The following is a 72,089-nucleotide window of genomic DNA, read 5'->3' as shown; positions in this document are numbered from 1 at the left end:
TGTCTACTTCATTTAGCTATTTTATCCCCCCAAGCCATTTATTGAGAACCCCAAAAAACTTCTAGCTTTGAGTGTGACCCAGGATAAGAGAAAGCATCCTAATTGGCCCAAACTGCCATGGGTGAACTGTGCCACCTGCCCTCAGGACTCAGCAGGGTTTGGGGTATCTGAGACCCACAGGGTTTTGCAACAAGACTGTGCCCTCTTTGACAAATACCTGCTCTCACTTTATAGGACAACAAGAAGATGGGCTAATGCCCTTGGGGTTCATCAGCTTTACCACATATCCACCACCCAGAAGCATCTAGTCTTATAGAACAGTAAATTGGCCTATTGAAGATCGGTCCCAGGTAGCCACTAGCACATGTGGCTCTTCAAATTAATTTGAATAAATTGAAATTAAAAATTCAGTTTCTCAGTCACACTAGCCACATTTCAAGTGCTCAGTGGCTACATGTGGCTAATGGTTACCGTTTTGGATAGCGCTACAGAAAGTTCTGTTGGACAGCATTGGTCTAGAACCAAAGTGGTAGAAGTAGGTCACTTGCAAAAATTTTGCTTTCAATTCCAATTACTACTAGTTTAGAAACTTGAGTATTCACAGGAGGAATGCTTACACCAAGGTACAAAACCATAGTTCCACTAAGCTGGAAACTGACATTGGCCTATTTGGAGCTCCTCATTCCACTGAGCAAACAGATTTTTAAAAGGCTGGAGTAGCGGCGTGTGTGTTACATTATTGGCTGATGTGTTAGTCAGTAAAGACTAAATTATGCTTTCACAAGTGACTCCCATCTCTCAGTGGCTTACAACAACAAAGGCTTATTTTTCATTCATGTTATATGTCAATCATGAATCAATAGTTTTGGCTCTGCCCAGGTCCTTTGCACTCTGGGACCAAGGATGATGGAATAGCCCCTATTATGAGGCAGTGCCGAGCTCAAGAGAGAGCAAAAAGGGGATGGCAGAGCTACATGATTAAAGTTTCTTCATGGAAGTCTCTTAAGCTCACATTCAACTGGCCAAAGCAAACCACGTGGCCAGCCTGATGGCAGTGGGATGGGGACGTATAATCTTCTCAATAGAGAGTCTCACAGGAAGTGCCCTTTAGAGAAGGCCAAAGAGTAGACACAAAATAAATACAGAATACAACAGTTGAGATGATTGACCCAGACCATTAAGAGGAAATAGTGTTGCTGATATAACAAAGAGTGGTGTGTACATGTCTAAATGTTTCAGTAATTTACCTTATCTCTCTGCCTACTTACCCACACATTACTGTCAGTTATTGGTTAAGTTCACCATTTAGCATGTAAGTTACTGCATGGCAAGATGGGACTGTGACAGGACTAAAGAGTAGACATCACAGAGATATCCTGGACTTGGAACAGTAACTGACAACACTTTGCATTGTCTCCCTCTGGGGAGGGGCTAATGCATTTTTGAAAATTGCATTATGTGAGGCAGGAGTATTTGGGGGAGTATATGAATGAAAAGGATGTGGACGTGGATACTGGAAAACCAGTGAGATGAATTATCGCAGACCGTTGCCGTAAACTCTTGCCTAGCATTCACTCTCTCTTCCTAACTGTGCTCTGATTTTCTTTGGGAAATCACTTATACAGCTTTATGTATAGTCCTTGGTGTGTCACTAAATTTTGGTGTCTGCCCCGCTATGAAGCTAAGAGAACAGATCCTTCCTCTAATTACCTTGGTTCCTACCCATTTCCAAGCCTGGTTTTTCAGTCTTCATATAAGTCTGTGAACTTCTAATGGCCTTTCTATAAATTTCACTTTTTGCTTAAGTTATCTAGAGTCAGGATCATTGCCTGGAAAGGAAGAGCCCTAACTGATCCAACCACTGTGTCGTAGGCTCTGTGCTGGGTGTTTTGTATACATTGTCTCAACAATGTTCACAGCCATCTGCCAGCCTTATAGGGAAGACAGGCATATAAAAGCTAATTGCTGGTAGCTTGTCTTGACTAACGGGAAATTTTGAATGGGGAGCATAAGTGCCCTGACTACTGTAGGAATCAGGGTTGATCCTCACCAGTCAGGTAATAGGGAGAAGAAGCAGTTTGCAAGCTTTCTGTTTCCAGCCTGTGTCCAGCGTCAGGTGAGGCAGGAAGAGCGAAGGAACAGCTCAATATCTCATGGTAAATAAAGCCGGTAATCTTGTCAACAAATGGTGCTTGGAAACTATATATCCACATGCAAAAGAATGGGGTTGCACCCTTACATTACAACATATACAAAAATTAACTAAAAAATGCATTGAGGATCTAAATTTAAGAACTACATAACCCTTGGAATAAAACATAGGTGAAAATCTTCATGACCTTGGTTCAGGCAATGATTTCTTTGGTATGACACCAAAAGCTCAGGCAATAAAAAATAAATTGGACATCACCAAAATTAAACCTTTTGTGCATCAAAAGACACTATCAACAGAGTAAAAAGAAAAGCCAAAGAATGGGATAAAATATTTGCTAACAACCTGATAAGAAATTAATATTCAGAATTTATAAAGCACTCCTACAACTCAACACACCAAAAACAACAACCTAATTTAAAAAACGGGCAAAGAACTTAAAAGACATTTCTCCAAAGAAGATAGACAAATAGCCAATAAGCACATGAAAAGATGCTCAACGTCATTAGTCATCAGCTAAATGCAAATCAAAACCACAGTGAGATACCACTGCACAGCCCTTGGGAGGGCTGTTATTTAAACAAACAGAAAATAAGTGTTGGTGAGGATGTGGAGAAACTGGAGCCCTCACGCATTGCTAGTGGGAACACAAAATGGTGCACCTGCTGTAGAAAACGGTCTGCTAGTTCTTCAAGAAGTTGAACACAGAATCACAATATGACCCAGCAATTCCATTCCTAGATATATACCTAAAAGAATGGAAAACAGGGACTCAAACTTATATACCCATGCTCATAGCAGCATTATTCACAATAGCCAGAAAGTGGAAAAAACCTAGTGTCCATCAATGGATAAAGGGATAAACAAACTGATATGTACGCCACTGGAATAATAGTCAGCCATAAAAAGAAATGCAATTCTGATACATGCTGCAACATGGAGAAACTTGAAAACATGCTCAGTGCAATAAGCCAGTCACAAAAGGACAAATAGTGCATGGTTTCACTTATATGAAACATCTGGACTATGCAAATTCCTAGAGACTGAAAGTAGGCTAGAAGTTGCCAAGAGCTGAGGGGAGGGGGGAAGGGTGAGTTATTGCTGAAGGGGGACGGAGTTTCTGTTTGGGAGGATGAAAATGCTCTGGAAACAGTGGTAACATTGTGAATGGACTTAATGCCCCTGAATTGTATGCTTAAAATGGTAAATTTTGTTATGTGTATTTCACAATTTAAAAAATTATGTCAAAAGATAAAGCTAGTGAGATTTCCCTGAGAAGTTAATTCAGGTGGCTGAAGTTGAAAAAATACTGTTCTTTTCCAGCTTAAGGATTTTTTCTCTTACAGGTTATTTTAAATCATGGTGAGAGAAAAATCTAGTATATTTTAATTACTGATATTCTCCAACTTATGCGACAATCCATATACATTAGAATTTCTATTTTTTTTTTGTCTTTTCTCAGCATCATGATTGTCACCAAATTTGGAGGCTTCTAAGGTAGCCTAACTTAAAATATAGTCTCCACGGCAAACTTAAAAGTTCACTTTGGTGCTCCCAGAAGCACCTCGAAGAGATGAGGAAGCATTATCTGAAGATGAGACCGAGGCCCAGGTCTCTGCTGGTGGGCGATGCGGACAGGAGAGAGCAGCTTCCATGTGAGCTGCCCACTGAGTCTCAAAGGCAGATTGTAGGTGTGGATGGCAGTGGAAGGGCCTTTGACAGGGGGAGCTTTAGCGTCTTTCAGGTTTAGTGACAGCAGGGGTTTATTATTTAATAGTCGTTAATAATTCTCCCCAGCAACGCTGGGTAGGACAGCGGAAACTGCAGGAAGATGAAGTATCCAGTAAGTGAGCATGGCCCTTGCTGTTGGGTTTTGCTTTTGTTTTGTTCTCTGCTCATCACTTATATTCAGAGAATTTCTACTTCAAAGAATCACATTTACTAAGAAGAAAAATATATCATCGTTTTCCCTCATGTCCTAGCCACGACAGCTATAGGTTATCGTGTTGGAATGGAAGGAAGCATAGCCCCGTGGGTGAAGGGCAGCTTTCTGATCAAACAAAAGGTTTTGCAATGTTTACAACCAAATTATCATATCCACAGTGAACGGCCTTGGATAACAGCTTTAGAAGCAGCTTAAAAATATGCACGTAATTATACATCTTAAGATAGTAACATCAGAAACAAGTTGCTGATAAATTTATAGTGCTTCTTAAACTAGGAAATATGCTGTCCATTGGAAAATGATAAACTATCAAATACTTGGCCGCTTCTAGCTCTAACTCCACATTCTGAATGTTAGTGCTACCTTGTTTTGCCTGGGAGGGTGGTGGTGCAGAGGGCAGTGGCGGAGCTAGAACAAACAGGAAACCTCAAACAGCATCTCCTGTGGTCCCCGCCTCTCTGCTCCCACGCACTTGCCTCCAAGCGCACAGTTGACATTAGACCTCAGCTCGCTGCTCTGCTGGCCAGGTAAGAGCCAGGCCGGCGCAGCAGGGCTCAGCTAAGGTTATGGACGTCTTCTATGTGGATCCACTGGCCTGCCAGAACTACTCCCAAGGCTCTCTACAGTCCGTATCTCTTCCAGAGGCTCCAGAACATTCCACTCGGGTGGAAGACATAAATTTTTCTGACTGGGCAATCAGTCGAACTTATTTAAAGACTTTTAGGTTTGGGGCAGCACTGCACTGGGTGGTATATGAGGGGAGGACCACTCCTGCGTGTATTATTGAAATGCCCCTGGACTTGAGTAAAGCTGATTTGAGATAAGCAATGTCATATTCATAACATAAATTTAATGTTTTCCAAGAAGCAAACGGCACTAAAAAGCAGGCTTCCTTAGGGAAGGAGCTTTATCTAAACCTCTCTCACCCACCGAGGGAGTCTGAGGATGGGAAGTTCCTGCTCGGACCAGTCTTCTCCCCGGCCTCAGCTGCCTTCCCTACACAATACTTCTTTTCCTTCGCTCACCTGTTCTGCTTGGAAAACCCTTCCTACTTAGCTCTGACGATGCAAATCTAACCTCGCCCTCAATGCTAGTGTTCCACTTCATCCCCAAAGATGCAGGAACCCTGACCTCTTTCCAATAATTAGGAGCATTCACAATATGAGGCCATCCCACGTGGGTCCAGCCGCTCTGCTACCAGCACTTGCCTCGGAGTGCACAGTTCAAGACGGACCACGTCTCCGGGAACGTATGTAACACGTCTCTCATTTTCTGCAGGTGCACACACACGCACAGGCTTTTCATCCATATTTTGCACCCATGGTAGTCATTAGGGTTGTTTACAAATATTCTAGTTTGTTCCTTTCAGGCCCCCTTGAAGTTAGACGTGACTTGCTTCGAGCAATGAAACAATCCAGGCAGAGGGAACGGCTAAAGCAAGTGCCTGTAAGACCCTAGGGCTTAAATGAGACAGGCGTGTTCCAGGGACAGCCAGGAGCCCAGTGTGACTGGAGCAGAGTGAGGGAGGTGAGTCCAAATGGTCACAAGGATCAGATCAGAGATGGGGCTTTGTAGGCCACTGCAAGGACTTTAGCTTCTGCTGAGTGAAAGGGGCGCCACGGCAGGGGTTTGGACAGAGGACCTGAGGAGGGCCAGGCAGGCGGCAGGCCCTCACTGGGGCGGTGGAGGGCTAACTTTCAGTGTGAACCTTCCCAGGTCATTCTATCCTGCCGACAGGTCAAGAACCACTGCTTCGGAGAAGCCAGGGAACCGATAATAGAAGGGAAATCTGCAATCCTTATCTTAACGTCATTTTAATTGCTTTCCTAATCACACTTACAAGTGACAGGTGACAAGTGAAGTTGGCTCATGCCCTTCCCTCCCCTAATACAGGGTCTTCGGAGGGACAAAATGGAGGCAGACCAAAAAGACTTGACTCATCGACCAACCAGGGACACATTACTGACTGCTATAAAAATATAAGGATGATTTATGGGGCCTAAATTAATTCCACTTAAATTTTAGAAAAATAGAATTTTCTCAACTTTAAAAAAAATCTTATTTTTCACTTTAAAACAACCTCCCTTTCATGCTCTTAGTATTTATCTCCTTTTCTTCCCTTCCTCCACAGTCCCTTTTCCTCTTCCTCCTTTGCCAAAAAGAAAAATGCCAAATTCATTAAATGACTTCAAGTTAGTCTAAGAAAATCACGATTCTACGATTAAAAAGTACAATTATTTTCACATAAAGTATCCAAAATTTTAAACTCGAACAAATGATTTTTGAACAAAAGTGTTTGACTTTCAGTCCAAGAAACTAAAATACCCAGACAGTTCCAATAGATTAAGAGAATCTTGCTGGCCTGGTGGCATCGTGGTTAAGTTTGCCCACTCCACTTTGGCAGCCCGGAGTTCACAGGTTCGGATCCTGGGCGCAGACATACATACTCATCAAGCCGTGCCATGAGCATCCCACATACAAAACAGAGGAAGATTGGCACAGATGTTAGCCCAGGGCCAATCTTCCTCACCAAAAACAAAAAAGGAGAGAATGAACTATGTGACCTTCAAAAATTGCTACTGCATTCTTCCTTATCTTAAATTCTGAAGACTTGCCCTCCGGAAGTTTTCTTCTTGGAGTTCTCCTCCTCCTGAGTTGAAGCTTTTACTGACACTGTGGTCCAGTCAGATGCCAAATCCATGTGGTTGTGAAGCAGGCAAACCTCTCTGAAGGTGAAGTTGAACCAAAATGCTAGTATCAGGCACTGTGGAGTTGACCTTGAATAAGGATATTTGTACATGCATACATAATACACTTATAACTATATTGTCATTAAATAGTCCAGCCTACATAGGTTGTAAAAGTCAGGACAGAGTACATGGCAAACCCTTATGAAATCCAAGGATGCAGAATTCAATGCTCCCAGACTTTTCTAAAAAATTTACACAAGTCATAATAAAGCAGAATGTAGTCTAGGAACTTATAAATTTAAAACAAAACCAAGGGAAAAAACAAGGCAAGCATTGTGATTTCAGTAAATACAGTAAATAAAAGTAAATATTAAGGAAGAAGGACACCAAGCAAGCTTCCCTTCTGTGATCTGGGCACAGAAGTGGTTTCATTGCCCTTATTAAATGCTCAGACCTCTCTTTTTATTTATTAAGGATCATTGCAGCAGAGTGCCTGTCAAAATACATCAAGAAAGGTGGACAGTTATAAAAGTTGAATTACAACAGTTACATGAAGACTTTGCTTAGTGACAAGTTAAAAAAGTCACTTCCTATGTGCTTTCACTACATCCAATTACTAGAAAATTTTAGTTGTTTTGTAAGGAATGTTCTGGAGACTTAGTTAAAAAAAAACCCCTCAGTTTTGTTAGTAAGCAGTTAAGAAATCAATTGCTAAAATAATTGAGAATAACTCTGTTCTTATAATGATATATAGTGAATCTGTTTTCTTCATTAAACAGAATCAAATACACATTCCAGATTGTTAAACTGAGAATTTAGAAGACAGACAATCCCGAATGGTTTCAGTATGCTCATGTAAGGTACATATATAACCCCTTAACCTAGAACAGTCACAAACTCTTCCATGAACCCTTTGATTTTTAAATACTAGAAAATTTTAGTCAATTGTACCAAAACAGACAGAGATAGCAAAATATAATACCAAAAGATCTTTAAGAAAAGCAAGCACGGCTACAACCTAAGTCAGGGTTTGTCCCCTAGAAAGCTGGAGCCCTCGTCCACCTTTAACAAGACGGCACTTAAAGGAGTAATTACTTCCAGAGACTTGAGTGACGTCTCACAGTCAGACTGAGTTGGATCCATTCATCTCAACAGCCTTAATAAAGTGTTTGAAAGGAAATCTTCACTCACCTTGCTAAATTATGTAATTCAAAACAAATCCTTAAAATCATTTCCCCCATCTTATCTTTATGCTTCATTATAATCCTGCCTTCAAATCTTGGAAATTTTGCTAGTCCAAATTAACATGTGGAAAAACTTTTGTGTAGCTCTAAGAAAAGACACAGAGAAAGTACTTTGGTCTGGAGAGCCAAGCCCGCCCCTAAACTATAGCAGGGAATGGCACACATGTAGTGTGTTCAGTAGCTACTCCACCATTTAGGGAACAGTACAACTATGAACATGAAACACACTATCTTATAAAAAGTTTTTTAGATACTCTGAACCACCTTACATAAGGTCTCAGAACAAGTAACTATGAGTCTCATGTAAGACACCAGGCAGCAGCAAGCACAAATCTTTACCAGTCTCTGGTGAGTGGCTGCTTTCACCGCAAGTAAACAGAGTCCTAGAGAGGACACACAAGCCAAGTTTTTCTAGGGTAGGTAGTTCATCTAAGAACAGACTTTTCAACTAGAATCAGAATCTCTGTAATTTGATGGGAATTTCCGTCTGAGCTATTAGGTGATAACAAGGAAAAAAGGGAAAGAAGAGTACCTCAATATTAGTTTCTCAGTAAGTAACCAATTAAGCAGAAAAAGTAACTGAAATAAACATTTTTTGCTAAAAAACAAAACAAAACCTAGCCTCAACGTTCAAAAGAATAACTACAAAAAAACAAAAACAAAACTACAGGATACACTTTGACAAGTGAACAGGTACTAGTTACACATAAGCCAATTAAATCCTTATTTGACTCCACCTTACTTAGTTCTAAGACTTGCTACCTTTAGTTATGATGCCTCATTACTGTTTTCATTACACTTTTTACAACAAACTAAGCTCTTGCGGGTTCATAGAACTTCAGTTCTGTCACCAATGTGCTCTAAAATCCCTCTAATTATGCAGCCTATAAAATAAGTCACACTTTCAGACCTGAACACAGGTAGTACAACCAATTATCAGGCTTAGCAGAGGAAGTAAGCCTCCTAAACTCTCTCGCACATTCTACTACAAAGCAGGCACTACACCAAGATACCAGGTGGGGAAGTGCTTTTCCCAGACCACTTCCAATTCCCAATTTCAACTCCACAAGGGAGTGAGAAATATATTATCATCTATAAGAAGATACATGGGCATGTTCTTGCCAAAGAGGAATGATTTCTGGCTTATTTCTGGAATGTTTTTATGAAAATAACCATCAACCCAAACTTAGTGGCTTTCAGTAATCTCCCTAAAATCAGGGAGACAAGTCTAGTTCAAATTGTGATCATCAGATCTGGCTTTTTAAGCAAATTAACCAAGTTCAGTTGAACAAATATTCTCTTAAGGTCTCCTAGTAACTAATTTCAAATTTTCCAAGGTTCTAGTCAGAAGAAAAATGCTGCTTGCCATATCAAACAATCATAAATACACACACATTACACAATTGCCTGTTTATTTAGTGGCACCTGTTTTGCAAACTAGAAATTATTTCTACTCTTCATCTCACATACAATCTGCAACCATTCACAGGCTAAATGCAATTTCTTCAACAGACTTGAAAACAAAAAGTACATTCTTAAAGTTAGAACTGAATTCACATACTTTCTTTGGACTAGGAAATGGTACAGAATACAAAATATACATTTATGGAATTTCTTCAAAAGTTTGGATCACATAAAACTGCAAACAGTGGCTGAGTTACTACGTAGAATTTTGTTATACACTGTGTTTAGGAAAAATATTTCTGCAGTTGTATTCGTTTTACATTTATAGGTTTTAAAAAGTCAATCTATATATAATACAACATGCTTTTAACATGTACATGGTCTCGCATAACATTTATACAAATTAAGTGAAATTAATCATTTCAAGAGTGAAACCAATCAGTATTGGGGCACATTACTACAAATTAGATACTTTCCTGCAGATATGCTGTGGATTTAGTCAAGGGCTAACCAGGTAAGACAATGGTTTCTGTTTCAAAATTTCCACAACAGGAATTAAATAAGCTGTAACTAAACATCCAATTTTGGCATCAAATGCAACAAGTTAATCAATTTTTTCATGGTAGTTATATTGTAGTAGAAATCTCATTAATCCTGTATATTGGTGGCTATATGGTAGATTCTATTTTAACATTCTGTATTAAGTAAACACCTAATTCCTTAGAATCTGAAGTGAATCGAACACTTAATGAACACCAACATCAGGAAGCTCAAACTCTTAAAACCTGAGTAAGATCTCACAGTTAAATGTGTTGTTTGTGAATATATTGTATCTATACTATGCAGGTCAGAAACTTTCCACAAAGATTCAACTTCCGTTTTACCTCCTTTCTGTTGAGTTTCAAAAGTGGCAAACTTCGAGAATGACATTATCCTCCAAAACAAGTCCAAATACTGTATTTTTTCACCTTTAATCACTCTCCTTTTCTCCAAAATACCACCTTTAAAAAGGATATTTTAGTATCATATTCTAGCCTAGGCCCCCATCCAACTCGCCTTTTAAAAAGTGAAATAATTCCTTAAAATAGACTCAAATTATTTTGATGCCCTCAAAATATTTTTTTATGGGCTTTGCAGGAACAAGGCTGATGACCTATTATGCTGTAGTATGAGATCTTAACCAGGGGCCCATAACCACTGCACTACTATAAACTCTGGGGAGTTATGTACATTATATGCATTTTCCTCAGTGAAAAAGTTCCTAGGATTCATCCGTCTCCAAGGGCCTGTGTCCCTACAGGTTAAGAAACATCGCTATAATGAATTTGTGCCATTCATTACACCTAATTATTACTAATTTTGTTCTGCAGTACTTCAGGTAGTACCATACAAATGCAAATGTTACGAAATGTCCTTTACTGGATCAGGAGGACAATGTAAAAAGAAAGGAAAAACACTACACAATTTTTCTAAACATTTAGTTCAATCAGAAAGCTACTAGTAGAAAAATGGGTTTTGGAGCAATGAAAAGAACTGAAGGGTTGGGTTTTGCGGTGAAGAGACATTGCATTTATTTTTCTCAATTGTTTCTATGTTGAAGCAGCAGTAATTTTTACCATTTTCTCCTTTGCTGGAAAAGTCAAATTATCTGAAGAAGCAAAGGCTGATTCTTGCTGGTTTATGTGATGCAACAGTTCTTAGTAATACACAGCTGCGTCCAACGAAGACCTTCCTATGGCTTTTAAATTAAGAATAATCCTCCTTCTGTCCTTGCATCTCCTCACCCCTCCACCTCCCCAGTTTTCTTATTTTCTGCTTAGTTTTACATAGCATTATTGGCCTGGGTTAGGTAATGCACTAAGCTTTCTTGCTCAAGAAAATGGAATTGGCTTATTTCAGTTTGAAGAGAGGGAGAAGAGAAACCACCAAGAGGGTAGCAGAGGAAATGAAGCAACATTTCGTACAGGATAAGGGAGAAAAAAATATCTCGTTGTTATATCAATTTAAACAACCTTTTCCCCTAGCTAATAAAAGTATGAGTTGTCAACTACGATTTCAATACATCTGAGTTTTTCTAATTGGCACACTCCTACCTGCTGGTAATGTAATTAGGAAAACATGAGCAGAGGCCACTAGCTCTCAATATATAAAGCATGTAAAGGGAAAGAATCTGCACTGAGGTGAACAAAAGTGGAAATGGTCATTTGACAATAGAACGGAATCAAATGCCTCTTGTCATTTCTGTACAGCATTCTTACTATCAGTAATAACTAACATTTAACTGAGACATTATTTCTGACCAACAATACAGCATTATACTCATAACATTTAGAAAATGCAATCAAATATTTCAAGCATATTCTGAAGTAATGTATAATTTAAAACAAATACAATCCAAAACTCATGGCACATTTCTGAAGGAAATAAAGTAAAATTAGGCTTCTAAAATTTTAAACTATACAAAAGCCTTCCTAATGCCTAAAAGAAAAACTAATTAAAAGACTAGATCACTCAGTTAAAAGATGGTCATCTCACCAGCAGTATCTGCAAGTGAAAGTATATGAAACACAAAGTTCCTTCAAAGAAAAACCTCAAATGAGAAACATTTATATACTGAAATATTTACACAATATTTTTAATACCAAATCCTAACATAATACTGTACAAATAGGAATCAAAACATTAAAGGCTTAAACCTCTCAAACTTTATGAACTAAAAGCATACACCATGAAATTCAAAGTTAAAACAGAAAAGAAAACCCGTAACCGATTTCATCAGTTCTTTCAGAAACCACAAACTGAATTTCCATAGGAATTTGTCCAGTAAAGGTGGGCAGAGAAATTATTTAAAAAAATTAAAACACACTGTAATCATTTGACTAAGATTGGATATTAACACTGGCAGTGTGTTTTCAAGAAAAGAACACAGAGTTTTACTTAAGAAAAACTTAGCTAGAGATATATATTTTTCAAACTGCCTTAAACTCAAACTCCACCCCAGTATTTCCAGGGTTGGAGGACTCTAAGACATCCATTCCCCATTTCTCCAAACTTGCTGCTGTCAGGAGGAAGAGTAAAGGCCATTCGTTAAAGGCAGTCAAGCATAGACTTGAGCCTCGTCAGTCCAATTTCATTTCTATGCTGAGCAAAGTTTTCTTTTAAATGAGATTTTAACTTCGGGGAAGAGAAAATATACAGAAGAAAAGAGTTTCCCAGTGAATAAAGGAAGTACAAATGAGTGCTTTAGGGCAGAGACCTGCCTTGTTCAGGAAAGTAGCTGGCAGACAGCACGTGAGGAATAACTATCTTTTTGGAGCTAGCCCTGATGGCCTAGTGGTTAAAGTTCAGTGCTCTCCGCTTTGGCAGCCCAGGTTCAGTTCCCAGGCACAGAACCACACCACTTGTTTGTCAGTTGCCATGCTGTGGCGGTGGCTCATGTAGAATTAGAAGAATTTACAACTTTACACAACTGTGTACTGGAACTTTGGGGTTGGGGAATACAAGGGAAGAAAAAAGGAGGAAGATTGGCAACAGATGATAGCCAAGGGCAAATCTTCCCCTGGGGAAAAAAAGTTCTCTAAGGAAAAAAACACCCCTCTTTTCTTGGATGAGTGCTCCAGTTCTAATATTTACATACATTAGATTATAAATTCTTTTTTCTTTTAAAGATTTTATTTTTCCTCTTTCTCCCCAAAGCCCCCGAGTACACAGCTGTGTATTTTCAGTTGTGGGTCCCTCCAGCCGTGGCATGTGGGATGCTGCCCCAGCATGGCCTGATGAGCGATGCCACGTCTGCACCCAGGACTCGAACTGGCGAAACCCTGGGCCGCCAAAGTGGAGCGCAGGAACTTAACCTCTTGGCCACGGGGCCGGCCCCTAGGCTATAAATTCTACTCAAATGTAAACTCCTTGAGGGCAAAGACCTATTCTTAGCCTAAAACAGTGTTTGCAGATAACACTCAATACAATTTGTGGAAAAGGTGAGTTATTAGCTGGATTAATATATGGTCAAATGAATGATCACTAAAAGTACTGCTATAACTCAGATTATTTGAATTACATAATTGCTTCATTCTTTAATACAAATTTCTTAATGTTATATAGTCAGTAAAAAAAAATTAAATGGCTGGAGCAGTACACTAATTGCATAGTACTCTAAAAGCAAGTTAATGCATTATAATTAAAAATGTGTGAAATAGTTCTAAAGCAGATTAAGAAAATTTAAAGATAATTATCATATTTAGAACTCCTTCTGTTATATGTAAAAATATTCCCTAAGAAAGTGGAAATTAAGAGAACTTACCTTGCTAGAACAGTAAGAGGTAAGTGAAATTTTTTAATGTTAGGGTAACAAGAGTCTGCTATACAAAATGAACTTCCTATTAAAAGCAGCAAACTGGGTTCAGCCTATTAAAACATTTAAATGAAAGTACATTTTGAATAGTATATTATAGTCACACAAGAACTTTTTTCTCCAAAGAAAATAACATATAATACATCAAAAAGTTTTGAGGCATTGCTCTGAGATGCTAATTAGCACACCAAAGGGGGTGGGAGGCCAAGAATTTAAGTGGTACAAAAAACGAAGTCAACAACAGAGGTGCAAACGTGCCGTTTAAAGTGTAGTTGGTTCCTCACCATCACCATTGCCCCCAAGAATCAAGAACACACAGTCTGCTGTTAGAATGTACACTTCCTTCCTGTCTTTTCATAATGAAAAATTCTATCTCGTATGGCAATGCTGACTCACGTGGAAAAGATGTAGTGTTGTTAGATCACACACCTCCAGGCCTGATCTCAGTACTAATAATTTTAACAGAGGAATATTTTAACCTCCTCTTTTTTATTTAAAGACTCTCAAATAAAAAAGGCTCTAACTATGCTGTTATGGTTTGAAATATAGCTTTCCATCACATATTTTACTTGTGATTTAAGATTTTGCATTTCAAAATCCAATTTAAGGTTTTGAAATTTCCAGAACTAAAAATTTCAGTCTACTTAAAAAATTAAGGACCTCGCTTCTTGTAATAGGGATTTAGTTTTCAGTACTAGTATGTCTGGTAATTAATCTACACTAGAAGCACAGTCATCATTAAATGCACATTTAGATGCTTGCAAAGGCATAACTTAGAACATTATCATACTTTGCACTCTACCACAGATTGAGACATTAAGCATTTATTTGTAAGTACGGATTTGGTTCTGTAATTCCCACTGTTATGAATTTCTAAATATAAATAGTACTTGTTTTTCTTTATTCATGCTGGATTAAGATATAAATTAAGCACAATTATGTTACATTTAATTACCTCACAAATAAGAGGGATAATGAAAAGATTTTGCTGGTATGTAATTACTTAAATCTGAGACGTTTCACATTACTTTTCCCCCTACTGTACTCCTTTAACTTTGCATTAGTTTTAAGGCTATATGTACAAACATGTATATTTCCAATTTAGGGGGAAAAAAAGAAATGGAACAAAACTGATCATACTACTTTTTATACACAAAGTTTTGACTTTGTATTCAATACTGTATTTTAATCTTATATTTTAGTAGTTTTCTAGAGGGGAATCTGCCTACTGAATGACTAATTACATGGTGATAAATACAATATTCAACCTAAAGAGACAAAAATACAGAAGGGCACAGAACAGTAGTCTTTTCAATGTGACAGATTTTAAAACTTACTTTCACATGCTTAATCAGAGGGATTTAAGCCTAAGTTAAATTAGGTTATTTTTATATCTACAATTCTTTAAGCTTTGAAAGTTATTTTTAAAGGCCAACAGCTAAATATTATCAACATGCCATATTTCAAATCACAAATACATCTTAACTGCTTAGATTCTAAAGACAGGCCAATTAAAAATCACAGGCAAACACACACTCACAGACACACACACACCCACCCACCAGAGTGTTAGATTGTCAAGCTCTGACAATTATTTAATTAAACAGTAGGCAAATTCAAGCTGATACACATCTTAAAGAAAAATAAGCAGCCAGAAAGAAACCCATTTAAAAAACAGATTAAGGAACAACAGAGACACATCTTTTAGCCTTTCTAATGGAAGGGAAATAGTTTCATCTATGCCTTGAGTAACAGTATTTTCCAATTAAAAGAGACTAACATCTTTCCCCATGAGAAACTTTTCATTTACAACAGCATGGTGTTTTAAAAGGGCGGGGTAAAGGAGGAATTACACATACGTGATTAAATTTCTTGTTTGTTAAATCAAGCTTTATTGATAAAATGGAATTCAGAATATCTTACTAGGAACAGCAGCAGACCCAGCCAATCATGATAGCAAAAATGTGGCAGTCTCCTACTGTATGTAGGAAGCTGCTGCTTACCAATTGGTAATTAAATGTAAGGACTTGTAAAAGAGGTGCAAAGAATCAAGGCATTTTAGCCCCAAGATTGATATTCTTATGAATATACTGTATTACCTGCAATACTCATGGCAACAAGAACAACCTAAAAGACAGTTAAATGAGGGACCAGCTTTATCAACAATGCCAATCCCACCGCCAAGAACATTAAGACAGTTTTCAACCAATTCCTTGGATGTCCAGCTTTGTCGGATTTTGGAATTATTCTCCATAATCACGTGCACGTTTGAGCATCTAGCTGACATGGCTGCTGCTCTCCCTGTCCCAACCCCAAGTCCAAACACGACAGGACTTGAAAGGGCTATATATCTGTTGCATCGCACAACAAGCCAAACATTTCTTGTAACTTTGATAGTGATTTAAAGCACTTCATAATTAAATATGAGCAGTTTGTACAAGGACAATTACACTTTACAAAAAACAAAATCATACAACAAAAATTGCTGGAGTCTGATTTACAACATGAATTATGGTTTGAAATCACGTTTACGTTAAGTCTCAAATTTACAAAAAAAAAATCAGTTCTGGGCTAGCTGTTGTCCTGCTGCAGTTCTCTGGTGGAGTCACTTTCACCCACGTCACACGCCCTTCTTTAAAGTCGAAGATGCATGTTTAAAAGGTCCAACGAAGAGGAGCTGTACTCTCCTTTGGAGGGGAAGATAAACTCCACGGCTGGAGGAGCGCTTTTACCACATATCATCAGTTGATGCAGAGTCCTTTATGAAAGGAAACAAAGCAAAACAAGAAACTGAAGCTCAGAGGCGCCAAAATACATTACTTTCTGGATAATGCAGAAAGATAAGGTTTTGTAAAGTTGACTTGTAGAATGTAAGTGTTTTTCAAAGAATCTAAGTATGAGTCTGTGTATATGAAATATCAATATTTTATCTGTTCAAAGAATTGTTAACCCTTTGTTTTCTTTTGAAATAAAATATGTGAATTATGATTTTACCATGAGGTTGACCAAATGTATTTCTAAACCAATAGCACTACTAAAAAGAATTTTTTTCAATAAAAGCCAATTTATTTTTAGACCACTACTTTTATAAACTTTTCTTGCATAAGAAGAGATTAAGACCTCAAGTAATAGGAGGTTTGATGAAGGTTCATAACGCAATATATGAAATCTCTCAGAGCTGTGCCCAAATGCTTTTAAGTTGCCACTTCTCTGTAAATACCACACTACAGTGGAATTGTAATGGGAAACTTAACTGGAGAACACGGCATTCTAATGTCTATTTATAAACAGAATTCTCTACTTTAATATTTAAATGAAGTACATACTTCAGAGTTCTTGGCAAAGGTATTTCTAACCATAAAAACTATTTAGTGGAGATGGGCATTCTGAAGTTCTGTTGCAGCTGCTTATAAAACTCAGAATAATTCAAGATTCTGAGTAGAGATATTATTCCTAATTTCAAAAAAACATTTAGTGGAAGCAAACCTTCTGAAGTTGATTGCTTGTAGAGGCTTAAAAAACCCAGAATAATTCAAAGGGACTTTCTTCTTTTTTGAGAGAGGTGGCCACTCACCATGATTATGTCCTCAATCACTAGAACTGTGGTGCAGGCAGAGTTCAGAGCAATCAGTCAGGGTGTGTGTAAGAGAATGGGTGCAGTGAACAGCTCTGCAAAAACAGGCAGGAAGGATATGCATTTAGAGTGAGGGGTAGGGAAAGCAGAGTGAGCTAAAATGCTACTTACAGTGTCATCATTTTTGTAAGGATTCAGTCTATTGTAAACGGCTTCAATTACATTCCGCCTAAATTTAAAAGAAATGCAGAAAGTTAATTCTCCTTCAGAGCATAAAACTGTTTAATAATCATAGCCAGGTGTTCATTAAAATGTCAAAGACAATCTTACACTTAGAAATTATTTTAATTCTATGTCTTACTGTCCAATAAGTGAGCCTCACTTCAAGATATTTGGGTCTCACTGTTAAAATAGTGGTGAATTTACTCTAATATATAACATTCCACTAACCCAATTAATAGAAGGCTCAAAGTCATAGTGTAAAAAAGAAATCAGCCTATACGGTCTACTTCTGTTTGAACAGGCTTAAGTGGTTAGGAGTCAGCAATGACGATGCAGTTCTTAAGATATAATACTAATATATTCTGGTTAAGAGCTGAATGTTAGTTTTGAAGTAGAAGTAACTTGTAGTTACTTCTTGTAGTAAATAATTTAGATACATTTTACATTTAAATTTCTGCTTTTCATAATGCCCCTTTAAAAAGGCTATATTAAAAATGAAATGTCAAATATGACATTTCCCTGACAAGTCTAGGAATTAGTTTTTAGTGAAATCATTACAAAGAATATGGCTACACTTAGAGAACACAATGAAGAATCAAGGAAATTAGTCAATCTATCTTTGTAGGTCAATTATATGGATATCTGAGGTAACAATGTTTTAAGCCTTGTATTATAAAGTTACTTCAAGTCTCTACTGTAGTTTATAAAGACGTAAGCTTAATATTTAACATCCATTAGTCCAGTTCTATGCACTAAAGTGCAAAGAGAAAAAGGCAAGAAATGCACCCTCCTATCTTTCATCACACTAAAACCCAACCAACCAGCAAACAACCAAAAACACTGGGAAAATCAGAGACGTAGAAAAATGGTCTAGATGGAGGAAGAGAAAGATGCTTATCCCTGGGGTGTTAAGTTATCCAGGTATTGACAAGATCAAATTATAATACAGGAATAATAATGACACTTAGAATTTTGTAGTGCTATGTAATTTAGTTAAAAATATTCTTTCATTATATTATCTCATTTATGCTATATGAGGGAATCAATGTAACCCAAGCCTCACTACAGACAGTCTTCAGTATAATTAGTTACAAACAACATTCTGATACATATTCTAAACAAGCACCACACATCATTAATACTGAAAAACACTGAAACATAGCTTAAACATTTCTTTGAAGATACAGTTTGATCAACGGACACCTAACATTTTCAGGTACTGAGATAAATCATAAGGGTCTGCAGAACATAACTTACTTGCTTGCCAATTCACCCCCTGGTGGGAGGCTGGGGATGTTCTCACTCGCTAATGTGCGCATCACATGGACTAAGTCAGGGACGCCTTCCCCCTGCTTCTTTATGATTTCTGGGAATCAGAAGTACTTTTTTTGTAAGTGTTATCCAAATTTAATTAAAAAAAAAACTGAAACAAAGATAACTTAGGTTTTTAAAGATGACATTTACCACATCTGAGATTTTCTAAACTGGTATAAAAAAAAATCTAGTTGACATATGAAAATTTATGACAAAGAAATGCACAAAAGATGAGATACTTTCCAGATTAACTTCAAAGAATGAATATAACAAGATAAAATTGTGAAAAAAAATTTCATGTTACAATCAATGTACTACACAATCAGGGATATCTGTGTACAAATGAGAATATTCTTAAGAGGCCAACGAGTTACTTCTGAGGAGAGCAACTCCTCTCTTTAGACTGGAATCATGTTTCCTGAACTTTGCCCTGAAAACACACTGCACATATTTCAAGATTTGGAAAAAACAAAAAAAAAATCTTTAAGTATAGGGGAATTTATTGATTATATACTAATCCGAATCGTTTTTACATGTTTACATTTGCAAAATGATACTTAAGCAGCAGGTGCAGATGAGACTATGTACTTGAATACCACTATCTCAGCTTAATTTTTATCTAAGGTATCTTTAAGCAATAGATAGATATATAATATCATTTTCTCAGTTATTTGAACATCAAAGCCTATAGAATGGAAAAATGTATAAATTTTATGGCCAATTTTTTAAAAATAAAAAATACGACAAACTATACAACTGCATTTAAAATCATTAATTTGAAAACATCTAGTTATTAAATGGATATAATAACCTCTGCAGTGTTGCCATGCAAATGCACAGTTACACCAAAGAATACCAATAATTATGTACAAACAACTTAGAAGAACTCTCAAACTTTTCACTCTAAGTATAGGAAGTCTTCACTTGGAGTTTACCTTATTTATTCTAAATGCAAGATCATGCCAAAGGTATTTGTAAGTTATACATTCAAGTTATGTTGAATTTTTTGTTTTTCAATGTTTATACTAAGAAATTTTCTTTCTCATCATTGGGGCAAGAAAAGTATCATTCTAGTTCTCAATTTGTAAATACCTTTGAGAATAACAATGCATATAAAGCTTTTTTATCCTTTGATCAACTCTCAAAATATTAATTCATCATAAAGCCGCATATTCACAGACATTACTACCCATATTTCTTGAAATGACTCAAACTGTCCCTTTAGAATCAGGCCAATTTTTACCATCTATTATTTTTTGCCTTAAAAAAAAAAAAAACAGTCTTAAATCTGAACAAAAACCAAGGATCTCAGATTTGGTTTGCCAAGTTCCTTTATTGTGTAATCTTTAACATCTAATATATTTATTCTACATGGTTCTAATGCTGGAAATCTGCTGTACAAAAATAAAGGGATTTGATGTTTACCTAAACTGCACAATTTCACAATCTAAAGCTATAATACACTTAACATACAGTCTCTGCTAAGCCAATACAATTACTGGATAAATAACTAGACACAATAGAAATAAACACTGATGATAATTCAATCAATGATAGTTTCAAGTCTAAAAAACATTACCTTGAATCATCTATATCTGATGTAGCTTACATCTCCTTTGTTAAAATATAAATTAGGATATTTTAATTGTGAAGAAAATTACAGGAAGACAAATTCTTTTAAAAAAATAACGTAAGGCTTTAAAAACAGTTAAAGTCTCCTATTCCACATGGGACAATACATTTAAACTATCTGACCATTAGTACTACACTGGCCTTGCTTCTTTTGCTTTTAAAAAAGAAAAAAGTAATGAATTTTAAGAAATATTCCTTTAATTGTTCTTGGACTATACATTTTAATTAGAATGGCAAAAAGATTGAATGCTTTTATTAAAGAATATATATGTATAGAAGACCTATGTTTCACACACTCATATACAAATAAACACAGTCTGCTCTTCTCCCCTCCCCTCCACAAAGTCTGAAGGATTCTATCAGATATCTCCAAATTAGCAAATTTAAATCTTGGGCAGTCGGTAGCAAAGATTTTAAAAATATATACGCACAAGTATAACCTTAAATTGGCTTAGAAGGACCACAACTTTAAGCAGTATGGTTTAAATTATGAGCTGAATCCTTTCACAACCGTAGAGAGTCAAGTATTCAGACGGGCACAGATAATAGAAGGAGAGTTGAAGAGCCTTTGTTCTTTTCTGTCATGTGGACAGAGAAGCCAAAAGTATTCAAAAGAAATAAAATGAGGTTTAGTAGGTCACAGCAATTTAGTGAAGGCACGTATTTAAAGAAAGAAAGAAAGAAAGGTACTTGGTGCCTGTTTTGGAATCTGAACGCAGTATTTTTCACTTGAGACATATAACAACTTTCACAATACAAATAGTTACATTTTTTTCTGTTTTTAAATATAGCAGCTGTTTTAATTAATGTAATATTTAATCTCTAGTTGCAGTCTCATCAAATCCACCTCAGTAATGAATATTGTATTTAATTTATGACATCATAATCTCCAGTTGAATGGTACAAGTATAACAACATTTCAACATATCAGAAATATTATTAATGTAAATTCTGTTCAGGTGGCAATTCTTGCTTGATAATAAACAATATAAAACAATATTGTAACATAAAATTATGTATCTAAAGCAATTATTTAAAATTGCATCAAAAATTTAAAGAGCATACACTAAAGAGAAAAGTCGTAACTCATTTCTAAAATTTGATCCCATTTCATAGTAAATAAAACTCAAGTACTTATTTGTATTTCTTTAAATCAATAAGAAAACATTACAACCAAGTTACTTTAAAGTGCTGGTAAATTAAATATCAACTTATCCCAATACATAGTCTTCTTACGATTTCATATTTTTCCACTAACCAGCAGTTTGAACCAATGTGATATGACTTGGCAGCGTTCTAAATATTTTCTTTTACTGTATTATGTATAAACAACATATTGAAATGATTCATTTAAAATATAAAAATTCCAAGACCCTTGGTAATAGTTAGGAATCAACTCATGAATAGTGCGTCCAATGAAAGAAATACTAAATAGCACATACACATAACTAGACATATCACTCTCAAGTGGGAGAGAGCAACAAAAACAAAGTAGCAGCTCTAGATAGTACTGAAAATCAAAACCATTATAATCCTAATAGGAGTCTGATTATAATTGATATAAAACTGTAAAAAGGGAGAAAACAAAATTAAAGTGTACATTAATTTTAATAATGCAGGCACAGCAGGAAATAATAGTATGTAGGTCAATGCTTACATGCTATTAAAGGTCTTTAACGTGCAAATTAATGACATTAGGGGCCCAAAATGCATTTTAACACTATTATAGGCATGTCAAATTTTTCTGCATAAAGAAACTGCATAATCTACATACGTACTGCATATATGCATTACACTGGAATTCTCTGGGGAAACTTAATATTTATACCAAGTAGTAGCTGCAAAGATCATTTAAATTTTTTCAAATATTTAAAGGCATTACATTTGAGAGTTACAAATATCCTTCTAACTATCTCAAAGTAATTTGCAGAATTATGACAAATATACTCCCGGAATTGCAAACTTATTCTTGACTTTATTCAGCGTTTACATTTCTGCCATGTAGAGACCTAGCATTTCTATATGTGGGTCTATGTTGTCGAGGTGAGGCAGTTTACGGTTTAGGCAAAAAGCTGTGAAACAGATTAAAATAAATTTTTAAAAGCTGTGGCACATAGAGGTTGTTAATAACCAGGCTGTGATCTTCAGCTTATTGAAAAAAATCCTAAAAATCTTAAATTCATACGCACAGCTTTACAGAGAAAGATGGTATTCATATTATCACCATCATAAATAATCTGTTTATAATCAAATAAACCACAAATCAGACTTTCCTGGCATAAAATTATTCATGCCAGTGAACTCATCATGAATTTTAAAGCATATAAACACTTCAGCCTTTTTAAACAAAAGTATGCTGAACAGAATGTACAGGGCCACACTAGTTATTTCTAATATAACCGTGCTAGGACAATTGCAAACATTGTAACAGCTACTACAGAAATGCCCTTTCTCATTTTTGTACACTAAACACTAGATGTCAAAAGCTTATAAAGCTCTAAAAGCTAAAATGTTAAAGTTTGATTGTGTTGAGGTTTTTCTTTAATAAAGCTACTTATTTTTTGTTAAATGATCCACCTTCTACTCTGCTTTCCAGGTACTTGTCCAGCTCTGCCTCCTTCTTCACTGCTTCTGGTGATACTTTGGGTGCATTTGGAAAACAGATCAATATCACACTCATGTTGTCTCGACTTCCCTGGGAAGATAAAAGTTTGAGAAAATAATATAGTTTTCTTTTTGCTCTTCAAAGCCTTGAGAACCTTTACAGCCACGCCAATTATATTTATTCTAGTTGAAAATATATATTGTTTTTAAGGAGAAAAAAATATACACACATATGTGGAGGAGGTACCCCCCATACAAATATAGTATACAATATAGTATACAGTATAATCAACACTCAAAAAGACAGGAGAGAAACACTACAGGTTAAACTCACTGCAACAATCATTCTGAAAAATTCTATAAAACAAAAATATTCCTGAACATCTTTTGGTGGCCTACTTCACTTGAAGTGATACCTAACACACATAAACCTACACACACAGTCATTCATTCAACAAAATGGACAATTCTAGTGGTGTTCCTTACAAGAGGATTTGACCTGTAGTTACATGTACTTGACAAACTTACATTTAAAATAAATTATAATAAATTGTTGGGCTAATTAATTTGCTTCAAAATAAATAAAGATACGGAATTAGAAGTAAAACTACATATATAAAGTTTATAAGCCAGCTTTTAACTTTCATAATTAAAAAAATGACAACTTTTTATAAAGTACATTCATTTTTAAAGACAACTAGGTATTCAAAATGCTATAATTAAAATACCTGAGTTGATATTGGTCTCCCCACACTTTCCTTCCTATTACTAACTAGAGTTAACTTTTACATTTTAAAAAAATCCTCACATTTTAAGGATTTAATTCCACTATATGAGAAAACTGACCTTATACCATTAGTTTAAGCAAACAATACAAAGAATTTAATATTAAAAAAAATCTTGGATTTGTATAAAATGTGGCAAATGATAAGCTACTGAATAATTTTTAAAATAGAGTAGAATGCAGAAAAGAAAAAGTGGAATCTGAGTCATAATTTACTAATATCTGAATCTGGCAATTTTCTCAAGAAAACAGCTTTTAACTTAGCTGACAACTATTTAATTCTTAAGTGCTACAGAATAAACCCAACAAAATAGATGTTACCTGTATACATACTGAAAAGGACAAAGAACACATGCATCACTGTTCAGTTCTTCCCAAATTCGGAAATTAACAGTGTGCACTATTAAGTTGTTGCTCTATTGATTTTTTTAACATATATGTTGGATATTACATAAACTTGATTTGTGTTGGATATCACATAAACCTGATTTCTAAGTATGATCAGATTTTAATTAAGATTTTAAGTAAAGCTGGCAGTGTGCATATAAAACTACAAAGAATATTATGTTGACTTTCTATCGGCGCATGTTAAAAGAAAATCAAATATATAGCCTCAGCAGAGTTTTATAAAGTCAGTATATTTTAAAAAAAGTCAAAATAAAAAAATTAGTTAAGGAGCATTACTGACAAAATAGAACAATGTAGCAGAAAGAACACTGAACCTAAGTCAAGGGCTTAGATTTTGGTCTTGGTACCATTACTAAAGAAGTAAATTGTATAATAACCCTGTAGAAGTCACTTCTAACTTCTCTAGGAAAGGGGGCAGCATGTATCAAGTACATATTATTTGCTAAACTAGGCAATTCATATATATATATACATTAGCTCGTTAATTTAACTCCTCAACAGTCTTACTAGTTACATATTATTATCTCCACTTAATAGCTGAGCGACGTTGAACAATTTATTCAAAACTGTAGAGTACAAAAGTAATAGAGATAAGCCTTGTTTCCAGGTCTAACAAGTTAGCAGAGCCTTCTCTGACTTCAGCTTCCTCATCTGCAAAATAAAGGAGCTGAGCTGGCTCATCTATGTACACAATCCCATTTGATCAACCCAACAACCCCATGAGAAAGGGTAATAATCTCTCTTACCTTTTTTATAATTAGAGAAACTGATCTTCCAGACAGTTTAAATAGCTTACCTGAAGTCATATACAGTCTCATACCAAGTTCTTCTGACTCCCATGTTCACGGCTATTTCCGTTACATCACACCACATCACTCAATTCTCTTTCTTGGTGCTACAGATTCATTAGACCATAGTCTCAAAGTACTTCCATAAATGTACGGAGATATCACATGGTAAAAATAAATTGTTAAAATTCTAAAATGCTTTTCATTTATGGACACTGAGACTTAACCTTCTCCGTCCCCTTTCTTTTAAAACCTACACTTTGATATAATCCTTTTACCTTTGATAATCTTCCACAATCTTAAAAGGCTCAAGTAGTCATGGTTACTTAAGACTAAACGCTCAGATTATATGACTCTTGCATACTTTGTAATTGGGTTATTTATTTCTAAAAACTCTTCAGTATTTTTATCAGTGTGAAGAGTATCTTGCAATTGTGTCAAAAACTTATTTCTGAGAACTACAGGTTCTAAGATGATTAAATACCACAGCAGTAATTAAGATGGCACAAAATCATTTTATCTTTTAAAAGAAAAGTCTAGCTACCTTATACAAACAGGTGTCGACTACTTCATTGCAAACTTTCTCAAGGTCATCAGTGACTTCAAGTCTGGATCTTACAAAATCACAGAGCTCTTCATTTCCCATAACATCCCAAATACCATCACATGCAAGGATAATAAACTGGTCATCTTCTTCAGATCTTTCAATATCATGGACTTCAGGCTCTGGTGAGACAAGCTGCTCTGTAGGACCTTTTCCATGGACACACTTGTAATCAAAGTCCCCAAGGGCCCTCGATACAGCCAGAGAGCCATTCACACGCTGAATCATTACAGAACCACCTGCATTCTGAATTCGTTCTTTTTCCAGCGGATTACTTGGTTTGTGATCTTGTGTGAAGAAGTGAACTTTCCTGTTCCTACAAAGTAAACCTCTCGAGTCTCCACAGTTAATGAAATAAGTATGTTGAGGAGAAATTAACACACCCACAGCTGTTGACCCACTTCTATCTGCACCATGTTTCTTCTCTGACATAACTCTCATATGTTCATCAATCTCCAGAAAACCTGTTCTGATTCCATTCTTTACATTTTCCACAGAAGGTGCTCCTGCAGACCCTTTAAAATCCTGGTTATTGGTGATGTGATCTAACAAATGCTCACAGCAGTATTTGGCAACCTGAGAACCAGCATGCCCATCATACACAGCAAAGAAAGACCATGTTTCAAGTCCACTTGGCAAACCGATCACGGCCGTATGTGCATCCTCCATCTCAACTCGCCAGCCTTGCATGCTGCTTAGCCCATATCGCAACCCATTACCCTGCCCCTGGGCATTATGTTTTTCCATCTTTGGCTTGTCTAAAAATGCTCCCATTATGTCTTGATCCTCTAGGTCTGCAAAGGAAGAGAAACAGGAAAGTTAATAACTATCTTATAAACAAAATTCATATCAAACAACATTTTTAAGAGTGAAGGAGATACAAAGAAAGCTTTAAATAAGAATTCACAACTCTTGTGATAAGCATTTATCGTATCACTGACTTAGAATCTGGAGATTAACAAGGAAAAATTAGGGGAAAGGCTGATCAGGCACAGCTCAGAATGGACAGCAGGCAGTGAACTAAAGCATCAGGATGAAGGCAGCTGATCTGACACTCCCCAAGGCACAACCACTTGTAGAAAGGAGACTCGGCAGTGGCCATCAGTTTACATGAACCAGGCCAAGTGTTAGGATGCAGTGAACATGTGAATCTCTTACGGAATCTCACAACTAAGCTGTATGTGTACATTATTCAAGAAAAGCCAAATGAATTCACAGGACATACCAAAAGCCTACTAATTCAAACATCTTAGTTGAACACTGAGAATTTTCCAGAGTTTGATTCTGAATTATCTAGTTTTATCCTTACTACATGAACCCTCTGAAAAAGTAAAAAATGATCTACTCACAATGGTCCAAATTTGCATGCTCCTTCCTTTAAGACTCTGCTTATGTCTGTCCCCTTAAATGGAATCCCCTGCCTCTCCTCCCTGCTTACAGAAAAAAGTATACCCATCCTTTAAAGTCTAGCTCCAATTCTACCTTTTCCATAGGTTTTTCAGTCTTGGACAAAGTCGGTAAGTTATTAAACTACTGTTAAGTGGTCCAGCCTCAATTTTCAAGTTGCAAAGCAATTATACATACATATAATAAAGCTTATTGTATATAAACATAACAGAATTAACCTACTCTAATCTACTAGTATTCTATTAATCTAGTGGTAATAACATGTATCCTTATTATTGCACTCTATGACCATTAGGTATAAATAGTAAAGGAGATCAAAGGGTTTAGGCACAGCCCTGTGGACAAGCCTGAAAGCTTAGCTAATATAATTCTTTCCCAATAGTCAAAAGCTAAAACCCCTGGTCTGGAGTGGGCCCACAGAAGGCAAGGAGACAGTTGGTCAGGATTTAGGTTGGCCTTTACTTGAGTAATAGCCTAAGAAAGTGGAGACATGGGTCCAAGTCACCAAATGAGTCACAAGTGAACTAAAAGCAATTTGAAAGGACAGGATGAGAGCGAATGGAGGTGAAGGGGAGAAGTAGAAGGTAAGGGTGTGAAAAAGTACCTAGGTAAATCAGGATGCAGTTATGAGATTAAGGATTGATGATGCTAGTGACATAAAGCTCTGAGAAGAAGTTGGGAGAGAAAGGGGAAGAAGAAAAATCCCTTAGGAAGGAGGCAGATTCCCAGCAACCTTCTCCTCTTCTTTTTCCTACTAGTACACAGGCAGAGAAGTCTGGTTGATTAGTATAACAAAACAATCTCCTGCCTACTCCTTTGCCCCCTCTTACAATTCCACTAATGGGAGGTAAATAATGAAAACTAGCCATCATTCATTCCTTATGGTGGTATTACCTTTCTGACACCAAGGTGATACAGATTATGGCAAGGGTGAGTGTTTTGACTGCACAAAGATAACATGATGACACCTTAATAGCAGACGATTTTTAAGAAGAATTCTAAATTACCCTGATAAGTGTTTTACAAACATTACCTCATTCGTTCTCCTCAACAACCCTCTAAAGTGGTTAACAGTATTATCTCCAATTTATAGATGAAGAGCCTTAGCAAGACTAAAGAATGTGGCCAAGGTCACTCAGCTGATAAATTTAGAGGAATCAGTACTCTAACTTAAGCCTGCCTGACTGGAAAGCACCATTTATCAGTAAGGGAATGGTTTCAATCACTGAGGTACAATACAATTATCTGTGGACCTTTTGGAAAATTAAGATTAACAAATCAGAATTTCCAGGTAGGGTTGGAACCTAGGCATCTGTGTATCTGTGGAAAAGATTAGATGGAATGCCTAGATAGGTAGGCAGAGGATGATTGAGCCATGGTGAGGTAAAGCCATCTGCTGAAGGTCAACAGCAAGTTGTCTCATCTCTGTACCTCAATTCCTTTAGCTGGGGTAAAGGGGAGGAGGGAGGTATTATATAGTTAAGATGCTTGTTACCTACTAATCTAGCATTCCTCATCTGTACAATGGGCACATTACGACTTACCTCTGAACGTTGCTGCAAGGTTTAAATGAGGTAATGGCTGCAAAGTAGCCACAGAGTCTGGCAAAAATGAGGCACTCAGCAAATGGAAACTATTATTACAACATTCTTATATACACAGCTACATCTAGCTTCTGATACTATCTAACAGGGACCTTACTCTCTCTTTTATAGAAACGTCTGGTAGTTATTTTCCAGACATACCTACGAAACTACCAAATAAATAACTATTTGAAGATAAACAGAGTACACTTTCTAAAAACAAAACCAAAACTTTTCAAAATTTATACTAGAAATGTAACAAACCAAGTCAACTATCTGATAAAATTTTAGGTTCAGCTCCACAGCAAATTTAAAAATATAGTCAAGGGCAAATTAATAATTTTGTGGTTGGACTTTCACATAGTGAAAATAGGCAATTCAGAAATCTTACCTCCTGGGATTCTGAATAATTTGTAGAATCCAGGTGAAGCAGTCAACTACAGCTACATAAATACAGCAGATACTTATGTAGATATAATACTTACCAGAAATTGTTAACTTACAAATACTGGTTTCATAGTCATCTTCCATAAGTGGACTAGCAAACAGTATTTTACTTAGTCAAATTATTAAATTGGCATATATCTACAAATAGTAGACCCCAAAGGGATTCAATTTGCCCATTAAAGTTTAAGTTAGTTTCTGAAAGAAATTCTAGTTCTCACCTGTCTTAAATCTACTCTGAACACATGCTGGGTCTCATTACAATGATAACATTATCAGTGACTGAACCTTTCAAAACAAAATACTCTGACAATCATAAGACTGAATTCATCTTTGATATAATGAGAAAATCTGGTGAACATTTTTTGTCTTTTAAAACCAAACTAACTCCTAAACTGAAAAATTCTAAGGCTGGGCGAGGAAGTCATTCATTAAAGTTCAGCCACTGCCTTTTATTAAGCAAAACTGATCTCATAACCATAGCAAACAGTCTTGAACCTGGTCATTTGGTTTAATCTACTCACAATTACCCCAAATTTTAAAAAAGCTCTATACATGCCACTGTTAAGATCCCTAAGGAATCTATTAGCCCCAAAACAACAAGAGTTATTCAACCTACAATTTGGGCAGAGTCCTTCAGTAAAAAATTTAAGAATAAAACCCTATAAGGTTTTTTTCTGTTACCTATGGATACACAGTCTAATACAGAACCCCTCCAGGCTCCATAAACAGAGAACGAAATGGACATATGTAAACAATGTGGAGAAAATTATATTCTCTTAGCAACCGACAGAATTCTTTTTAGGACAAGCCCTACTTTTTCTGAGAAACACTACTTTGATCAGACATGTAAAGTAGGGGGTAAGGATCAAAAGATATACTCACATAACAAGTGATCAGTGCGAAACAGGCATCTGAAGGAGGGGAGATGCTGATAACTGGAAGACCTTTGTTTGATGAACACTGAAATAGTTTTGGCTATACAAATTAGGGAGGAAAATCTAGAGTGTATCTGCATTAAAAAATAAGAAATCTAAAGGTTGGGGAGAATCCAGAGGAAAAAAACTATGTAGCAAGAGAAGCTTCTTGGGAGAAGAGGGAATACATGGAACACTAGCTGGCAGCATAGGCAGCAGTGTGTAGCATGGCAACAGTCAAGTTATCTGCAGTGGGGTGTGGGAAGTAAATTCTCTACTATTACCAAATCTTTAGTATATTCTACGTTGCCCACTAATGCTTATATATGAATAGACTTTATCCAAGATGAGGACGAGTGTTTAACCGACTCTGGAACATTTAATGAACAAAAGAATATTAAGTAACATATTGCATAGCTGGGGTTCAGTGAAGAAATATTTCAGTATAGCCAAATCTCTGGCAAAGGATAATTCAGGGTACAAAAACTACTTTTTACTTCACAAGCTATCAGGCATAGTAATCATAAATTATATTTTGTAATCCAAGGCAGCCGTCTCCAAATTAACTATGGTAAGGACAAATAAGCACATGAACAAAAAACTTTTCAGCAGTTTGAGATGTGAGATGACACTGAATGAATAAAACAATTGCAGGCTGTCCATTTTTTTAAAAAAAAGGGCAATCTTAAAGTAGGTTCATGGAAACACAAATAATTACTAAACCAAAAATTTCAATAGAGACAATGAATAACCAATTGGATACTGAAAAAACAAAAGAAAACACCCAAGCCAACAAATGAGATTACCTCAAGGAATTCTTTTATAATTCAGAGGGCTTTCTTCATCTTGTTGATTCCAAACATACAAACCCACCCACAACCGTACCCATCCTATCCTTAAACTTTGTAATAACAGAGGACTCTCTGTCTTCTCACTTAAGATAAATCCCTCTACCACAGCTTTGGAGCCCATGCTTCAAAGGAACTTACATGACTTACATGTCTTCTCAGGAACCTTACATTATTAGGCTCCTTTTTCTCCTTTGTATTCAACCTCAACTTTTAAAGACACTCAAATGTCGCCCATTAAAAGTAAGTCTTTATGTGAGTCATTCCCCTCTAGCTACTGACCTGCCCCTCTCTTCCCTTTACAGTTCAACTTCTGAAAAAGAAGTGTCAATGCTCCAAAATGTTGTCTGGCCATCCACCAAAACAAGCTCCTCCAAGTTGCTTAATCCAATGGACGTTTTTTAGCCCTCATCTGATTGACTGCTCACAGCAGCATTCGACAACACTCCCTCTTGAAACACTCTTCCCATTGGCTTTTCAATATGCTACACACTCACAGCTTTCTTCCTATCCCTAGCTTTTCTATCCTTGTCTCCTTTGCAGGCCCATCCTCATCTCTCAAGCTATTAAATGCTGACATTCAAGGCTTAGACTGAGGCCCTCTTCTCACTCTATGCTGTCTCCCTCGGCACTCTTTCACATATCTGCAGTTTTTGGCCAGTGAATGGTACCATCATCCATCAAAGTGAATAAAAAATAAGGACATATATTTGACACCTCCTTCTACTTCATCTCTCATCAGTCCATCATCAAGTCCCATGGATTATACTTCCTAAATATTCTCAAATCTGTCCACTTCTTTTCACTAACACCTTAGTCTTCAAGCTACCATCATCTCTCACTGCAACACCAGCCTCCTATTTTGTCTCTTCACACGCATGCTGGCCTCCTAATTCATTCTACAAACCTCAGCCTAAGTAAACCTTTCAAAATAAAAATTTCATCATGTCACTTCTTACTAAAAGTTATCTAATGGCTTTCCACCATTTTGGAGTACAAAGAACTGCTTAATATGGCTTACATGAAAGCCCTAATTGGTCAGGCACCTACGACCCTTCACCAGACTTATCTCACCTCCTACCGTCCCTCCTCCAACATTCTCTACTCCAACCATAAGAGCTTTCTTACAGTACCTAGTACTTGTCATGCTGTCTTCTTCCAAATAACATAAACAAATGCTACTTCCTCTACCTAAAAAGCTATTCCCTCATCTCTTAGTCTGGTTAATGCATACTCATTCTTTAGCTCTTAACCCTCATATCAGTTCTTCAGGAGAGCCTCTTCGAATACCCTAGGTCAATTTCCCTAGCGCAGAGCAGACAGGAGACCTTCAATAAACATTTACTGAATGAACTCAAAAGAAAAAGCAGATGCAAATAATAAAAATCTGGTAACAGACAGGGAGAGTGCACACAGAGAGTAAATATACACATAAAAAATAAGACTTTCTGACTGAGAAAACAGTCAGAGAAGCTATAATCAAAGAAATGAGAGGAAATTCTCCCTCAGTTGAAATCTTCAAACTGATAAAGCTCACTGAATATCTAGCAGGATTAATTGCTAAAAGCCACATCTAGTTACCCACAACTAAAGAAATTCAAGGAAAAGAAAAATACTGAGCTTCTAGGAGAACCTTGGGTAACTGTCAAAGGAAAGAGTATCAGATTGGTAATACCCACTGCAACTATAAAACTGAATCTTAAAAGACAATAGAGAATAGAGTTCTAAGAGTAAAGATTAATGAACTTAGAATTACATAATTATCCAAATTATTTTTCATGTGTATAGGTGGAAAGGGAGGCAGAAAACATTTTAAGATACACAAGAACTCAAAGTATACACTCATACCTTAATGAAAAATTCAAGAAAAAATTCCAGCCAAGCAAACATCTACTGCTGTTTTAAAACTAAGTTCATCTTTATGACTTGCCATTAAACTCTAATAAGATTACAGAAAAAGTCAGAAATAATCTGATTCTTAAAAATAACAATTGAGAAAAACAAAATCCCAAATATATAAAGTAAAAAGAACTTGGGAAATTGCCCAATTATCCAATTTAATACTAGAGAAACACTCCTTTTATGTTTTTAGAATCCTCACATCAACAGCAAAACACATATGAAACATCAAAAAAATGGAAATATCTTTCATAAGATTAAACTTAAAAGTTACACATCTATCCACTATGTGACTTTGGACAAGTCCTTTATCTTAATGTCTTAACTTTCCTCATTGATAAATAAGCAAACTTGATTAAGTGTTTTCAGAACAATTACCTTGTTCTGAGGAATGTGTAAGAAGTTAAGTGAGAAGACTAAAGTTCTAGGAATACCTAGGCAAATGGTATTAGCAAAGTAATACTTTAGTCTAAAATCATGCTGCTGAATTCTCATGTAAAAACTCTTACACTCAATACCAAGATGAAGATTATAAGAGATAAACAAAATTATTTTACTATGGAAAAATCAACCTGTAAAGAATGAAAAAGGAGAAAAGTAGCTACCAACTAGGAGTGCAAGCTGGTAGCCTGAATTTGATGGTTACATATATTGTTATCCCCTCCCCGCAAACAACAAGCATTCTCTAGAGTCCCCACTACTCCTCACTGACCACATCTAGAACATTTTATCCACGTTCTCAACATGGCATTTGAGTTTGCATCACTTGGCAAAGAGGACAATACCTGTGATTGTAACAGCATACAATCCATGAGGATTTACTCTAATCTGGTTTTTCACTAATGCGGCTGCATCATCCCAACGTAGCAAAACAAAATGATACCTGTAGAAGGCTGAATAATGGCTCCCAAGAATATCAAGTCCTACTCCTGTAAATGTTACCTTATTTGCAAAAAGAGCCTTTGCAGATGGGATTAAGTTTAGAAATTTGTGACAAGCAGATTATCCTGGATTATGCTGGCTGGGGGCGTGGTGTGGGGGGGGCGCTCTAAAGGCAATCACAAGTGTCCTTATAAGAGAGAGGAAGATTTGACACACACACACAGAGAAGGCAGAGCAGAGAGATTTAAGGTTGTTGGCCTTAAGATTACAGTGAATGTGGCTACAATCCAAGGAACGCTGACAGCCAAGAGAAGTGGGAAAGGGCAAGAAATGCGTTCTTCCCTAAAGCCTCCAGAGTGAGCAGATTCCTGCCGACTCCTTGATTTTGGCCCAGTGAAACTGATTTTGGACTTGTGACCTCCAGAACTGTAAGAGAATAAATGTGTATGAAAAATAAGAAACTGGAATATGAAAAGCATTAACAGAGCTAAGAAAGAAATGTAAGAGATAAAAAGTTATTGTAACATTTTAAACAGCATGAAAAGCAATGATGAGAAGCAAAGAATCTATAGAAAACAATCTGCATGGGGTAAAAACCAAAATAAGAGGAAAATCATCCAGTATGCAGATAATAAGAATAAAGGGATAAAAGTGAGGAGACTAAAGAAAAGACACAAACAATGCAGATCCAACAGTTTAATCAGTGCATTGTAAAAAGAAAATCAAATAATGGAAAAGAAATTAAACTTCAAAGAAAAAAGAAATTAATCCTAAACTGAACTTGATGACTGAAAGCATTCATCAAGTACCAGATAATTTTAGTAGAAAGTGACCAACACCAAAGCATAATCTGGTGAAGACAATGCACTTCAAGAATACAAGAATTTAGACAAATGAAACATGCCAAAAAAATAAAAACAAAAACAAATCAGGCTAGTCTCAAACTTCTTTGCAATGTCAAATGATAGGCAATAATGAAGTCAAGTCTATAAATATTGAGCGTAAAGGTGGATGTTCCAAGAATTTTATACCCAGCAAAATCAGCACCTATATGTGAAGGTAACAGAAAGATATCATCAAATATCCTGTAACTAAAAAAGTATATCATCCACGTACTATTCCTGAAAAACCTATTTCTTAAGACAGATTATGCAATCAAGAGATTAATCAAAATAAGAAACTCAATAATGGAGATGTCATAGTATAGGGCTTGGGGTGGGCAAAATATACTAAGCAAAAAGAAATCAAGGGCTATGATTTTAATTTCAGACAAAGGAAAGCACAAGGAATAAAGCAATAAATAGGATGAGTGTCTCTTTTAAATTGATGAGGGTGTAGTCTAAAATTATAATTTAACTTACGAATTTTATATGCTAAATACTTTTATGCCAGATAATTCACAGCAAACTTACCAAAAATACTATATGCTGAAATCCAGACTATATATTCTGTTCAAACATGCTTAAAACATTAATTAAAAATCAAGCATTTATTGGATTATATATTAGAAAACAAAAGCTTTAGAGTTTCCTAACACACTCCCACCCACCCTACCCTGGGGACCAGGGGGGAAAAAAAAGAAAGAAAGAAAACAAGTGATACAGACCATATTATCTGACTTAATACAATAACAGTAGATAGTATAACAATAAAGAAAGGAAAAAACCTTCAAATATCTGGAAATTGCTTTAAAAGGCATGCTTCCGCACAAGCAGAAGGACCTACAACTAGAATATACAACTATGTACTGGGGGTGCTTTGGGGAGAAGACGGAGGAGAGAAGAAGAAGATGGGCAACAGATGTTAGCTCAGGTGCCAATGTTAAAAAAAAAAAAAGGCATGCTTCTAATCAACTTTGCATTGAGTTTGTGTATTTTCGCAATTACAAAATATTTAGGAAAAATGAGAAAGACCTCGTATCAAATTCTATGAGATATAACCAAACGTTATTCAGGGAAACTCTCACTTTCTTAGTAAAAAAGTGAAAATCAGTATATTAACTATTCAATGCAAGAAGAACCACCACACACACAAAACCTAAGGAAAGCTGAAGGAATTATAATGAAAGATTAAGGTAAATATGATAAGTTATATGAGAGAAAAATGAGTAAAACAGGTAAACCACTAATTAGCCTCGTTGAGAAAAATTATTAATCGAAATTAGAAACCAAACAGGCCATACTCACTTCACAGATAGAGGTGTTTTTGTTTGTTTGTTTTTTATAAAACACACTATACAATTCTTTGCTAATAAATTTGAAAACATGGAGGAAACTGACAAGGTTCTTGGAAAACAAATTACCAAATTTTTTTTCAAGAAGTGATGGAATAGGGCTGGCCCCATGGCCGAGTGGTTAAGTTCGCGCACTCCGCTGCAGGCGGCCCAGTGTTTCGTTGGTTCGAATCCTGGGCGCGGACATGGCACTGCTCATCAAACCACGCTGAGGCAGCATCCCACATGGCACAACTAGGTGGACCCACAACGAAGAATATACAACTATGTACTGGGGGGCTTTGGGGAGAAAAAGGAAAAAATAAAAAATCTTTAAAAAAAACAAAAAAACAAAAAAAAAAAAAACAAGAAGTGATAGAATAAAGACCAGTAACTGCAACAACTGCAACAAAATGAGTAAGTTATCAAAGAACTATCGCTCAAAAAAGCTCCTGGGCTCATGAAAAACAAAAAACAAAAAGGCTGAAGAACATTCTAGGTAAAGAAGACCAAAGAGATAATGACAACAAAGTGTAATGTGTGATCCCCCACCAGCTTATACATATTTATCTGTGCAAAGAGAATGCACACACACACACCCCCAAAGGAAAAATGGAAGGTTATAAAACAAATGTGGCAAAATGTTAACAACTGGTCATTTTAGATAAATGAGTTCATTGTATTCTTTTTTCAAATTTTCGGTAAATTTGAATTGTGTTCAAAATAAAGTTATCAAAATTAAAAGTGGAGGCCAGCCCCACGGTGTAGTGGTTAAATCCGGCACGCTCTGCTTTGGCAGCCCAGGCTTGCAGGTTCAGATCCTGGGCAAGGACGTACACCACTCGTAAGCCATGTTGTGATGACAACCCACATGTGAAATGGAGGAAGACTGGCACAGTTGTCAGCTCAGGGCTAATCTTCCTCAGCAAAAAATAATAATGATAAAATTAAAAAATACAAGTACATCAGACAATTTTACAACTAAGATCTTTCAAGCCTTAAAAGAACATGTAACTCCTAAATTAACAAAAGAAGGGAAAAAAACTTTCCACTTCTTTTTACAAACCTATCATAATCCTGATATAAAATCTGACAAAGATAGCAAAAAATAAGACTATAGTTCAAACACACTCATCGATACAGATGCAAAAAAACCCTAAGTAAAACAAGAGCACATAAAATATGAGCATACATAAGCACAAATTACCAAGTAGGTTTCATTTTTAGGAAGTTAACTATGAGCCAACATTCAGCAACCTATTAATATAAGTGATCTTTTAAGAAGTTCAAAGGAGGGCCAGCCCGGTGGCGCAGCAGTTAAGTTCGCATGTTCTGCTTCTCGGCAGCCCAGGGTTCGCTGGTTGGCATCCCAGGTACGGACATGGCACCGCCTGGCATGCCATGCTGTGGCAGGCATCCCACGTATAAAGTAGAGAAAGATGGGCATGGCTGTTAGCTCAGGGCCAGTCTTCCTCAGTAAAAAGAGGAGGATTGGCAGTAGTTAGCTCAGGGTTAATCTTCCTCAAAAAAAAAAAAAGAGTTCAAAGGAGAAACAATACCATCATCTCTTTACATGCTAAAAGGGATCTGATAAAAGTCATTCCATAATCATTAACACATACTTCAAGCCAAATAGGAAGCACAGTGATTAGAACAATTGCCACAAAAGAAACAAGAACAAAGATACCTGCTCTTATCCCTATTATTTAGCACTGTCTAGAAATAGTGATCAATGCAGTAAGTCAAGATAAAAAAAAAGAGGCATAAAAATATGAGATGAGATCACATTATTATTTGCAGATAATAACTGTGATGGCAAACTCAAAATCTAAAACATTATTAGGAAAAAACAGTTCAGTAAGGTTATCTGACTATAGAAAATCATACAAAAAAACTTAAACAATAACAACCACTTAGAAAATAAAGAAAAAATGGCAATAAAAGTATATCCAAATAAATAATTAACAAGAAATACTCAGAACCTTTAAGAAAGCCTCAGAAGAAAAGATATTCCTTTTTCTCAGACAGGAAGATTCAATATTGTGAAGACATTTATCCCTCCTTTTTTAGTCAATAAATTCAATATAATCAAAACTGGGTCTTTTTGTTCCCAGACTTTGATGAAATGATTCCAAAATTCATATGAACGAATGTTTGAGAATAGTAAAAACATTCTAAAAAACATCAGAATTTGCCATACCTAATATTAAAACAATTTCAAATTATGGTATTTAAGAGGGAATACTATTGCAGGAATAAACTGATCAGTAGACTAGAACTGAGACTCCAAAGAGATCTGTGGGAAGGCAAATTCAATAAAGCGTTAGAACAGCTGGCCTATTCCAGTCCTGCCCTCCCAGGGAGGGTAGCTGAATCACTGTCGCACATGTTAAATACCAGGTGATTAAGACTCAAGTTTGAAATACTAATAAAACCACGCAAGGACAGCCAGGCAAATATTTCTATAATCTTATGATAGAAAAGGACTTTCTAAGTATGACATCAATGGCAAGAAGGAAAAGAGACTCCAAAGGAATAAAAAGTGACTCCAGAGGAATAAACCTTCTACACTATAATGCAAAGCTCATAAGCTTGAAAGGCAAATCTCTTTAAAATAAGTATTTGCAATATATAGGATAAAGTTAATATTCCTAAAAGAGACAAAAGGCTCTTATAAGACAATAAAAGGAACACTTTAAAAGAAATGGACAAAGAACATGAATAGGCAATTCAATTCATAAAAGAATATAAATGGCCAATAAATATATGAAACATTGACCAATCTCACTAGCCATTGAACACAAATTAATTTTTTATACATTACTTTATCAAAAATTAAAGATTTATAATGTCCAGTATTAGCAAAGGAATTTTAAAAAATATATGCTTCACAGGTAGGAGAGGAATCTCATAGTAACTTTCTGAAGGATATGTACGATACACATTAATTTTAAATGTTGACTTCCATTTAAATGGTTTTGTATATTCACACTTTGAAGCACCCCTTTATTCCAAAAGTACTTTAAAAACAGATTAACTATAAAACAGAAAATTAAGAAGACCAAACCACCTGCTGAAGACAAACTCTTGAAATACAAAGCACTTTGTGAAGCTGAAACTGTGAGCCTCCTGGGTACAAGTAACAGAGACAGACAGAAGTCCACACCCTGTAGGGATGGTTTCAGAGACTAAAAATGCCCCCGCGCAAGCTGGGATAGAACCCAGGCTCACTGAAACTAATGCCTGGGGTGGAAGGGCTCTATTGCCTGTACAAGTTCCTGGAAAAAGCTACTTACAACCTAGGGCTACAGTTTAGATGAAGTTATGTGCCCAGTGAGCAGCAGTATAGATCTTCCTTTAGTCTGTGTCTTATTCTTGGAGAGATAAGCCTGATCCTAACGTTATCACGAATCATGAGAACCAAGTCTCGAATATAAGACATGGTTTCAGACTGGGCACCCTAGGGCCAAGATGTAGCTGCATGCAAAAACACTGGATAAAAAGGGTGAAAAGAAAGAAAACAAAACAAAATTTCCATTTAATATGAGACTACAAAACCAAACTCCAAAACTCAAGGAAAACTAAACTAAGACGGATAGCAAACAAAATCAGTAATTGTAAGAATTCAATCTAGAAGAAAATGTAACCATCTGAAAATAACTTCAAATGTACATGTTTAGGATCCTTCCAAAGTTAAAAAGAATAGACATAAAGGGGGAAAAAACAATAAAAAAATCAGAAATCAAACCAGAATAGGTGGCCGTTAGAGAGAGAACCTGAACATGAGAAAAATATTCACTGAGAAATAAAACAAGTGAAGCCACATAAATTCTAAGCTGAACAAAGTCAAGGTTTGAACTAGTAAATTGAAAAACAATACTTAGGAATTGCCCAGAACATAACACAAAGATTAAGAAGGAATACTGGAAAAACAATATTCAGAGATATAAAACCTCAGGAATTTTCTGGAACTGAAGAAAGATAGGAGTCTACAGACCAACAATGTATTTCAAAGAGCACCTAGAGACAACACAACATACAGATCCAGGCACATCATGGGAATGTGCTCAGAACATCAAGCATAGTAAAATAGACAACAAATACTAACATTTACATCACACTTGAAATATACAGGGTTCTATCCTAAGTGCTTTACATATATTAATGTAATCATCACTGCAACCCCTATAATACGGACACTGTTTCATCATCTCTGTTCAGAATTTGCCCAAGGTCACACAGTAAACAGTGGCAACAGGATACAGAAAAGGAATCTTCTTAAAAACTACAAGAGAGAAAAATTATACACAAAGGTATAACAATTAGCTAGAGACCAGACTTTTCAGAGATTCATGTTTGCCAAGTTTCATAATATAATAAACAGTATCTTGAGGGTGCTGACAGGAAGAGGGAGGGGAGAAGTTTATTAACCAAGACTTCTTTATTTGCTAAAAAAAAAAAGAAAATAATGTGTAAAATATACTTTCAAACAAAAACCAAGGACATTTATAAGCCACATTCTGTTACTAAAAACACTACTAAAGGATATACTTTAGCAAGAAGAAAGGTGAAGCCTGGAGTGAGATACAAGCAACAGTAAATACAGAAACTGGTAAAATATACTGGCTGATTAAATTAGGTATTGAATATAAAAAAGAAAATGAAATTTTTTATGCTACAAAAAGGGGGACATAAAATTGTAGGCAATTATATAGATAATGGAGGAACGTTTAGTGTTTAATCAAATATGAGCTCACAAAAAAATCACCAAATATACAAGGAAAAAGCTGCCACGAGTAGGAGTTAACATATAACAAATACAACTAGCTTAAGACTTCAGATATTGGAATTAGTGAATATAAGATATAAAATAACTATGTATGAAATGTTTAAGAAGATTTAAAAAGAAAAAACAAAAAAATTACCAGGCAAATTGGGAAAGAATTAAATACCACTTTTGGAAACGAAAAAATAATTGTTGGTATTAAAAGTTCAAAGGACAACTTAAACAACAGATTAGAAACAAATGCAGTAAATTAGTTCAGTAAGTTCAAGAAAACTATGTTCACTTCAAAACACCTATAACTAAAGGATCGGGGGGAAGGGGAAGGAGAAAAAGAAAATCAAGTTCTCCAACAATAGTAACAGCATAAACAGTCCACAGATGTAGGTTCTAAAAACTTAAGACCTGGACACTGTAGTGCCCCTGGAAGCCCAGGACTATTAATTCATCTCTCTGATCAGGTCAACTTCCTGGATCACGGCTATGGTAGTAGTAGACTTCTCTAGGCTTTATATCAACATTTATTCCACTGAGAGAATCAGAAAACACCAGCAAAATAATGGTTACTGGGGCCAGCCCCGTGGCCAAGTGGTTAAGTTCGTGCGCTCCGCCTTTGGCGGCCTGGGGTTTCGGCTGGTTCGGATCCTGGGCGTGGACACGGCACTGCTCATCAGGCCACGTTGAGGTGGCGTCCCACATGCCACAACTAGAAGGACCCACAAGTAAAAAAATAAAAAAATAATGGTTACTTTACTCTATACAGAAGAGCCTAATCTCATTTAACAAATGCTCCTCTGGTAACTCCTATTTTCTAAATATTTTTAAATCATAGCAATCTTTAAATTCTCACATCCTACTTTAGTTAGAGGTAGAAGTTTCTTACAGGGTCCATTAGTTTGCAGTTCACCAGCCAAGGTCTCTAGAATGCTGCTCCAATCTCCCTCAGGACTAACAATATTTTCACAGATTACTCTGGTTAAATATTCTTTTAATAAAGCTCAATCCTATAGATCAGTCAATTAAACCAACAAATACACTTAAGTTTCTCCTTCTATGACATAAATAATCTATAAAAGTTATGAACATTGGGGCCAGCCCCGTGGTGCAGTGGTTTAAGTGCACACGTTCCGCTTCGGCGGCCCTGGGTTCGCTGGTTCGGATCCTGGGTGCTGACATGGCACCGCTTGGCACGCCATGCTGTGGTAGGCGTCCCACATATAAAGTAGAGGAAGGTGGGCATGGAGGTTAGCTCAGGGCCAGTCTTCCTCAGCAAAAAGAGGAGGATTGGCAGCAGATGTTAGCTCAGGGCTAATCTTCCTCAAAGGAAAAAAAAAGTTATGAGCATTTATATAGAGTTCTTTTGCAGAGAAAGGAATACTTGTTCTTAAAACAAATTATATACACAGATATTTTGTAAACTTGATTTCCAATACTAAAAACACTCATTTAAATCAGATACACATTTTATCTGTTAAATAAATCTCAATTGTTCTAAAGAAAATTTAACCTACCTTCATCACCTTTCTCCTTAAAAAAGTTATACACAAAATATTGTAGACAATATTTTCGATAAGGAACTGAATACATCCAAGTGGTCAAATACAGGTACTAACAGTTCTCATTAGTTTGCACTCCCCTCCTCTCAAATTTCCAATTTGCTTAATTACAGGACTTTACTAACTTTAAAGCTATTATGTGGGATGCTGGCTGGCTCTTTTGGGGCACTTTACTGACAGTCCCTAAAATCTCACAAACAATTCTAATCCAACCAGAAGACTGCTGATCTATGAATCAAATAAGATTTCCTTTGGCAGTGGCAACTTCTCATTAGTGCCATTCTCTGGCCAATTCTAGACCTCTGAAGCAGCCCACTGACAACAGGGGCACCCAGAATAGGATTCTGCCCCTCCAATCAGAAACTCCAGGGGAACGGTGCCATTTAACTCTCTGTGGGATTTCTCTGAAGAATAATCCCAAGGTGGTATATGGGTTTCCCACTCTGCACTGGTTTAAACCTGAAGATCTTCGAACAACCCAAAAGACAACACATAACTATTGTTCAGCATCAAAATTCCTACACAAAGTTCTGGAAAGAAAGTATGTCAAGGATACTAGACCTCATCAGAAAATGAAATTATCTTTTGTGCTTCACTGACATGTGACTAAAATTAAAATTTTACAACTGAATATTTAAAAAATGTCACCTGTCTTCCACATTATAAGATCTTTGCTTTCTGTTCTTGCCTCTACTTCTCACTCTCTCCTAAGCAGCCTCTAAGTTTTATTCTTCTGCCCACAAATTCAGTCTCCTTGCAAATTTTAAACCATTTCTACTCCTGCTCTTACCACTTTGTCCCTCCCAAGCCTGAGCAATCTTTTCTTCTATTTTCCCTTTCTTTAATTCTTCCTCATCCTTGGTGTGAGGAAAGTTCAAGAAGGTAGAGTTCAGGTAAGCCAGCTGCAAACAGGAACATTTCAGTGAGCGCATGCAAGACTGAGTTTGAGAGGGAGAAGAGAAATGGCTACCAGAGTAACGTCTTGGGGCAAGCGGGGTGGGGGAGGGGCGCTACTGAACAATCCACACAGTGAAAAGCATATTGGAGGTGAGGACCAATGGTACATTTTCTTCAAAGTTATAGTACTAGTGAAAAGCCTCATTCTTGGTTTAAATTTAGATATAGTCTTCCAATTACTGAATGATTTTTCCTGGTCAGAGAAGGAGGAAACAGCTATTATTTAAGCTATAAAAGAAGGCTAAGTTTTCAAAGCTGACTATCTCATGAGAGATACAAGATGTTCACAAAGGGGAGAAATCACTGATCAAAGTCTGGATTCTGTTTATATGAAATATCCAAAAAGCAAATCTACAGAGACAGAAAGTAGATGAGTGGTTGACAAGGGGGACAGGAGAATGGAGAGTGACTGCTAATGAGTACAAGGTTTCTTTTGGGGGTGATGAAAAGGTTCTAAAATTAAATTGTGGCAATGGTTGCACAATTCTGTGAATAACCTAAAAACTACTGAGCTGTAAACTTTAAATGGGTAAATTTTATGCTATGTTAGTTATAACTTAATAAAGCCATTTAAAAAGATTTCTAGGGTTTTATTGGTTTTCTGTATCTGTATTTTACTTTACATAAAAAGATTTAAAAAGATAACTGTAGATTATGTAGTAATACGGAAAGCACTACATTAACATTTTTTCAAACACTAAAAAAAAGAGTTACCTGCAAATTTCTTGCTGCTCAACAGTTGTTCATCTTGTAGCTTCAACTAAATATTTACTTCACTCTTTCAATTAAATATTTGCTTAACCTCCTCCAACAAACCAAATTTCACCAAATGAATTACAATGCAAAACAGTTACTGAGTTAAACAATACCTTAATTTAAATGCTTTAAATTAAAACCTTAAAAATGAAACTTCAAAAAGCAAACCAAAACTGACCAATCAAGGGGTGGGGCTGGCCCCGTGGCCGAGTGGTTAAGTTCGCGCACTCCGCTGCAGGCGGCCCAGTGTTTCGTTGGTTCGAATCCTGGGCGCGGACATGGCACTGCTCATTAAAACCACGCTGAGGCAGCGTCCCACATGCCACAACTAGAAGGACACACAACAAAGAATATACAACTATGTACTGGGGGGCTTTGGGGAGAAAAAGGAAAAAATAAAAAATCTTTAAAAAAAAAAAACAAAAAAACTGACCAATCAAACCAACCCAAGTAAGTCAGAAAAAGCTCTTCTATGCTAAGCAGTATTTCGATAACGCCCATGACACAGGTCATTTTTTCTCTACCAAAAACTATTCAAAAATTTGTCGTTGCTGAATTAGGTAAAAATTTACAATTACCCAAACCAGTCCGTTTATACAGCTATTAGCAGCACTTTCAATTTCACAGAGTACGTTTGACACAAAGCTTGCCACTGTTGATGTTTCCTTCATGTTCCATGATTTTTTAACGTATCAACATGTTTTAGACATGTGCTGTGATCTGAATTACATACTCCATAAAGCAGTCTTCTTAAATTCCTACAGAGGTATGAACTGCAGATTTTTTTTTTTTTTTTTGGTGAGGAAGATTGTCACTGAGCTAACATTTGTGCCAATCTTCCTCTATTTTGTATGTGGGATGCCACCACAGCATGGCTTAATGAGTTGGTGTGTAGGTCTGCCCTGGGAGCTGAACCCGCCAACTGCAGGCTGCTGAGGCAGAGCATGCAAACTTAACCACTATGCCACGGGGCCAGCCCCAAACTGCACAATTTTTAAAAGTAAACTTTAACAGTACAAACTGCCTGAAAAATATCTAAGCTAAATTTAGTTGGAGGGTTCTACTGGCTATAAAAATTAGATAGTGACCTATTTTCACTAACAATTACAGTATGAGCAAAACATTTAAAGACTTAGCATAGAGCAATTTAGTTTTTAAAGTTCTCTAAGAATGTTCTGGTATTCACAATCTCAATTTGCCTCATCTATTAACTATTTCAAATGTCTCAGTTTTGGATAACATGTCTACAGATTGGAAAGCGGATTCAATTCCCAGTTTGTTATTTTTTAATCCTTGCATATTTGAGGATTCAGACTCAGACTGACCTAGAAAACAATAAATGACTTCCTCAGCCAACCTATCCTTTTTTTCTTTTGCTTAAAACAAACAAAAGCCCTCACACAGAGCATTTATTAAGTGTTTGCTGATAACCTTGTATATTTAAGTTGAAAGAAGGGAAAAATAAAACATTAAATATCTAAGATGGTAAAAGGTTCATTCACACACAAAACGGGGGAATTCTAAGTATTTCACACATATGAAATGTCTCTGCCAGAAAAAAAGACAACAAAGTATTTGACTCTAAGAGATAGACTTCTGCATACAATCTAATATTCTTCAAAATAGAATCATTCACTGAGTCCATAAATTGTGATATAGATGTTTTGTGTGTGGAAAAGGGTGTTGGGGAAGTATGAGAAAAAAGTTTTTTTTAAAGTGAAAATCCTGTATTTCTAATAGCTTAAAAATACATATATATCCAGCTACTTCCTATACTTGATTAGCCACACCTCAAATGACATGGCTTAAAATGAATTTCTCAACTCCCTGCCACTTCTCCTACCCAGTTCCCTGTCTCAGGAAATAGGTCTACCATTAGTCACGAGCTCACAGAATCCTGTATTTCCCTTATCACAGCACAAGAGAGTCCGTGAATGCTTTCTCATTTTAGATTTTCAGGTCCATGAGGGAAGAGATCATGTCTTTTTTTGTTTCACAGTACTTAGCACATAGTGACACCTGATTAATATGTAGGACAAATGAATGATAGCCATCATTGTGACTTCTCCTTTAACAGAGGAGTTAGGAATTCTTTTCCATCCAGTAAAATGTATTCCCATAGAAGCTGACCTACAAACAAACTATATCCTACCATTTCCATTTTGTTATTCTATAGAATACATAGTTGTAATTTTAAAAATCTCTATAGAAACATAATTGATTTCTAATAAGAAAATATTGGATTCTCAAGCAAATTTGCAGCTTATCAATCAAAAACTTGATTTTCAGATTACTGGTCATTATGACTTTTAAAAGTTTCTCAACATCATCAGATGCACACTCTCATTACTGAAAAATGCCACATAAAATACAGTGGAGAAGACAAAAGAGACAAGATGCAGTTTCGACTAGAGGTTACAGTGCCCATACGTTCTCCTTCCCAGAGCTATTTATTTATGCATCTACTCAGTCATTCAATATTCATGAATAGGTAAATTTTTTAAAAAGTCTTTGATGTAAGAAGCAAGTATAAGGTAAGTTAGACACAAAGGAATAATTTCTGGGAGCTAGGAAATCCACTTTCAATGTATTTTAGACAAAAATATCTTTAACTGAGTCTGGGAGTTTCACTGTATAAAATGAATCATCCCATTTGTACTTAAGGAGCTCCTTATTCTACTGACTGTAGCAAACAGTACAAGATCACACCAGATGGCTGACTAGTTGCTGAAGTACTTGCTTATAGTATCAGGAAGCATTTATACAGATGGAGAAAATGAAGATGACAGATATGGAGTAACACAGGGTTAAGCTGTGGTTTGACCACAGAACAAAAGCTGCCACTTCTAAGATCAGCCCTGTGACATCCAAAACAGCCTTACAGACTCTCAGCAATAATATTTTACTGCTTTATAAAAAGTGAAAATTTTAGTTACTACCTATTTATATTCTGAAGCATGATGGCATACTGCAAAGATGTTTTTCTAAAGTCTGGTAAGTTTTGTGATTCTGTTTGCAAAACAAAACTAAAAAAGTAATACACAGCCACTCGTCGCTTATCCTTATCATTAATATTTTCATTTCTGAATTTTGGTAACAAAATTAAGTAAGCAAGCTGCATCTCCTATAGACGTAATACCAAATTTGACGCAATTTTCTACCATTCACGCTAAAGAAAAGGAGCATTTCTAAGAAGCCAAGACATTCATTCAAAGTTGGTAGTGAATTATGTTCTTATTCTCTGAGACAGTACAACAGTTCTTGAATGACATATTCTTTAAATAATTAAGCCACATAAAGCATGACTCAAACAAAATAAAACAAAGCCGTTTATCTACATCCCTGCCTTCTAGGAGACAGTCATATCACAGATGCATACAAAGCACCAGCCTAAATTTAAACTGGATTATACATGACCTATGCTCTCTCATGGTCTAATATATTTCTGGCTCACATTCAATTTTCTTTGTCATGTGTTCATCAGAAAATGAACAGGAAGACTACAAAGATTAAATAATCGTATAATGAGCACCTATTTAAAACAAATGAAACTTGGTCCCTGCTTTCAAGGAATTTTTATTTTTAATAAATCTTAATATTGAAATGTTCCACTTACAGTATAATCTCTATTGTAAGCCCAATTAGGTAGCTTGTGTTTAACACTATCTTCTTAAACTCAGTAAGAATTTCACTTGAATAAAGGACTGATGAAATTATTTGTCAGCAGGGTGCAAAGTAATGAACATGAATAAAATAAGCCATAAGACAAAACTGTGTCTGGCTGTGGTACTAGTTGTATTATAGCTATATCTTATACGCTTTTTTATATTAAAAAATTTAACAGTTCTTCTTGTGAAAGTTCTAAAAGGAGCTGACCTGTCAAGTGTCACTGTGCACTTTAAATTTAGTGCACTCTTCCACCTCAGATCCCAACTTAACCACAAGAGTCATTCTCTGTGTACAATGCAACTGTAGTCATATCCTTCATATACAAAGATTTTCTAACCCATCACAACTGCCAACACATTTTCTTTTAGCAGTAGCAATAAAACTGCAGTGACCCACAACATAATTACTTTGAAAAGTCCAAGGAAATGTGTTTGGTTTTTGTTACTAGCTGTGAAACTTTGGACAAATCACTTAACCTGTTTCAATTTCCTCATCTGCTAAGATACAAGTAATAATAGTATCTATCTCATATAGATAGATATGAAGATTTAATGAGACAGTACTTGAAAATTTCTATGATAATGCCTGGCATATAAATGCTTAATAATGTTAGTTATCATTGTTACCAGCTAATGTCAAGGCTTGAAAAACTTAAGAGGTACACAAAGAATCATATTCGTGATTCTGGTCTCATTAGTATCATACCAAGCAGTCACAGACTGCCTACATAAAACTATCCATTTAAAAATTGAAATTTTTAAAAAGAAAATTTACCATGTATTTGCTAAATACTGGATATAGTTTAACAGTTTGATGAGGTTTAAAGTTTAGCTTAGAGGTTTATGTGAACACAGACTATTCATATTTAGACATTTGCTTGGTTCAAATTAAATCAGTTAATAGTTCTCTCTCTTCTGTAATTACTACACTAATTACCATGACTCCACAATTTCTGTTTAAAAGGATACCTAGTTCACAATAATATTTGCAGATGTAACTCTGGAAAGAGATGCATCATTATGAATGTCCTGTTAACCCTCAAAGCCAAAACGTAGGACGTTAAAATGAAACCTTTAGGTCCAGAATCAGTCAAGCTAATTTTCTATGCCAACAACAGAAAAACTCTGCCACATTTCAGATTTGTATAATCTTCACACTTAAATATCCAGGTTCAGCCAAAACAATAAATAGGAAGAGAGTCAGAAATGTCTGCTACCAGAAAGTTCTACCTTCTTCCACCACCTTCTACAGCAATCACTCCCACTCTCAGGCGGATTTCGCCTAACACAAAACATCTGAATGTCTACTATCCACAAGACACTGTGCCAGGCTTTGGGTATAATAAAAAGTTATTGTATTTTCCCCTTCAGAATTTTATAATTAAATTGAACACACAATTATAATTAAAACACAAATACCTTGCAGTAAAGCATATGACTAAAGCTATACAAATAATACAACAGATACTGCTACAGAAGTACAGAGAAATGAGAGATGAAACACTCTGGTGATCAGAGAAGGCTTTCTGGACGAGGAAATATTAGAAGTGAGCTTTGATAAAGGAGAAAACAAAAGCTAGAGAAGGGCGGGCAAGAATTCCAAGCTAGCAATTAGCATGTGTAAAGATCCACTGAGAGAAAAGTATAGGGTATGTTCCAGAGATGGCAAATGTACCAGTTTGGTTGAAATAGATCAGTCCTAAGGTCCAATCATGGAAAGTGTCAAAAGCCAAGCCAAGAATTCTGAACTTTATTCTAGAGGCAAAAGGGAGTCAGTAAGTATATTGAGCAGAGAAATAATATGATGAAAATAGTATCTTAGGAAGAATTTCGGGATGGTTTACAGAGGGAGGTAGGAGGGAGACGTAGTACAAGATACTAGTGGGAAAGACCAGTTGGAGTGCTAAAACATGGTTTGGGTATAAGGTAATAAGACTTGAACTGTTCCAATACAATTTCTCAACCTTAAATAACCCAGGATCCACATAAAAAGCCTTAATGCCTTTTATGAAGACTTCCTTCCGCCTACCTTTTTTCTTTATATAGGAAGAAGTGAGTTAACTAGAATAATTTAGTTTCCTTAATCTCTCTTGCATCTTTTCTGGTAGCAATATCTTCTTGTCCATTTCTAATCATGAACTGTAACTCCTCTCCAAAATACCAACCCTTGTCCCTCCTCACTTACTGATCATTCTACTCTGAACATTCACCTTTGCTTTATTACTTTTACTCTTTATCCTCTATCTAACCATCTACTCTCATCTAATCATTAACTCCAAACCCACAACTTCTCTCCAGCTTCATACAGTCAAATAAATCTACTTATACTCAATTTTCTCTTCCATTACCTCTTAACTTTTAGTCTATTCATATACAAGTTCTATATACCAACAACCTTTAGAACCTATTCTAAAGTCTACTCAATCTCATAGTTTGGTTTCCAGGCTCATTGCTAAAATTATACTCAAAAGACAACCCTCTCACACCCACTAATTCTCTATTCCCCTATGTACCTCAAGATTTCATATCCTACTCAACAACAGCAGTTACTATTTATTTGGTACTTTTCTCATGGTAGAAAACATGTCAAGTGCCTTACATAATTATCTCATTTAATCTTCAAGATTACCTTATTAGAATGACCTTTTCATTTCACAGGTAAAGAAAACTGAGGCTTAGAGAAATCAAGTTGCTTGCCCAAGATCACCCCACTAGTAAGTTTTACCACCTTCTCCTTTCCAAAGACTTCTATGTGGCTCTATTGACTAGATGTACTCAGAAACATTTCTCTTAATCCTTCATTAAGGATATAAACCATGAGAATTAACATCGATTCCATTCCTCAATCTGAATGAACAATGACAGCTGAAGACATAAAATTGTTTAACTCTGTTGACTTCTGAAACTCTGGGAATGAGAAAATGAACTTTTTTTTGTAGATCTTTTCTTTTTTTTGAGCCCATGTTTTTTGTTTTTTTTTTTTGGTGAAGAAGATTGTCGCCAATCTTCCTCTTTTTTCTCCCCAAAGCCCCAATACATAGTTGTATATCCTAGTTGCAAGTCATTCTAGTTCTTCTATGTGGGATGCTGTCACAGCATGGCCTGATAAGCAGTTGCTAGGTCTGTGCCCAAGCTCTGAATCGGCCTACCCCAGGTGGCCTAAGTGGAGGACGTGAACACAACCACTTGGCTATGGGGCCAGCCCCTGAACTGAACTTCTTAAATCTTTTCTGAATGTTTTAGAAGGGACCCCTGCATTGGAAGACTTAACTACATAAATTTCTACGGTCTCTTTTAATTCTGGGAATCTGAACCAGAAGTGTTACCATTCAGCTTTTCATTTTGATTGCTAGGAACAAGAAGGCTCATCTAATTGGGAAAAAAATCCACACATGACTATTTTGAAAATAATTTTATTTCTATCGGGATCTGATCCTGGCATGTTAGATTCTCTGACCCTTACTTCTTCATTTGTAAAACAGAGATAACATCATATGATTTAGAAGGTTGCAGCAAAAATTAAAGCTGACACAAATAAATGGTCGATAAATTATGGCTTTTATCATCCACTTTCTTCTGTATCTAGAAGTAGTTCTCTCTCATAGGATTTTAGTTCAAATCATATCAGCCACAAAAACTCTAACGACTTTCAATCTAGCTCCTAAATATGAGAACTACATAAATGTGGTCAATGGATTCCAAACATATTAAGAATTATAGGAGCCGGCCCGGTGGAGGAGTGGTTGAGTTTGCTTGCTTCACTTAGGTGGCCCAGGGTTTCCCTGGTTCGGATCCTGGGCGTGGACCTGGCACTGCTCATCAAGCCATGCTGAGGCAGCGTCCCACATGCCACAAGTAGAAGCACCTACAACTAGAATATACAACTATGTACTGGAGGGCTTTGGGGAGAAGAAAAAGAAGTGAACAAAAAAGACTGACAACAGATGTTAGCTCAAGTGCCAATCTTTAAAAAAAAAATTTATAAAAACTCAGACTCCCTCCTTTATCACATATTTACTCAAGTAATGTTTAAACAGCTCTAATTTTATAAACACAGAATCAACAGCCTACTTTATTAATATACATTAGTATCCAGTATCTCTCCCTCAGTTTCGTAGAAAAATTCTAAAGTCGATTATACTTTAAATACAGGTAGACAGAACCTCACCTCTCTTAATCGCTTACTGTCTCTAGCTCCTCCTACCTGCCTCAGCAAAAGAAAAGCTAGGTAAAGAGATTATCTAGGGAGCACATATACAGCTAGGACAAGCAAAGGTCAAAATCATCAAGGAATGTATTCTAGTGACTCATAACAAAATATAAAATTGTTACTTGGGTCATATGGAGCATATCAGACAACAGAAAGAGCAAAAGAATACAGATAATTAACCTTTTGATTTTGATATAATTTAACCCAAGCTTCTTTCACTTAAGGTTAGTTAATAATCCCAGGTGGAAATTCAGAGAATTTATACATCCTGGCTAATCCTGAAATAATAAATGAAGCAACTGAATTTTTAAAATTTTTTCACCAACATTATTTGAGATGGAAGACAGAACATCTTCTGGCATAACGTTACTATCCAAGGTACAGGAAGACAGAAACGTCTACCTAGTTGCCTCATAACAACTCTCCCCTCCCTCGAGGTCCTATCCTTCACAGGGCCACACCTTATTTTATCTTCTTGCTTAACTCTTGGAGGACTCCACTTGAGCCTATTTTCTTACATGACTGCCTCCTTCCTCCAATTTGATTAAGGATGGAAAGCAGTCAAGAGTATCACTCAGACTCAGGCACCCAGGCAAGTGTTAGACAATCATTTGGGGGGGAATCACCAAAATATCACCTTATAATTAATTATTCCTACATGACCACACACTTACATCTTAAGAAATTAATCCAGCTCTCAGGGGTGAGCATCGCAGGGGTAATAAGCTCTCTGTGGACCTACATCAGTCTTTAGTATTAAATTATTAAATAAGCATTCATAGTTAAACCAGAATCAGCTACACATTCTACTAGCCATTATAATAAATAGTCTAAGTATAATATGAACAAATTCAAAGGCTGTAGCTTTCTGGTAACTGCTTAGCAATATTTACCATCAGACAGCATGACAGACAGTGCTATAGATTTCTTTGGAAAAAAAAATTAGGTACCAAGGAACAAATTTTCAAAGGAAAGTTTATTATCAAGTCAAGATAAGCAAGACCCAGCTTGAACTGACAGAAAAACCTTCATAATGTGTTCTTATAATGCCCTTTGCATCAAACCATCAAGGGTCGTGTGCTTGTTCAAATCTGTAGACTCAACCACCCTCTGTCTCCCGTGGAATCTCCATCCTTCCTCCAAGGGTTTTTCTCGACTTCCCAATCCCAGGAGAACAATCAATAAATGCCACCTACAGGAATCTCTTTCCTGAAGAATTATCACCCACTTAAAATTCTTTTAAGTAAGACACAACCCAGAAAGAAAATCAGCTTTAGAGTGCAGAAACATCTAACTGCTTAGCACACACCAGGCATTTGGTCAAGGCATACTGAATAGACAATGTTAAGGGAATCAAAAAATTTAACAACTGGACAGTACATTTGATCATATATTCACCCCTCTGGCTTTACTGATTTGTAAGTGCAGACTCAAAAGGTTAAAGGACTTGTCCACGGACAGAGATGTTTTGGAGCACAGCCATGACTAAACAATTCTTGCCTCCTAGTGCAATGTTCCCCTCAACAGGTTATATATATACACATATAAATGCCAAGTAAAAAGAAATGTTAATAACCCCAGCATTGAACCATGTTATTTCTCAAATATATACTGAGGTAGCTAGCCAAACTCTACTAGTCTTAATATACCTCTCCCATTATATAGTTACTTCACTGATATGAAAAATGTTTAATGATATCAAATCAAAAATGTCTTAAGCAACTTTCATGGGCAGTTCATTATAGTTTCTATAACGTGATATTGCTGTAACTTGCAGGTTAAAAGTAATCACTCTACATGAGTGAATGTTTAATCAGATATATGTGAGTTACACATAAGAACACAACTGTAACATCAGGCAAGGAATGTTACTTTGTGCTTCAAATTATTTATCGGCAAAGGAAATATTAAATTAATAAAGGTAACATCTGTAAACAAAAAATAGGCGGGAGGCGGGGTGACTATCTTCCTAGTCAGTTTTCTAATCTGTCAAGAGTTACAGAAATACAATCTTCGGAAAAGGCCCAATATGTAAAAAGGCAAAAGTGAAGGTGTTCCAGTCAAAGAGTTGGGGAGCCAGCTCCGCTGGGCTTCGGAGAGCTCTGGAACCCCTACGGCTCAGCAGAGTGCTGATGAAATAAATCAACCCCCTGACTCCTAAGAGCTCTTCACGTCTAAACAGTGTTGTTTAAAATCCCAACCTGCAAGTTTGAAAAGATTAAGCCTTTTTCCTCAGAGCAATTTTTCAGATTTCTATTTTTTTCCAGAAACGTCAAAATCATTAACTCCGGGAAAATAAGAGCTATTTCCCATAGATTTTTACACTTCCCATTCTCTTCCAATCACTTCTTAAAATGTATTCGGCTCGTTTACTGCAATTAGCAGAAAACTCAGTGCTGGGGGTGGGACGGCGCGTAGATTTCCTGGCTTGGACAACGAAGTACCACCTCTGTGGATCTTAGAAGAGGGAAGGAAAAATACCCCAGGGGATGAAATTTTCAAAACCTATCTAAAACTGCGGTCGTAGAAGGCTCTCCACAGCCAGCTCGCAAGAACGTATTTGCAATGTACAAGCAGAACAGAACCATACCTCACCAAACTCTAACATCAAGAACTTTCACCCACACAATTCACACGGTTAAAAAGACAGGAGAAGAAATCAGGGTGGTTTACTTCAATGGATTTGTCTGATGCCTTAAAAATGAATGGACCGGCGGCATCATTGACTCGAGTTCTGAAGGAGCCTCACTCTCAGCTCTGCCCCCTATAAAACCTGGAGCAAATTCTCCAGAATCTGCTATTCCGAGGGTCAGTCCGGTCCGAAGGGGGCCTACCTCCGGGGGTTGCAGCCCAGGCGGCCGGGCGGACGGGCGGACGGCCGGGCGGCGGGTGGGGGCGCCGCGACGCCCCCTCTGCTCTCGGGAAAAGTTCCGCCGGCCGCTCTCGGGCCAGGCCGGCCCTCGCCCTCGCCCGCGCCGCCGCCGACACGCGCCCAGCCTCGGCGGCCCGAGGGTCGCGCCCCCCGCCCCCCGCGCGCCGCCAAACACCTCGCCCCCGCCTCCCCGCCGCCGCCCCGGCGGAGCGTTAACCCCTCGCCGCCCGCCGCCCGGCCGCGGGGAGGAGGCTGGGCCAGGGGGTGGAGTTGTCGCGTCTCCTCCCGGGAGCGCCCGGGCAGACGCCCGGCTTGTTTACAGGCCCCAGGCCCAGGCCTGGCCGCCGCCGCGCAGGCCCGCGCCGCCCGCCCGCCCTCGGCCCGAGCGGAGCGCTTACCCGGAGCAGCAGCGGGCGGGCAGGTCCCTGGTCGGCCGAGGCGGAGACGGCGACGGCGGCCGGGGAGGGGGCGGGAAGGGGGTCACCGCGGCCGCGGCCGGCCAGGTCAGGCCGGGGAGGGGGTGGAGGAGGGGAGGAGCCGGGCTGCGTCCGGGCCCCCGGCTCTCGGCGTCCTCGCGGTTCAGATCATCCGGGCGTTGGAGCGGGAGGCGGAGAGCGGGTCCCAGAGGAGGAGGAGGAAGAGCCGAAGATTCATCGCTTTCGCGCCCCACCTGCCTGGCGCCCCCCCACCCCCCCTCCCCAACCACCCGTTCCCGAACTGCAGCCGCCCGAGCACCCGAAGCCGCGGTCCGGGCCGGCGTCGAGACCACTGCTCCCTCGCTCCCGCGCGCGCTCCCGCCCCTAGCGCCGCCACCGCCTCGAGCGCGTCCCCGCGCAGGCGCGCTCACGACGGCGCCGTGCTGCCCCTCCCCCCTCCTCCGCCCGCCCAGCCCCGCCGGCTCAGCCGCCGCTACAGCTGCGGCGCGGCGGAGCAGCCGGAGAGACCCGGATGTCGTTGGGCAGGAACTGCGGCGAGGGCTGGCGCGCGGGGGAGGGGCGGCGGCAGATGACGTCACTGCCCTGCCCGGCTTCGCTCTCCGCAGCCGCCGGGCTGACGGGGCTCCAGGCTGAAGCCGAAAAGAGTATCCAAACCCTAGTCCCAACCGAGACCGGGGCCTTCACGCCCCGGCGCCGGAGCCTGGGCAGTGGCCGACATGTTAGGAACCCCGGAGATCGCGAACGTCTCCGAGCCCGGCGTCTGCCGAGTCGAGAGGGCGCAGCTCCCGCTAGGGCGTCCCGCCTCCCGCCCCGGCGCTTCCACCTGTCTGCGAATACACGCCCACTCCCCGCGAAGACGCCGGCCACAGTCCCCGAGGCCTGGCCCCGCGCGGCCGCGCTCTCGGGTGCAGCCGCGGACTGGCGGCGGCCTGGCTGCTGCGGCTCGACCGCGCGCTGGGTCCCAGGCCGCCGCCAGACCCCCTCCCCAGGGTCCCACGCTTCCGGAGCCATCCTCCCCCAGTGACCCCAGGAGGCCCACGCAGGTGCCCCAGCCACACACCTCGAGTCCCGAAGGGCAGCACACGCCCCCTACCACCACCCACCCACAAGCCAGAGCAGCTGACACGCACGCGGTGCATGAGTTTCTGGCAGGTTTTCGGTCTGTAGCTCAGGGGATTCCACATTGTATTTATTTGCACATGTTAGACAGTCACGTGATTCTGTCACAGGGGACCTCCAACGACCTCCAATGAGGTTAAAGGAACGAAGGACTTTTCAAAATCTGAAGGATAATCAGAAAAGTAACAGCTGCTTCTGTTAAGAGTTAGAGATCGGCTAAACCTAATTGAAACTGCACGTGCAGGCGGCCAAAATCCAGTTTAGCTAGCTAGACTACGGAAAACCCAACCCACGCTGTTTGCAGACGCCTGGGATAGAATGACAAACCCTAGGCGGCCAATGAGTCAGAACTGGGGAGCAGTACATCACCAGCACGAGTTCCCATTGGTTGGGGTGCCTTTCCCTCTCTTGTCAAAGGTTAACCTGTTCTTGCGTTTGACCTACACCACATTTGCAGGAACAGAAGTTTAAAAGAAAATCCGTGTTTTAAAAAGATGCTCCGTTATATACAAAAAACCCCCAAATGCTTCATTATAGGAGGCAGGTACTTTAAAAAGAACACCTGAAAATATTAGCCAAATTGTTTTCTGGCTGATAAAATGGTAAATTTGTGAGGAGGCCTCTCTATTTTATCTCAGGAGCTTACTGTAGCAATTTGTCCCCTGCTACCTTGTGTCTCTTAAAAACACTTTGTTGCCCCGAATCTTAAATCAAAGGCACCTATTTCTTGTGTCTTTCTGTCGTTCAACAAATATTTAGTGCTTTTAAAGCTATAAAAGCCATCTCCAATTTGTTCAACATGACTTTTTGGGGAAGGTTCTGTTTCTTTCACTCTTACGCCTGGGACCTAACAGCAGGATCAAACAGTATCACCAAATGATCCCTGGCAGGCCAATTCTTCAAGGAACCTAAAAATTACTCTACCCAATATCTTTGGGGTTAGAATTTCTTAGAGTAAGATGAAGATGGCTCATTTCCAGGTATACAAAGTAAAAATAAAATTCACTTATGCATTTGGTCTCCAGTATCATCTGAGGACACGTTTCCTAATTACTTCTCCACACCCTTGCCAAAAAAAAATAAAGAAATTAGATCAAAGATCTTTGAAACTCTGCCTTATTGGAATCCTTAATACTTCAGACAAGTAACAGCATGATTAGCATGCTAGTGGACTCATTACCATTCTGAAATAGAAAAGCCCATGGGGCAACCCCTGTTTGAAGTGCCCTTAGAAAACAAATTTTCTTATTGATAAGGTAGATCCTGAGCCACCAGTGGCAGTAGTGGGTCTTAGAGAACTCTAAGGTCTTGCCTATCTTTCTGCTTCCTTCCTTTAGGCTTCCATATCTTCTCTTTGCTCTACACTTATAGGAGAATCTGGGTCAATTATAGCAGAAGAGGTAGAAAAATAGAAAATATGAGCGTAAAGAGATTTTTCAGGAGTCTGCACAGTGTACCACAGACTGCTGACAAAGCTGCACCTTCCTACTGTTTCATATTTCTGGATACAGCTTACAGGGACATTTTCGTATGAACTGGGAAACTCATGGGTTATAAGATTAACATTTTAAAATCTGGAACAAAGATATGCTAATATTGTCTGAATAAAGATGCTTGGTATTGTACTATCCCCTTCCTCATTATTATACCCATATTATATTCCCGAAATATTATCCAAAATACTATACTAAGGGCAAAAATCTTTATTTAGAAGGGGAGAAAAGGATATTGAAAATGGAGAGAAGTTTTCTTCTCTTTTGAACTGCAAGGCCTTGCTTGGGCCTCCTGTACGTATGTGGGATGTTCACAGTAAGTTTTTGTGAAGTGTCAGTGAGCATATATTGCCATCATTGTGTTTTAGTAATTTTTATGGGTTTTGTATAAAACTATCCTATTCTGCTTTGAAAATCTGTTTCTATTTCAATTACCAAAGAGGGAAACAGATTGTCTGAAAGACTGGCTTTCAAGTTCTGAAGTTAGCTGTCTGCTAGTGGCCCGCTAATTGAGAGGCTGGGGATGAGGACAGGGGCTGCAGTGAGTAAAGCTTAGCCTGGTCAGCAATACTCTCTTCTCTTTTCCTTCACAATCATGATTTAAAGAAAAGGTTTACATTTCTCGTTCCTAAATTACTATTGTGAATCCATCCAGGAGAGTCACCATTGAGACAGCCTTGCTTGGGCGTCTCAGAATAAATCTCAGCAGTTGAAGTAACCCCACAAGGGAGTGAGGACCTGAGAATGTCCCTCCCCTCAGCCATCCGTCCTCTCACACTGAAGCCACTCGCTACCCAAGAGTCAACAGCCCAGCAGAACATAGGTTCAACTCTTCCCCCTCCTCCTTCACTACCTGTTTCACGTCTTTTTCTCACAAACATCCTCTTCATTTGTCCTCCTCTTCTCTCTTTTCTCCTGCTTATCACTCTTCTCTCTTTCTTCTGTTCTCTTTTTATCTCCTTTGCTCTTCTTTTCTCCATTCTTATTTTCTCACTTTTCCTTAGGTTCGTCCAAATTCCAGCTTCTGCTGCCCGCTTTCTCCTGAAGCAGAACGTATGAGCAGATAGTGCTCCTAAACTAACTTTGTTGGGGGGCGTGTACCCTCCACCCCAGTCCTCTTTCCTCCATCCCCCCTGCTATATGGGGTCATGAAAGACTTAGCTGTTTAAAGAACTGTTACAGAATGAAGGGGATTAGAGAATCCTGTCCTGTGTGACATCACTGAGGCGGCCCCCCTAGGGTGGGGCAGACAGGAGCCAGCAGTCTTGTGCTGTCGCTCTGGCTCCTCCTGGGCCCTGGGAGAAATGTGGGCCACCATGAGCACCACAGACCAAGCCCTGGATAGTCTTTAGGGTAGGCTCTCGCCTCAAGAGAACTGTATATGACCACAACCCCACGACATTGGTGTGGATCTTATCAGACAAGCTCGTCTCTTTAACAGATAGTCATTGTGTGCCAGGCACTGTGCTGGATGCTGGCATAGATAATGACATCCATGGGCAAAGTCCCACCCCCCAAACAGCTGATACTATAATGAGGGATATAGGCAAAGAACTAAACAAATAAACACGGAAATTGCAGATTGTGATCAGTGTTGTGAAGGAAATAAATAAAGAAATAGATCAGGGAGAGGACCTGAAACAGGTGTTCAGAGATGACCTTTCTAAGAACATAGCATTTGAGCTAAAGGAGAAGAAGGAGTCAGCTTTGTGAAGAGTTGGGAGAAAGCTTTCCAGGCAGAGGGATCAGCATGGGCGAAGGGCCTGATGTGGGAAAGAGCTTGGCAGAAAAGTTACCTGCAGACCAAAGAGAGGTTCAGCAAACTCAAGGCAAAAAATATTTCATCAAGTGGCTCAAGTTTAGAATTTCAATTTAGGATATTTGGGGTACTTAATCCAATTTACGATTGGGAAACCACCTCCACAGAGGGGCACAATCCATACAAAATAACTTAGTGAGTTGGTCTGGCTCAAAAAGCAAAGCAGCTTGAAAAATCAAAGTTAAAAATCAATGGACCTTTATTCAATTACTGAAATTAAGAAGCATTCCACAACCCCAGGGAGAGGTCCCTTCAGACAATCCAACAGCAGCTAGAAATGAGTAAGCTGTAAGTTTTGATAAAAATCATTTTTCTCCCAATACAGATAGCTATTCTTAATGGGTAAAAAGTAGCAAAAATTGGACTTTTTGAGAACAATTTTTCTGTGTGTTTACCATCTATTGTACACATTACAGAAAATCTGAAGCTAAACCATACCTTTGAAAGCTGCAGCACATTTTGCATCCTTAACAGGTGGCCTGGTTGAAAACCAGTGATGAAATGACCATCATAATAAAGGCTTTTTTCTGTATCTGGCTCTTCAGTTTACAGAGCAGTGTCACTTAGACCAACTAGTTTAATCCTCACAAAAGTCCTTGTGGGTAGGCAGGGCGAGGACTGTTCTCATTCTTTACAGAAGAGAAAACGGAGTGTCAGAGAGTTGGCAACTACCCAGGGTCACTAGAAGTAAAGGCTGGTACCCAGGTTTTTCCCTGTATCCCACAGATCATCCCTAGCTTTTATATGCCAGTAACAAAGGCAGCAAAGAGCATCAGGAATGGAAAGAGTGTGAACTTAGAGTCAACAGTAGTGTGCGGAGCTGGTTTATACTAGTATAGCTCATGAGAGCAGACTCTTAAATTTTCAGGAATTTGGCCAGCTGTCTGTTAAACACAGCCATTATTAAAAATTAAATTATATAAGCTTGCAATTAAATAAGTTTTTAACAAAGATAATGTATATTAAAAACTCATCTCTTCCAAGTTATTTTAATATATCTTACAATAGTATAATACCTATGCTTTTGAGGTTGCTTACACCTATTCTATCTGTATGGTGGAAATTCTCTATAATTTGTTCCTCTGCATCTCTTCGCAAAGCTGCATTCAGTGACTTCACTTCAGTAGCTCCATATGGGCCGGGGAGGGAATGTTTACACCATGAAAATCAGCAAATCCTACAAATCAGGGCTTCACTTATTGCTTTGTTGTCTAGACCTAAGAAAGTGACAGAGAAACTATTAATAATGCAGATTAAAGCATGTTGTGTCTATAACTGTTGGCACAAAATCATCCAATTCCACAAAGAAGTCACTCACATCACTGATAAGTAAGTTCTCTTACACATCTTTGTTGTTTCACTTTTAAGTGAAGCTTTAACAAAAAGGGATGTCAGAGCTACATTTGGAGAGCTGGTTGTTAATCATTTACCAGCACACCACTGGATCTGTATCCGCTGCACCAACTGGGCCACTTACTGGCTCTGTGACCTTAAGGAAGTCACTTAAATTATTAGCCTCAGTTGCATTCTCCACAAAATACTTCCTCCCAGGATGTGTTGTGAGAATTACAATAGATGAGGCACCCTTCACCACCATGTTCTTCTTCCTCCTCACTGGTAGACCCTTCTCTCACTAAAGTTTGTATATGGATACATACTCTCTCAGGCTCCCCTGTAACTGAGAGCAGAGTGTCCCAATCTATGTGCCAGTGCATGCTGCTATGTCTCAAGTGGGTTATAGATGTGACAAAGTATTGACCCCTTAAGCCCTTGGCACATTCAAGTGAGGCTCAGCTGCTGAGGCCCTGGAATAGTTCCATGTGACCATAAGCAACCTCAACCAGGTACCTCCCTTGACATAAAAACTTTATCTTTCTATTTGTGTGATGATTAAAAAGTTGGGAAACACTGGGTTATGGCACAGGGTGTTTGATACAATTCTGACCAATGGAACCAGAGGAAGTCTTGAGGGGATGGATCTGTAAAAGATTTTCCGCCTTTATAAAAAGAGTCACATGAGAGAAAATGCCTCTTCAACCAGGTGTTATTGTGTGTATATGTGAGCCTGGAACTTCTGGGCCATCTTGCAAAGAACTAATGTAATGCAGAGAAGAGGAATGATGGCAAGAGGTGGGGTCCTACACATCATTGAGCCATTGAGCCCTCCCTGCAATTGCCTACCTTGGGAAATGATTTTTAAGGGAGATAATAAATGTTCCGCATTGTTTAAGCCACTTTTATTTTTGTATTCAGTTCTTTGTAGCTAAAACACCCAAATACAGTAGAAGAACTGGTACATCCCTGACACTGAGTGAGTGCTCAGTAAGGTTAGCTAATTACCAAATTAGATCCTTTGCCTTTAGCAAAGCTGCCATGGTCAAATATGTACTGATCTTATCCTTTAAATATTTGAGGAATTTGCTCAGTACTTAGATTCACTTTTAATCTTTATCTTGATTCTTTCTTAAAAGTGTAGCAAAAGCAATAATTGAAAAATTGTTAGTTTAAGCTTGAGAGCAATTAAATACAGAGATATTAATATGCATTTTTTTCTTGCAGGATCTAGACAAACTAGAGCTCCATCATATGAAAAGGTGGCAGAATTCCTTCGTGTTCTGCAGAATAGAACTAGAACCAATTCATGGGAATTACGGAGAAGACAATTTTAGTTCAATATAAGAGTAGGGAATGAACTTGGTCTAGAATGTGCCCAGCTCCATACCAGACCCCTATGAGTGTTAATTCTCACATTAACTTTGCAAAGAAGATGTTATTTTTCTATTTTACAAAGAGAACAGTAAGGCTGAGAAAAGAGCTCTTTTGAAGACCTAGGCTCATCTGATCCCAAAGTCCCTGCTTCTTCTGTTGCAGAAGGGGCCTGGGCCTTCTTGAGATGCCTTTCTCTCTCCTTGAGGCCATTTCCACTGCATTTTCCCTTCCAAGAAAAAAATAACAATTCCAACAATGGTGTCCTTTCTGAAGATGTATTGGTGAGAGGAGAGAGGAGTTATACTGCATATTACACAGCAAAATTTTCTCAAGCTCCATGTAGCATCATCACTTTTCCTTGAGTTTTGCTTCCAGTTGTCACCTCCTTCATTCTCCTGCTCTCTTCACTCAAGGAAAACTTCTCTCTTTCCTTCTCCTGACACACACTCTTTTCTTTCTGGCACACTCTTTACAAATCCCACTTAGAAAGACAAAAGCTAACACAACATCCATTGATCGCCACCCCACATGTCCTTGGAGAGACTTCTCATCCTGCCATTGGTACAAACATGGCAGAAGCCTCTTTGTAGAGAAGCAGCAGGTAGTGGGAAGAATTCAGGTTAGCATCAGAGACTGACAGCTCAAGACTATGGTAGGGGCCAGGCAGATCTACTGTAAGGGTGAGGCCAGGCTGGGAATAACAAAATGGGCAGTGGTGAGAACTGTGGAGAAGGAGAGCCTATTTGTTCCATTTGAAGGCATTCAAAGCAATAACTTTTAAATATTTTAAACATATTGGAGACAAGGAGGATATTCCAAAGCCTATCTCTGCTCTGTGCTGTCTGTGGACAAATTATTTAACCTTTCTCAGCCTTGGTTTCCTCATCTGGAACATGGGAATAATCATCTTGCAGAAACAGAGGAGATCCTGCACATGAAGAACCTACCACATCACCTGATACCATGGTGTATAGACACACAAGAAAATGTAACTGTTTCTTTTAAGCACATCAGGTGATACTTTTAATAATAACAACACATTGTAAATGATTTGACACCATCCATGCAATATTTTCTCTCCTACAGGCCGAGGTATAAGTTTACACTAGAGTTGTCAGTTACAGGGCTAAAATCATTCTTTGCAAGACTTATTTTAACTTCCACTCCTTTGGCTTAGTGAGGGCATGAGGGAATGCATGCATGACCTACAACAAGGATCTTCTGCTGGAGTGTTCTGCCTCCCGCACCAGTGCTGACCTTTTTTGTGTGGATTTCTCCTTGCTGCCATCTGCACCAAAGGTGACCATTTGGTTTTGAACCTAAACTCTAGTTTATTCTTCTTATAGTGCTTCAAAAGAAGGATTTTGAAGCCCTATATTTTATATGTTATGGTATTTATAATTATTATAGTATAGACTTGAGTCTCCATGCATTTTATTCAATCAATAGGTACAGAGCACCTGGAATATGCCAGACACTGCTCTAGATGCTGGGGACATTGTGGTGAAGACGAGAGGTAGTGTTCATGGAGCTTGCTTGGGGTCAATAGAAAACTAACAAGGTCATTGCAGAGGGATGAATACTATAAAGGACGTCGAGCAAAGCATGACATGAACAAGCAGTATGGGAGAGGGGTGAAGGAGAGGTTGCGGTAGACCAGTTGGTCAGAGAAAGGCTCTTAGAGGAAGCGGAAGCCAGGCAGTCCTGAATGACAGGAGGAAGCCACCACATGAAGGTCTAGCGGAAGAGTGTCCCAGGCAAGAGCAAAGACCCTGGGGTAGGGGAGAGCTTGGTGTGTCAAGGAACAGACGGCACTCTGGGATGTCTGGGGCGTAGTCTAGGAGGGAAGGAGTCGTCTGTAGGCAGAGTACCTATAGGCCACAGTAAGGATTTTGATTTTATTTCAGGTGATGGAAAACCATTGGAGGTTTTTATGCAGCCTAGTGACTTGATCTGATTATGTTTTGCTCTTGCTGCAGTAGAGGAAGAGATTTTAGGAAAACAAAAGTGGAAGTCGAAAAAGCCTTTCATGTCAGCTTCATAAATCCTTAAAGAGGAAGCAAAATGAGCTTTCAGCTTTAAATGGCACAGAGTGATTACATTTTGGTGGCAGGAATGTGGTCTTTTAGAAAGCTCTTGTTACTGGGGCTCATGTTTTCGTTTTCTGGGAACTATACTTAGATATTTTTGGCAATGACTCATCAAGTAACCTTTCTTGGTAAGTTTAGTAAAATGTAGCAAGGAGTACTTCATAGGAAAGGCCAATAAGCGTAGGTAAAATAGTCGCCCACTTAAGCAGTTTAATTTCTGGTGAATACTTATTGCCCTCAAAAATATCCTCCAATGACACGCTTCACAGAAATAGAATAAAGAATCTTAAAATTTATATGGAACAACAAAAGACCCTGAATAGCCAAAGAAATCCTGAGGAAAAAGAGGAAAATAAAGGGAAAAGCTGGAGGCATCACAATCCCTGATTTCAAAATATACTACAAAGCTGTAGTGATCAATACAGCATGGTTCTGACACAAAATCGGACATACAGATCAATGGAACAGAACTGAAAGCCCAGAAATAAAACCACATGTCTGTGGACAGCTGATCTTCGACAAAGGAGCCAAGAACATACAATGGAGAAAGGAAAATCTCTTCAATAAATGGTGTTGGGAAAACTGGATGGCCACATGCAAAAGAATGAAGGTAGAATGTTATCTTACACCATACACAAAAAATTAACTCAAAGTGGATCAAAGACTTGAATGTAAGACCTGAAGCCATAAACCTCCTAGAAGAAAATATAGGCAGTACACTCTTTGACATGGGTCTTAGCAGCATCTTTTTGAATACCATGTCTACTCAGGCAAAGGAAACAAAAGAAAACATAAACAAACGGGAATACATCAGACTAAAAAGCTTCTGCATGGCAAAGGAAACCATCAACAAAATGAAAAGACAACCCACCAACTGGGAGAAAATATTTGCAAATCACATATCTGACAAGGGGTTAAATTCTAAAACACATAAAGAACACATACAACTCAACAATAAAAAAACAAACAACGCAATCAAAAATGGGCAGAGGATATGAACAATTTTTTTTGTTTTTTTGTTTTGTTTTGTTTTTACTGCTTAGTGCTTTTTTTTTTACTTTTTATTAAGATTATGATAGTTTACAAGCTTGTGAAATTTCAGTTGTACATTATTGTCAGTCAAGTTGTAGGTGCACCACTTCACCCTTTGTGCCCACCCCGCCAGCCCCCCTTTCCCCTGGTAACCACCAATCTTGAACAGACATTTTTCCAAAGAAGATACACAGATGGCCAACAGGCACATGAAAAGATGTTCAAGATCACTAATTATTAGGGAAGTGCAAATCAAAACTACAATGTGATATCACCTTACACCTATCAGAATGGCTATAATTAACAAGACAAAAAATAGCAAATGTTGGAGAGGTTTGGAGAAAAGAGAACCCTCATACACTGCTAGTGGGAATGTGAACTGGTGCAGCCACATGGAAAACAGTATAGAGATTTCTCAAAAAATTAAAAATAGAAATACCATATAATACAGCTATCCTACTACTGGGTATTTATCCAAAGACCATGAAATGAACAATAGAAAGAGACTTATGCACCCATATGTTCATTGCAGCATTATTCACAATAGCCAAGATGAAAGTAACCCAAGTGCCCATCAACTGAGGATTGGATAAAGAAGATGTGGCATGTATATACATTAAATACTACTCAGCCATAAAAAAAAAAAGACAAAATCATCCCATTTGCAACAACATGGATGGACCTTGAGGGTATTACATTAAGCAAAATAAGCCAGACAGAGAAAGACAAATACGATTTCACTCACTTGTGGAAGATAAACAAGTACACGGATAAGGAGAACAAATTAGTGGTTACCAGAGGGGAAGGGGGAGGGGTGGGTGAAAGGGGTAAAGGGGCACATGTGTATGGTGATGAATAAAAACTGGGACTATTGGTGGTGAGCACGATGTAGTCTACACAGAAACTGATATATAATAATGTACCCCTGAAATTACACAATCTTATAAACTATTATGACCTCAATAAAATAGTTTAAAAATATATATATTCTCCAAGAACCTCATTACTCTCTCTCAACTTGCTACTCTCCCAACACATATCTGAAGGCTGAAGACTAAAATTCTAACTAATTTGCAACTTGTGCTATCCAGTGAGGATGATAGTTAATGTGTCCCTACCTAAGGCAGATACTTACATCACAATCTTTAGCAGCGTGAAGTTTCAATACTCAGGAAACAAGTTGCCTGGACATGCATTGATAAGATAGGGTAGAAAACACTTAAGAAGGGATTTAGTGAAGGCCTCAACAACTCTAAAGACTAATTCTACTTCTTCAACAACTGTGCCTAGGTTCACTCTTGCTCACGGACCTATAAAAGAAATACATACACTTCACATGTTTAGTCTTCTTATTTTCTACTAAGTTTTCTTCATTTAATTTAATGGTCATATATTGGTAGTCTTCAAAGTAAACCTAGAATAAGCCTTTGGAAAAGGACCATGACTAATTTTATGTTTAATCTTATAACTAGTAGATTATAGACACCCAAGAAATATTTCATAAAAGAATTATTATGGCTATTATATTACAACTGTAGAATCTGTAGTCTCTACATTGATGAGCGAAACAACAATTTCTGCTCCTAGTGCCAAATTCAGCCTATGCACTAGATGGTATAAATCATAAGCACTTACTACTGGGAAGAATAATCCATCATTCAAAACCAAGTACTGATTAAGAACCTACTGTGTGTCAAATACCATTAACCATGGAGAGGGATGAAAGTAATAGCTGCTGTAATATATTACAAACCTCCTATTTACCAGACTCTTATATATGTAATATCAATTCTATTAAAAAAATATCTATTAGAAATAATTTGTTGTTCGAATTGCATTTTATGGCAATTATAAGTTCCTGAAAGAAATATCTTATAAAATATATGCATCTGTACTTTTAAAAAATCATGTGTACAGGGGCTGGCCCCGTGGCCGAGTGGTTAAGTTCGTGCGCTCCGCTGCAGGCGGCCCAGTGTTTCGTTGGTTCGAGTCCTGGGCGCGGACTTGGCACTGCTCATCAGACCACGCTGGGGCGGCGTCCCACATGCCACAGCTAGAGGAACCCACAACGAAGAATACACAACTATGTACCGGGGAGCTTTGGGGAGAAAAAGGAAAAAATAAAATCTTTAAAAAAAAAAAAAAAAAGTCATGTGTACATCTCTCGGGGGTCAGTAAAAGTACTGACCTTTGTCCACGTAGTCAAGACACACAAAACTCTTTTGTGTTGTAAATCACAACAAAAGCATGGAAAGGTTAAACGGAACAATGTGAGTACTTGAAACATGCTATGCCAAAAGAAAAATCTTGGCTTGATATAAAATGCCAGTGATTTATGTGGCCTGGTGACTCATGTGTACCATATCTGGGTTATGTACCCATAAACATTGGCTTAAAGACAGTCGGACTATTTAGACTGTCATCACGAAACTCATCATCACATGTCAGTCCTGCCTGACTTCAAAAGCAAAAACTAAAATACAGAAACACATGGAATTGACAACATATGAAATTTCTACTGTCCTACACTTAGATTCTCAAAGGCAATGTTACAAAAGGGTGTTAAAAACCCATGAAGTGTTCCTTGTAATTCTAATTTGGATTAGGTAGATCTTTCTTGGTTATTCAATATTTGTTTGAAGGCTGTTAAGGAGAAAAGTTTTCACTGACTTCTCAGTCAAACGCTCTAGATGACGTAAATCATAACCCTCCACCTATGAAAAGAATTAAGTTAGTCAAATGCCAAGTATGGAATAAAAACATAGTATGTGTCAAACCCTAAGAAACATGGCAAGAGATACAAATAATAGCTACCTTTTATTGAGCACTTCCTGTTTGCCAGAATCTTTATTTCTGCAATATCTAATTTAATCCTGACAATATCCCTTCAAGGTAGCTATTATTACTATATTTTACAGATGAGAAATGGAGTCTCGGAGAGGTTAAGTCACTGCCCAAATTTGCAGAGCAAGTGAATGAATAGAATTTGAACCCCATGTGACTCCAATTTTTGCTGTTTATAATACGAAACTGAAGTTTAAAACACAATCTCAATGTCTATTAAGATGTCAAGCTATACAAAGAAACTCTGGCCTGGGGAATCAGAACATAGGGTTTTATTCTTGGCTTTGATGCTGTACCACTGTATACAACTTAGGAAAGTCATTCTATCTTTTTGAATTTCAGGTTTCCACATATGTAAAATGAAGATGACTCAAATAATCTTTACAGTCTCTGCCAACTTCAATCTTTCACCACTCTAGCAAGGAAAAACCCTGACTCTGGAATTGGACATCTATTTCCCCTGTATTCTAGTAACAGTAATCCTCATTTCTTTAGGGGAAACTACCCCTTTCTCTCTCTCAGCATAATTCCTTCCTCTGATCTCAGGATCTAGCGCAAGGTTGGGCACATGATCTAAGTAGACCACTTAGAGTAAATCCCAGGAAACATTTGCTAGTCATTAGAGGACAGATACACCCCTACCCCCTGCCCCCCATTCCTCTATGATTGCTAGCAGTAAGGAAGATGAGAGTTTGGAGCTTCCAGGGGCATGCTGAAAGCCACCTCCTCCTCTGGAGTGTTCAGTCTCTTGAGACAATAAATTCTCTGTTCTGTTAAGCTGGTTTAAATTGGGGTTTCTATCTATTGGTTCATAGATGTCACAATAGGGTAATCCTTGAAAGACGGGCTGGATTTGCATTAGGAGGAGACTTTTCAGTAGGGGGGTAGCTATGCCCGGAATCCTTGAGACGGGAATGACTTTCTTAACTGGATTGGAAACAAATGTGAAGAGGCAGTTAGATGTCAGGAATGAAAAGTAGTATGAGACGGAGTTGTCAAAGATTTTGAAAGCCTCCAGGAGGACTTTGGACTTGATGGATCAGACTTTGTTTTACAAAAAGGCCTTTATGATATTTCCAGTTCCACCTCTCTTCTTCCAAATCTTGCCACTGTCTCATCAAGAGGTGGGAGAATATCGTCTCCTATTGATCTTGGGTGAGCCTTTGGAACTGCCTCAACAAATACAAAGTGATTGAAGTAACACTGTGCTACTTCCAAGGCTAGGTCATAAAAGGCAGTACAGTTTCTACCTGGTTCTTTCTCTTTCAGGACATTTGCCCTTAGAACCATACTGCCATGTTATGAGGGAGCCCAAGGGACATGGAGAGGCCATGTGTAGGTGTTCTAGTTGATAGTCTGTGTAATAAAAAAAAAATTGGCCTTTGCCCCCAGTTCCTGGGAAATAGCCTCTAAACCCTTGTAATTTCCTAAGTGATAGGAGTGTCTTTGTTGTTTGTCATGTTTCCTAATTGTTTATGCTGATGATGTGACTAATGGTGGGCCCTTAGATAGTTTAAACAAATGAGATGACTCAGGATAGAAGCGGATCATGCCAGAAAGAATTGTAAAAAGCCTAAAATATGAGGCAATGGCTTTCAGACCAAGTGGCAGGCAGAAGGTGAAAGGAACTTGAGGAGAGTTAGTGAAAGTCTAAAGGATCTTGAAGTTAGCAGACATCTTGTGGCCCTCAAGAGGCCTATCGACAAAAGATTAAAAGAAAGTGAGGAAAATGTTATTGGAAGCTGGAGGAAACTAGACCCTTTTCACGTAACGAGGGAAAGTTTAGCAACACTACTGCCTGAAGTAAAGTTAAAAAAGGAAATGTACCTAATTAACTGGATGATTTAGCTAAGAAAACTCCCAGGAAGAGTGTTAAATATATCCCATGACTTCTTCTAGCTGCCTTGGTAAAATGCGAGAGGAGAGAGATAATATCTTTCTAAAGAAAGATCTGTCAAATATAAAAAAAGACTTACGATCTGCTGGGTTCATAACCAAAACTGTTTCTCATTCCCAGTCTCCCTAGACAGCTCATGATGTCAAAGGAAGAATGGTTTCCTGGAAGAGGTCAAATCAAGGGTTCTGTCAGGAAAGCATAGTCTAAATAAGTCAAAAGTGTTATTTTAAACCTTTTGTTAAGACTTCAGAAAGATTTAAGGTAGTGCCTCATGGACTTTTTCAGTCAAAAATCCCTCTGAGGATCTTAATGGCATGTCTCACAGATACTCTTTGTTGAAAAATACAGCCTCCAAGAATCTTAAGGCTGTTTCCCACAGCAGCCTTACCAAGAACCCAAGGTAGGGAAGGGCTTGTCTCAATGAAATAGAGTGGAGTATAAATTGATACAAAAGAAATCCACAAGGTTTTAATGGAATTTTATCTGCTTACACAAAAAGGAATAGAGACAGAAAAAAATGAAAAGAAGCCTCTACATCCCTGAACTTTTATGGACAGGACACAAGCTGAGAAAATATTTTATTTGCAAACACAAACTATTTGTGAAAAAGGAAGAATAATTCAGAGTGTAGAACCAAGAGCTTAGGGAATAGAACCAAGGGCTGTGGAGAATCATTTCTAGGTAAAAGGACTAAGCCATAATCAAAGAACTGATAACATGTGCCCAGTTGGATTTTAGTACTGCTATGGGCCAGTGACACTTTGTGCCTCCCATTTCTCCTTTTTTGAATGGAGTATCTACAACAGTTAACCTAACATTATATTTTGGGTGTGTAGAGGGCAGATAACTTAACTCTTTCATTTGAAGGTCTTTAGATCAAAGGATCAAAAGCGTTCAGAGAGCTATGCCCAAGGAGCCATACACAAGAAACCTCATTCATTCTTAGAGGTGATTTAGATGATGAAATTCTGAACTTCAAGCCTGATGCTGATGATTTAATAGTATAAGATTTTAGGCATTCTTGGGGAAGAGGTTAGAAGATTTAGCATGTGGGAGAGTTGTGAATCATTATGATTAGAAGATGGACTGTGCAAACTTTATTTTCCTAAAACAGCCACAACAATATTTCTTGTCCTGTATGTTCTTCCAGAACTTCACCATTTCCACATAAAGAGTTGGAGTCTATGTCACTTTCCCTTGAAATTAGGTACACATTTGTAACTGCCTTAATAATAGAATATGGCAGAAGTGATACTACAGAATGTCTGAGGTTAGCTTTTAGAAGGTGCTACAAGATGACAGTGAAATGGTGCAGTAAGGACCTCTGACAATCCTTTCCTCCATAAAAGCAATGAAAACCCTGGAAAAATTGTCAGAATGAATTTTTTTCAGGACTCTGGAAATTAACCAAATGCTTACAGCAATCTTGGGAACATTTATTCAAGAAAAATGATTGAATCTTGATAAGAACAATAGCTTTGTGGTGTTTTAATTTTCCCTATCCCCGTACTCTCCTCTCCAGCTCCATGGTAGCCTTGAAGCCAACAGCTGGCAATTATGGTGAAAAGCAGCAGCCTGACACCCACTGGAGGGGACAGAATAGAGCTGGAATTCCTTCAAAGCCCCATTCCCAGAGAATAGTCATTTGACCTGCATGTTTGTTTTCTGGAAGACCCAACTCAAATCTTGCTCAGCACAAACTGCCTTTTTCCAGGAACGTTTGCAACAAAAATAATCAGCAACAATTGTTTAAAATCATGGTAACCTGAAACAGTAGATGACAGTTGGGGCAAACAGTTGGGCCAACCAAAAAGCTTAAAAGGAAAAGTTGGGGAATGAGATGTCTACAGGGGGCTTTGAAGAGTGTCAACATATGCCTGAGAATCTAGAAAGCCATGTGCATATGTAAGGCTGTGCATATGCCCAGGGCTATGTG

General features: G+C 38.0%; 1 protein-coding gene across 2 annotated transcripts; it reads right to left on the bottom strand.

The window, feature by feature from the left end:
- Positions 1 to 15,652: 15,652 nt before the first annotated feature.
- On the bottom strand, positions 15,653 to 55,526 carry PPM1A (protein phosphatase, Mg2+/Mn2+ dependent 1A). 2 transcript variants are annotated; one of them, XM_046647170.1, is made up of 6 exons: positions 55,112 to 55,526; positions 25,660 to 26,513; positions 23,109 to 23,226; positions 18,843 to 18,951; positions 17,535 to 17,592; positions 15,653 to 16,547 (listed from the first exon to the last, which is right to left on the bottom strand). In XM_046647170.1, exons 2-6 carry the CDS (start codon positions 26,491 to 26,493, stop codon positions 16,518 to 16,520), a joined length of 1,149 nt encoding a protein of 382 aa, XP_046503126.1. In that variant the 5' UTR covers positions 26,494 to 26,513; positions 55,112 to 55,526; the 3' UTR covers positions 15,653 to 16,517. The 2 variants fall into 2 exon arrangements, with proteins under 2 accessions (XP_046503126.1, XP_046503125.1); XM_046647169.1 differs by lacking the exon at positions 55,112 to 55,526 and adding an exon at positions 30,039 to 30,327.
- Between the last annotated feature and the right edge of the window lie 16,563 nt (positions 55,527 to 72,089).

Source organism: Equus quagga, chromosome 20, assembly GCF_021613505.1.
Source record: "Equus quagga isolate Etosha38 chromosome 20, UCLA_HA_Equagga_1.0, whole genome shotgun sequence".
Taxonomy (NCBI): domain Eukaryota; kingdom Metazoa; phylum Chordata; class Mammalia; order Perissodactyla; family Equidae; genus Equus; species Equus quagga.
This window is presented reverse-complemented; position numbering and strand designations above follow the sequence as displayed.

Excerpts from the sequence above, each read along its gene's own strand:
- PPM1A (XM_046647169.1), bottom strand. The coding sequence starts at position 30,171 with ATGCAGATACACTCTAGATTTTCCTCCCTAATTTGTATAGCCAAAACT. Across the intron at positions 18,952-23,108 it reads CCTGGAAAGCAGAGTAGAAG|AAATCATAAAGAAGCAGGGG; the intron begins GTGGATCATTTA and ends TCTGATTCCCAG. Across the intron at positions 17,593-18,842 it reads GGGGGTGAATTGGCAAGCAA|GCGGAATGTAATTGAAGCCG; the intron begins GTAAGTTATGTT and ends TTTTAAATTTAG.